The sequence below is a fragment of the Oncorhynchus nerka genome, linkage group LG20 (assembly GCF_034236695.1).
Source record: "Oncorhynchus nerka isolate Pitt River linkage group LG20, Oner_Uvic_2.0, whole genome shotgun sequence".
NCBI lineage: Eukaryota > Metazoa > Chordata > Actinopteri > Salmoniformes > Salmonidae > Oncorhynchus > Oncorhynchus nerka.
In genome coordinates this window covers 62,168,892-62,229,839 of record NC_088415.1, presented here as the reverse complement: position 1 = coordinate 62,229,839, position 60,948 = coordinate 62,168,892, and the positions used below count along the sequence as shown (strand labels likewise).

Sequence of the window (60,948 nt, the reverse complement as noted above, 5' to 3'; positions counted from 1 at the left end):
ATTTGTAGCTCACACAGTTCTGGTTTTACAGACAATTTCGTGAATATTTTCTTGTCCGGATCCTCTCATGTGTAGAAAAAGGCAGCTCTCACAAGCCCCATGTTATGGAATAGGTGCAAACTTTAAATCAGTGGAAAGAGTGGATTGGGCTGCATGGACCACAGTAAGTCTCTAGCATAAACACACAGGTGTGTCAATCGACTCAATTTCTTTTTTTTTACTATACTGAGATGGTCATACACACATCAATAGTTTACAAATTATCAGTATTCAGACCATAGGACAGCACGAGATCAATAGTATAGCCTTTGTTGTGTATAGGCCCTGTGGCATGTAGAATGAAGTTAAAGGACTCGAACAGGTTAAGAAACTCCCCAACAAGTGCATTATTTGGAAAACACACATTGTTAAGATCTCCAAGAATAATAAGCCTGTCATATTTAGCGTAGCAAAAGATAGCAGGTCAGAGAATTCTGCAATTAACAAACTATTTGGTTTAGGAGGCCAGTACACTAAAATATACAAAGTGGGTTGTTTCTTGTTCAAGCTAAAGATAAGGCTCTAAAACTAGGAAAATTTGACACATGACACAGGGCTACATACAGTGCATTCCGAAAGTATTCAGACCCATTCCTTTTTTCCCCATTTTAAAATTGATAAAATATTTTTTTCCCTACTGAATCTACATACCCCATAATCACAAAGCGTTAACAGTTTTTAGAAATGTTTACAAATGCATAAAAAGTAAAAAACAGATACCTTATTTACATAAGTATTCAGACCCTTTACTATGAGACTCTAAATTGAGCTCAGGTACATCCTGTCTCCATTGATCATCCTTGAGATGTTTCAACGACTTGATTGGACTCCACCTGTGGTAAATTCAATTGATTGGACTTGATTTGGAAAGGCACACACCTGTTTATATAAGGTCCCAGAGTTGACAAGGCATGTCAAAGCAAAAACCAACTCATGAGGTCCAAGGAATTGTCCGAAAGAGCTCTGAGACAGGATTCTGTCGAGGCACAGATCTGGGGAAGGGTAACAAAAAATGTCTGCGGTATTGAAGGTCCCAAAGAACACAGTGGCTTTCCATCGTTCTTTAATGGTAGAAGTTTGGAACCACCAAGACTCTTCCTAGAGCTGGCCGCCCGGCCAAACTGTACAATCAGGGGAGAAGGGCCTTGGTCAGGGAGGTTACGAAGAACTCGAGGGTCACTCTAACAGAGCTCTACAGTTCCTCTGCGGACAAGGGAGAACCTTCCAGAAGGACCACCATTTCTGCAGCACCCCACCAATCAGGCCTTTATGGTAGAGTGGCCAGATGGAAGCCACTCCTCAGTAAAAGGCACATGACAGCCCACTTGGAATTTGCCAAAAGGCACCCAATGACTCTCAGAGCATAAGAAACAAGATTCTCTGGTTTGATGAAACCAAGATTGAACTCTTTGGCCTGAATGCCAAGCATCACATCTGGAGGAGACCTGGCACCATCCCTACGGTGAAGCATGGTGGTGGCAGCATCATGCTGTGGGGATGTTTTTCAGCGGCAGGGACTGGGAGACTAGTCAGGATCGAGGCAATGATGAACGAAGCAAAGTACAGAGAGAGCCTTGATGAAAACCTGTTCTAGAGCGCCCAGGACCTCAGACTGGGGCAACGACCATAAGCACACAGCCAAGACAATACATGAGTGGTTTTGGGACAAGTCTCTGAATGTCCTTGAGTGGCCCAGCCAGAGCCCGGACTTGAACCTGATCGAACATCTCTGAAGAGACCTGAAAATAGCTGTGCAGCGACGCTCCCCATCCAACCTGACAGAGCTTGAGAGGATCTACAGAGAAGAATGGGAGAAACTCCACAAATACAGGTGTGCCAAGCTTGTAGCTTCATGCTCAAGAAGAGTCGAGGCTGTAATCGCTGCCAAAAGGGCTTACTGAGTACTGAGTAAAGGGTCTGAATACAGTTTTTTTTGTTTTTCTATTTGCACAAAAAAAAAAAAAAATATGTGTGTGTGTAGATTGATGATGGGAAAAAACGATTTAATCCATTTTAGAATAAGGCTGTAACTTAATAAAAAATAAAAAAGTCTAGGGGCCCGAATACTTGTCTCTATGAATACATTTGTCTCTATGATTGAAGGCTACCCCACCACCTTATCCAGACGGCCTGAATTGCTGTAGATAAGTAAAGGCTGGAGGAGTAGTTTCATTAAGACAACTAAAATCCTCGGGTTTAACTCAGGCTTCAGTAAAGCATGAAAATATCAATGTCATTGGAAATAATAAGATCACTGAACAACTTATTATTTAGATATCTTACATTCACTAAACCGATCTAGACATGAATAGCTTGCCGGATTAACAGAGGTATTCAGGGGAGTTAGAGAAACATAAATTAGGTCACTTACATTAACCGCACTACGGGACATAGTATACTATCTAGGTTGCTAATTATGACAGGAAGGACTGGAGCAACACCAGACCAAGACAGCAATAATAAGGGAATTCATTTCAAAACAAACAGTGACCATAGCTTGAGGGCAATATTCTAAACACCTGGGCTGACCTAACCCTAGGGAGACCGATTTCTTCCATTCAGTTAGCCATAGAAATATGTCGCTCATCTTGTAATATTTAGGCTTACTTTCATCCTAGCTCTCTAAGGAAATGGTTAAGAGTGCTGATCCATCACATTTAGCCCCTCCCAGGGCATCTCATATTCTCATAGTATCATCTGATGAGCTGTTTTCATCACGAACATGAACAAATAAAAAGTACCAGTTCCCCAGGGATCACAGGTATCTCTATACAGGTATTTTGATACCAATTGTGCATTTATTCCTTGTCATTATCTTTCTATAATTTTTCTTTCTGCATTTGTTGGGAAGTGTCCAAGCATTTCACTGTTAGTCTACACCATGTTGTTTACAAGGCATGTGACGATTACAATTTGGGGCCCACTTTAGGACAGGAAAGACAACACATAAATATCTTAAAATAAATAGCCTAGTTTCCGACATGAAATAGCCTGTAACATGGTCATGGAAACCCTGTAAGAATTAAAGTAGACAGGGTGGTATTTGGCTTGAATGGAGGAAGCATTGGGAGACATTTCTCGCATAGCTTTGGAACAGTTCACCCGTCAGCTAACGCACACGTCAGATCTCTTTCGGATATAAAAGAGGAGAGGGGGACACCAGAGAACCCAGTAAGTCTGTAGGTAGTTTACATTGCGTATTCCGTGTGCAAACGCGTGGATTGATCCATCTAAATTAGCCTCTATTTTTGCTAAAATTGTACCAATACTATGTCAGTAGACATGAAGATTTTGGCGCTTTCCTTTGTTGTTTTCCTCTATGGGAGTTTAAATTCGGTAAGAAAACATATAGCCTAATTCATGATCATTCATAGCCTACAAGAATATGCGTGATTGATTGCCAATGCCCAGGGTGGGTGGTGCTTGATGGCGATTAAAGATCCCCACTCCATCCTACAGTCGAATATTTTTTTTTAGGAGAAATCACACATGAAGTCAACATTTCTCTTATAACATGTTTCTGGTATTTTAGGCATCAGCATCTTGTCCCTCCGAATGTTCGTGTCCTCGTGAGGTAGGCCTACCCAGGTGCGAACCAGGAATCAGCTTTGTGTCAGACGGCTGTGGATGCTGCAAAGTCTGCGCTCGGCAGCTCAATGAAGACTGCAGCAAGACAGAGCCATGCGACCACATCAAGGGACTGGAGTGCAATCTTGGGGCTGCTTCTGGCACAGCTAAAGGCATCTGTCGTGGTATGATAAAGTTGTATAGGAAACAATAATTCTGATACCCTGCTGCGGTCATTCATAGTCTATTACTTCTACAAATCTAGCTCCTATGGGTTTTGATGTAGAGATGTAGTTTAAAAAAACTTGTTTATTACAACGTTTTAAATAAGGAATTATGCTTCTGGTTTATTTACGGAGCATTCTCTATAATTAGAATATTACACTTGACTAGGGTTGCAAAGCTACCGGTAATTTACCAAAGTTAGCAGAATCTTCAGTAATGTCGGTAATTAAAAGGTAATATACTCGAATAACTTATAAAATATATATTCATATATAGCATTCAATTTTATATCTGTGTCCATATTGTCGATGTTTCTAGTGGATAGACCATATGGTTCAAGAGAAAATGGCCTAATTGATGAAAAAAGCATATATTCAACAATGGCATTATTTTTTACAACTTTGCAACTATTGACTATTTTCACAACTGCCACAAATTTAGCGCCAAAAGAAAGACATATTAAAATAAATACAAATGTGTAAAAAAATAATATTTCATGCTGAAACCCTCATTAAACACCAATGGTATTCACTAAGTTGATGGTTTATATTTAGGATAATGTTTTAAAGCTTTGTCATTTTAATTTATATTTTAAAATATTATTTTTACATTTTATATATTATACATGTAAAAGATTACACAGAGGGCCAGAGATAATTACAGACACCTGTGATAATCTGAAGTACCCCAAAAAAGGCCACTAGATCTCATCTGATAAAATTCCCCAATACTTGAAAGTTAACACAATTCTGGTTATTTTACTGGTAATGTTCGAAAGTTTCCAGTAATATACGCTGCCTTTGTAACCCTGCGCTTGACTCACATAGTAACAGTCTCCCCATCTGCTTCTCCAAACAGCCAAAACAGATGGAAGACCCTGCGAGTACAACAGCAAGATCTACCAGAATGGAGAGAGCTTCCTTTCCAACTGCAAGCACCAGTGTACGTGCATGGATGGTGCCGTGGGGTGTATGCCCCTGTGCCCCCAGCAGCTCTCCCTGATCAAACTGGGCTGTGCCAAACCCAAGCTGGTCAAAGTACCTGGTCGCTACTGTGAGGAGCTAGTCTGCCCTGAGGAGGGGAACGTGTTGGGCTCAGCCTCAGCAGACAAGGTCAGAAAAGATGGCCGCCAGGATAAACATTCCGAAGATGACCTCACAAACAAGAACGAGCTGGTGTCTGTCGACAGAGGAGGACTCAAGTCTTTACCTGGTGAGTCAATTGAACTCTGTTTATTCCAGTGATTAGGTTAGTGGATTTATTGAGCTCCAATTAATGTTCAGCCTCAGTTAACATCCAGGCGGAGTTAAATGGAAATTCCATTAATCAACAATCAATGTGTCATCCAGGGGTGTAGCCAGAAATTCGTTGGGGGTGGGCCTGCATAAATTTGGATGGGCCAAGTAGTATTTTTGTAATAATAATGTATCATTGTTTTGCTTTTGCTCAATCTGATTGGGTGGGCCTGGCTCCCCAGTGGGCAGGCTTGTGCCCACCCATGCCTTCGCCCCTGTTATCATCTCACATTAAATTTAAACCAGTAGAGGATGCTGAGGGGAGGACGGCTCATAGTAATGGCTGGAACAGAGTGAATGGAATGGCATCAAACCATGTGTTTGATGTATTTGTTTCCATTCAACTTATTCTGTTCCAGCCAATACCACGAGCCTGTCCTCCCCAATTAAGGTGCCACCAACCTCCTGTGATTTAAACTCATGTCCAATTTGCTTGAAGTTTTGTGGGACCTGGCCTCCATTGCACATTGAATAATTGTCTGGCCATCTTTTCCCCACAGCTTTCAGAAGTAAGCCTGAGAGTCGCCTGATGTCCAAGGGGAACAAGAGGTGTGTGACTCAGACCACAGCCTGGTCCCCCTGTGCCAAGTCCCGTAGCACAGGAGTATCCTCCCGGCTCACCAACAACAACAGCCAGTGCAAGCTGGTGAAGGAGACTCGTCTCTGTGAGTTCCGCCTTGCTCCCAGTCAGCCTACTCCAGCCTCAAGGTATACATCAAATCAAACCGACAATGCCATGCCATCACCTGGGTGACACTGAATCATAAGGACATGTATGTCTAGTCCATCAACATTCGGATCACACATTGTTCTTCTTCTCCTCTCACCAACAGAAGGGTAAGGAGTGCAGTCGTATTGAAAAGGCCAGCCCTCCATTGAAACAGACCTACGCAGATGGCAGCAGTGTGAATAAGTTCCGTCCCAGGTACTGTGATTCCTGTCTGGACGGCCGCTGCTGCACCTCTCAGCAGACCCAGACTATGACGGTCCGCTTTGAGGACGGAGACACCTTCAGCAAGGATGTCATAGTCAGAGTCCTGTCCATGTGACTTCAACTGTTCCCATAGCAATGAGAGGCCCTGTATGTTCTACAGGCTCTCCAATGATATCCACAAGTCCAGAGACTGAGGGGAAGGGAAGGTCGAGGGAATAAAAGTGTGGGAGATGAGAGTTAGGATAACTCCAGATGTGCACCGTTATGCTGGAGACATTTATTCAGAGGATTTTTTAAATGAATTGCTTCGTAATATTGGAGCGTTACTGGTTGCTTCGATATGGAGCGTAATGCTATGTTGAAATATTTCACTTCATTGACAACTTATGTTGTGTTTATTCAAACAAGGCATGAGATGCACTAGAGTTTTGAATGCATGCCTATGTTTTTGTGTATTTATTAAAACAAAAGTACATTCAACATGAAAACTTTGAAAAGACAGTGTAGTTTCTTTGTGGCATCTACTAAAATGATTCATTTTCAATATCACAATATTAGTAATATTTATCTATAACATTTTTACGTTTTATTAAGATGTGATAGGCCATAATGGAAAATGATATTTGAGCATTTATTTTGTTTTATGTATGTAATTAATAAAATATGTATTTATGGAACCTGATGCTCTGTCGTGAATGAGTAGATATCACATAATCCTATTGTGGCGCCGGAGGAGATGGCTGCCGTTTTACGGTCTTTTAACCAATTGTGCATGTTTTTTCTGCGTTATTTGTAACTTATTTTGTACATAATGTTTCTGCCACCATCTTTTATGACCAAAAATAACTTCAGGATATCAGAACAGCGATTTCTCGCCTCGTACTGGATGGAGATTTACTTTAACGAGTCGGACGCAAAAGATTTACTTCAGACACTGGACAAGGCCCAAATCCCCGTCATTCGCATTAAGAAGAGATGGAGATATAAGGGTCATAGGTTGGGGTGCATTGTAAGAATCCAACAGTGAGTGGGTAACCCACCTCTACCATCAGGTCTATTAGCCAACATGCAATCACTGGATAATAAACGTGATGAGCTCCGATCAAGACTATCCTACCAACGGGACATTAAAAACTGTAATATCTTATGTTTCACTGAGTCGTGGCTGAACGACGACATGGATGACATACAGCTGGCTGGGTTTTCTGTGCATCGGCAAGATAGAACATCTGGCTCCGGTAAGACAAGGGGTGGCGGTCTGTGTCTATTTGTCAATCACAGCTGGTGCACAAAATCAAATATTAATGAAGTTTCGAGGTTTGCTAGCCTGAGGTTTAGTATCTCATGATAAGCTGTAGAACACACTATTTACCAAGAGAGTTTTCATCTATATTTTAGCTGTCTATTTACCACCACAAACCGATGCTGGCACTAAGACCGCACTCAACGAGCTGTAAAAGGCCATTAGCAAACATGGAAATGTTCATCCAGAGGCGGTGCTCCTAGTGGCCGGGGAATTTAATACAGGAAACTTAAATCCATGTTTCCTCATTTCTACCAGCATGTTACATGTACAACCAGAAAAAAAAACTCTATACCGCCTTTACTCCACACACAGAGACGTGTACAAAGCTCTCCTTCACCCTCCATTTGGCAAATCTGACCATAACTCTATCCTCCTGATTCCTGCTAACAAGCAAAAACTAAAGCAGGAATTACCAGTGACTCGCTCAATACGGAAGTGGTCAGATGACACAGATGCTAAGCTACAAGACTGTTTTGCAAGCACAGACAGGAATATGTTCAGGGATTCTTCCGATGGCACTGTGGAGTTCACCGCATTGGTCACTGGCTTCATCAATAAGTGCATCGATGACGTCGTCCCACAGTGACCGTATGTACCCCAACCAGAAGCCATGGATTACAGGCAACATCTGGACTGAGCTAAAGGGTAGAGTTTCCGCTTTCAAGAAGCGGGACTCTAACCCAGACGCTTATAAGAAATCCTGCTATGTCCTCCAACGAACCATCAAACAGGCAAAGCATCAATAAAGGTATAAGATTGAATCCTACCACACCGGCTCTGACACTTGTCGGATGTGGCAGGGATCGCAAACTATTATGGATTACAAAGGGAAGCACAGCCGTGAGCTTCCCAGTGACACAAGCCTACCAGACGAGCTAAATTACTTCTATACTTGCTTCGTGGCAAGTAACACTGAAACATGCATGAGAGTATCAACTGTTCCAGACGACTGTGTGATCATGCTCTCCGTAGCCGATGTGAGTAAAACCTTTAAATAGGTCAACATTCACAAGGCCGCAGGACCAGACAGATTACCAGGACGTGTACTCCGAGCATGCGCTGACCAACTGGCAAGTGTCTTCACTGACATTTTCAACCTCTCCCTGACTTGAGTCTGTAATACCAACACGTTTCAAGCAGACCACCATAGTCCCTGTGCCCAAGAACACCAAGGTAACCTGCCTAAATGACTACTGACCTGTAGCACTCACGTCTGTTGTCATGAAGTGCTTTGAAATGCGGGTCACGGCTCACATCAACACCATTATCCCAGGAACCCTAGACCCACTCCAATTTGCATACAGCCCCAACAAATCCAGAGATGATACAATCTCGATTGCACTCCACACTGCCCTTTCCCACCTGGACAAAAGGAACACCTACATGAGAATGCTATTCATTGACTACAACTCAGTATTCAACACCATAGTTCCCTCAAAGCTCATCACTAAGCTAAGGACCCTGTGATTAAACACCTCTCTCTGCAAGTGGATCATAGACTTCCTAACGGGCCGCCCCCCAGGTGGCAAGGGTCGGTAACAACACATCTGCTATGCTGATCCTCAAAACAGGGGTCCCTCAGGGGTTCGTGCTCAGTCCCCTCCTGTTCACCCATGACTGCATGGCCAAGCACGACTCCAACACAATCATTAAACTTGCTGATGACACAACAGTGGCCTGCTCACTGACAATGATGAAACGATGAAACAGCCTATAGGGAAGAGGTCAGAGACCTGGCAGTGTGGTGCCAGGATAACAACCTCTACCACAATGTGATCAAGACAAAGGAGATGAACATGGACTACATGAAAAGGAGGGCCCGAGCACATCCCCATTCTCATCGAAGGGGCTGTGGTGGACCAGGTTGAGAGCTTCAAGTTCATTGGTGTCCACATCACCAACAAACTGTCATGGTCCAAACACACTAAGCCAGTTGTGAAGAGAGCACGACAAAGCCTATTCCCCCTCAGGAGACAGGAGAAAGATTTGGCATGGGCCCTCAGATCCTCAAAAAGTTCTACAACTGCACCACCGAGAACTGGTTGCATCACCGCCTGGTATGGCAAGTGCTCAGCCGCCGACCGCAATGCACTACAGAGGGCAGTGCATATGGCCCAGTACATCACTGGGGCCAAGCTTCCTGCCATCCAGTACCTCTATACCAGGCGATGTAAGATAAAAATTGCCAAAGACTACAGCCACCCAAGTCATAGACTGTTCTCTCTGCCACTGCATGGCAAGCGGTACCAGAGCATCAAGTCTAGGTCCAAAATGCTTCTATCCTCAGGCCATAAGATTCCTGAACATCTAACCAAATGGCTACACGGACTATTTGCATTGTCCCCCGCACCCGATTTTTACACTGCTGCTACTCTGTTTATTATCTATGCATAGTCACTTTACCTACATGTACACATTACCTCAATGAACCGGTGCCCCTGCACATTGACTCTGTACCGGTACCCCCTGTATATAGCCTCGTTATTGTTATTTTATTGTTGCTCTTTAATAATTTTTTATTTGTCTATTTTCTAATTTTTTCATTTATTTATTGTTTTCTTCAGTTTATTTAGTGAATACTTAAACACTTATTTTTTTCTTATAACTGCATCACTGGTTAAGGGCTTGTAAGTAAGCATTTTACTGTAAGGCCTACCTACACCTGTTGTATTTGACGCATGTGACAAATACAATGTGATTTGATCAAAGTGGTTTAGTGTTTGGTACCCTGTTGGACAGTAGCTCTAACTTAGGTCTATTGGCATGGATTTCCCTAGTTTAATCTATCCTCTATCCAGTTATTTTAGAATATGGTTCCCAATAGCTTGTCCGACTCCATACTTAGGCAAGGGATACCTGCCCTGCTGTGTTTCTGGCTGACCCACTTCTGAGGCGATCTAGATTTGAAGGGATGGATCAAATGTGTACATTTCTTTCATTTAGTAGTTTATTGTGTTGGTAAATCACATAGTACCATCTAATCCAGCTCCTACATTACACTCAGTGCCCACAAACATCAAACCCTCATAAAACCTCTATATACATCCATAACTGACATCAAGTCTATTTTCATACAGCAGGTGTCTATAAACAGATATGTGGGTCAGAATCCAACTGCTGAGGAGACTGGTAGACACATAAGATGAGGGACTGCCAAATCTGATGTACTGTGTGTGTGTGTGTCAGTACAATACCTTCCCTTCTGCTCAACATGTCAGGCATCAGCATGAAAGCGAGAATATATTCCAGTAAATAGATGGGTGTGTGAGAGTGTGTGTGTGTGAGTGAGAGATGCATACACCCAAGCATGACTGACAGTATTAAATATACAAGTTCTGACTTGGACTGGGGGGGGATTAGGGCATTGACGCACACAGAAGTGAAATACGTCCATCTCGTGTCTGTGGAGTACAATGGAGCTTTGTCTGTGAAAACTTGAGGAGGGATGCCTGCTTTGTGGAAGAGGTCCACATCTAAGCTTTGCAGAATTCCATACTCCTCCTTGGACAGCCTCCAAGGTCTATTCCAAGTTCACGTCTACTGATCCTAACAGCATATTCATTAGCTAAGAGCTGACTCGTGAGGTTTTGGTCAATTTAATTTCAATCAATTCAAAAATAAAACAAATTGGAATTTGATATTTATTTCCAAAATTGAAATGGAACTGACCCCAACCCTGTGAGGCAGAGAACTTGACTGACATTATTAGCCTCTTCCCTATACCCTAGGGTTTAATGAGTTTACATAATATCAACTCACCGCCAGACAAATCCAGGCAGGATGATGACTCAAACCAACACTTAACAGTCCCATAATCATGACATAACCAAACGGTGGCCCAGTACACTGAGTATTCTGTACAACTAATCAATTGCAGTTTTTCTTCTCTTCATGGTCAAGGCGTAAGCATTGACGTGTTTCCTATTCCCACCACAAAACCTTCTCTTCTGTGAATGCTGTAAAAGAGAGGTTAGAAACGTCTAAATTACAGCCTCTCCAGTCTCTGGCTGTAATTTAGAAATCCTGGATCTGTGCCTTTAACGATGAATGGCAAAGACAAATAGAATGAAGTCATCATCACACTCTTTGGTCCAACTTACGACTTCCAGCTAATACACCCTAACAAAGAATGTATGGCTATCTAATAATCAGTGAAAGGCAACACTGGACAACAGTAATTAGTGATTAGGCCCAATGGGAATGACACTGTCCATCTCTGACTCTCACAAGGAGGAACAAATGTTCCTGGATGTCATCACACATGTCAAGTCAAGCTTATGTAACAAAGCAATGAGATGTGCCAAGGTTCCTGTTGGTAGGCCAGTCTAGTTGAGTGCAAGTTATTTAGACTGGAAGCCTTTCAGTATACCCCAAAAACCTCTACAACTCAACACATCAAAAGTGAAACAGAAAGAGGCCAAGAGGGGAAGTAAAGAAGCATCCTGTGGTTCACGTTGCAGCTACTTTTTTAATTTTTTTTTAAATTTATTGTCTTTTACATACAGTACCAGTCAAAAGTTTGGATACACCTACTTATTCAAGGGTTTTTCTTTATTTTCACTATTTCTACATTGTAAAATAATAGTGAAGACATCAGAACTATTAAATAACACATATGGAATCATGTAGTATCCAAAAAAGGTGTTCATATATTTGAGATTCTTCAAAGTAGCCACCCTTTGCCTTGATGACAGCTTTTCAAACTCTTGGCATTCTCTCAACCAGCTTCACCTGGAATGATTTTCCAACAGTCTTGAAGGAGTTCCCACATATGCTGAGCACTTGTTAGCTGCTTTTCCTTCACTCTGCAGTCCAACTCATCCCAAACAATTTCAATTGGGTTGAGGTCGGGTGATTGTGGAGGCCAGGTCATCTGATGCAGCACTCGGACGCAATCATTCTCCTTCTTGGCCAAATAGCCCTTACACAGCCTGGGTGTGTGTTGGGTCATTGTTCTGTTGAAAAAAATGATAGTCCCACTATCCGCAAACCAGATGGGATGGCGTATTGCTGCTGAATGCTGTGGTAGCCATGCTGGTTAAGTGTGCCTTGAATTCTAAATAAATCAGTGTCACCAGCAAATCACCCCAACACCATCACACCTCCTCCTCCATGCTTCACCGTCGAAACCACACATGCAGAGATTATCCGTTCAACTACTCTGCGTCTCACAAAGACACAGAGGTTGGAACCAAAAATCTCAGATTTGGTCTGAGTCCAAATTTGGACTCAGACCAAAGGACAGATTTCCACCAGTCTAATGTCCATTGCTCGTGTTTCTTGGCCCAAGCAAGTCACCTCTTATTGGTGTCATTTAGTAGTAGTTTGCAGCAATTCGACTATGAAGGCCTGATACCTGCAGTCTCCTCCGAACAGTTGATGTTGCGATGTGTCTGTTACTTGAACTCTGAAGCATTTATTTGGGCTGCAATCTGAGGTGCAGTTAACTCTAATGAACTTATCCTCTGTAGCAGAGGTAACTCTGGGTTTTCCTTCCCTGTGGCCGTTCTCATGAGAGCCAGTTTCGTCATAGCGCTTGGTTTTTGCGATTGCACATTCAAAGTCTTGTCATTTTCCATACTGACTGACCTTCATGTCTTAAAGTAATGATGGACAGTAGTTTCTCTTTGCTTATTTGAGTTGTTCTTGCCATAATATGGACTTGGCCTTTTACCAAATAAGGCTGTTCTGTATACCACCCCTATCTTGGCACACCACAACTGATTGGCTCAAACGCATTAAGAAAATAAATTCCACAAATTAAGTTAAGGCCCACCTGCTAATTGAAATGCATTCCAGGTGACTACCTCGTGAAGCTGGTTGAGAGAATTCCAAGAGTGTGCAAAGCGGTCATTAAGGCAAAGGGTAGCTACTTTAAAGAATCTCAAATATAAAATATACACTGCTCAAAAAAATAAAGGGAACACTTAACAATGTAACTCCAAGTCAATCACACGTTTGTCCACTTAGGAAGCAACCCTGATTGACAATAAATTTCACATGCTGTTGTGCAAATGGAATAGACAACAGGTGGAAATTATAGGCAATTAGCAAGACACCCCCAATTAAGGAGTGGTTCTGCAGGTGGTGACCACAGACCACTTCTCAGTTCCTATGCTTCCTGGCTGATGTTTTGGTCACTTTTGAATGCTGGCGGTGCTTTCACTCTAGTGGTAGCATGAGACGCAGTCTACAACGCACACAAGTGGCTCAGGTAGTGCAGCTCATCCAGGACGGAACATCAATGCGAGCTGTGGAAAGAAGGTTTGCTGTGTCTGTCAGCGTAGTGTCCAGAGCATGGAGGCGCTACCAGGAGACAGGCCAGTACATCAGGAGATGTGGAGGTGGCCATAGGAGGGCAACAACCCAGCAGCAGGACCGCTACCTCCGCCTTTGTGCAAGGAGGAGCAGGAGGAGCACTACCAGAGCCCTGCAAAATGACCTCCAGCAGGCCACAAATGTGCATGTGTCTGCTCAAACGGTCAGAAACAGACTCCATGAGGGTCGCCAGAGGTAGCCTGACTGCCATTAGGTACCGAGATGAGATCCTCAGACCCCTTGAGACCATATGCTGGTGCGGGTGGCCCTGGGTTCCTCCTAATGCAAGACAATGCTAGACCTCATGTGGCTGGAGTGTGTCAGCAGTTCCTGCAAGAGGAAGGCAGGGATGCTATAGACTGGCCCGCCCGTTCCCCAGACCTGAATCCAATTGAGCACATCTGGGACATCATGTCTCGCTCCATCCACCAACGCCACGTTGCACCACAGACTGTCCAGGAGTTGGCGGATGCTTTAGTCCAGGTCTGGGAGGAGATCCCTCAGGAGACCATCCACCACCTCATCAGGAGCATGCCCAGGCATTGTAGGGAGGTCATACAGGCACGTGGAGGCCACACACACTACTGAGCCTCATTCTGACTTGTTTTAAGGACATTACATCAAAGTTGGAACAGCCTGTAGTGTGGTTTTCCACTTTAATTTTGAGTGACTCCAAATCCAGACCTCCATGGGTTGATAAATTTGATTTCCATTGATAATTTGTGTGATTTTGTTGTCAGCACATTTAACTATGTAATGAAAAAAGTATTTAATAAGAATATTTAATTCATTCAGATCTAGGATGTGTTATTTTAGTGTTCCCTTTATTTTTTTGAGCAGTGTATTTTGATTTGTTTAACACTTTTTTGGTTACTACATGATTCCATATGTGCTATTTCATAATTTTGATGTCTTCCCTATTATTCTACAATGTAGAAAATAGTAAAAGTAATGAAAAACCCTTGAATGAGTAGGTGTGTCCAAACTTTGACTGGTACTATAACCAAGACTGTTTGTTGGTTCTATATTGGATATCTGGAGATCCTGTGATGAAACCAGGCCTGACAACTGAAGCAACTGTACCTTGTTTTCAGATGTTGGCATTACATCAGATTGTTTCCTCTCCTCCTAATGTTATGCAAAGTGTTGACAGACAACTCCTGAGCAAAACCCTGGATACAGTGAGATCCCAAACAGAACATGAAACTGGCTCTCAGAGGCTCCCACATCCTGCACAGCACGAAGAGTGATATACAAACTTAAGACTAGAGAAAAACACATTGGCTGTGGCGGTTCTGTAATTGGATTCTGTGATGAAAACGGTCTGTACAATATGCCATTATAAACTTGATTGAAATTCTATTTATAAATGGACAAAAAAAAAGTATTAGCTGATCTATATAAACATTTACATGGACTTTATCGAACATAAAATGTATATGTGCCGATTCATTGCTTCTCAAACACATTATTCTTAAATAATGCTCATATATTGTACATGATTGTACCAACAATACACATTACACACCACAAACACACATACCGGAGTAATCATCATTTTAAAAAGCAGGATGATCCAAAACTAGACGGTGCCTGTGGTAGTCCCTCGTCAAACATGGTGGCGTAAGAGTTTTTGAGGAAGTCTACGTAGTTCTGAATGCTCTGTTTGTGGCTTTTTGACTGGTCCAGGCTGAGCTGCAGGTCCTTTAGACGCACCTCAAATTGCTTCTCAGCCTGCAGAGCAACACAACCAATCAATCTCTTTATTGTCCAAATTTGGACATTTGTAGTGCAGTCAAGGTAAAAACAACAATCTCAGAAAATATGCTCATACACATAGGACAATAAGGCTTTACGCTCAAACTCAAAACAACAGTTATCAACACTTAACATGATTTCATTCACCAAGGAATCAATCCATTGACCTGACAAATGTACAGTATGTACTACTATGCTTTAAAATAGAAAAATGGTCTGATTCATTGCGTATTGTATGGCATCAAAAAGTAATGTACTGTGTTCTCATTAGCTTTGAGGGATATGGGGGAAAATGTCACATGGTTTGCAGTAGGCTATCGTAGCTACAATATCCCCCATCTACACACAATACCCTATAAATGACAAAGTGAAAGCATGTTTTTAGAGATTTTAGCAAATGTATTCAAAATGAAAATCTCATTTACATAAGTATTCACACCCCTGAGTCAATACTTGTAATTCTTCAAGCTCTGTCAAATTGGTTGTTGATCATTGCTAGAGAACCTTTTTCAGGTCTTGCCATAGATTTTCAAGTAGATTTAAGTAAAAACTGTAACTCGGGCACTCAGGAACATTCACAGTCTTCTTGGTAAGCAACACCTTTGTAGATTTGGCCTTGGTATGCAACTCCAATGTAGATTTGGCCTTGTGTTTTAGGTTATTGTCCTGCTGAAATGTGAATTCACCTCCCAGTGTCTGGTGGAAAGCAGACAAACAGGTTTTTGCCTGTGCTTAGCTCCATTCCGTTTCTTTTTATCCTGAAAAACTCCCCAGCCCTTAATGATAACAATAACATGATGCAGCCACCACTATGCTTGAAAATATGGAGTGGTACTCAGTAATGTGTTGTGATGGATTTGCCCCAAACATAACACTTTGTGTTCAGGACAAAAAGTGTATTGCTTTGCCACAATTTTTTGCAGTAGTACTTTAATGCCTTGTTGCAAACAGGATGCATTTTTTTGAATATTTTTTATTCTGTCAATTAGCTTAGCATTGTGGAGTAACTGCAATGTTGTTGATCCATCCTCACTTTTCCCCTATCACAGCCATTAAACTCAAAATGTTTAAAAAAATTGCCTCATGGTGAAATCACTGAGCGGTTTCCTTCCTCTTTGGCAACTGAATTAGGAAGGAAGCCTGTATCTTTGTAGTGATTGGGTGTATTGATACACCATCCAAAGTGGAATTAATAACTTCACCAAACTCAAAGGGATATTCAATGTCTGCTTTTTAATTTTTTTAAAACCAATCTACCAATAGGTGCCCTTCTTTGCGAGGCATTGGAAAACCTCCCTGGTTTTTGGTTGAATCTGTGTTTGAGGGACCTTACAGATAATTGTATGTGTGCGGTCCAGAGATGATGTTGTCATTCAAAAATTACATTAAAAACTATTATTACACAGAGTCCATGCAACTTATTATGGGACTTGTAAAGCCCATTTCTACTCCTTAATTTATTTAGGCTTGCCATTTAAAAAAAAAAGGTACAATACTTAATCAAGACATTTTAGCTTTTCATTTTTTATTAAATTTGTCAAAATGTTGAAAAACATAATTCCACTGACAATATGAGGTATTGTGTGTAGGCCAGTCACACCAAAAAAAACGTAATAGATTTTAAATTCGTCTGTAACGCAACACAATGTGGAAAAAGTCTAGGGATGTGAATTCTTTCTGAAGGCACTGTATGTGATTGTGTCTGGTACTTACTGACTGCTTGCTTTGTTTCATATGTTTCAGCTCATTTTCTCTTCTGCTCTTCTCAGCCTCCAGCTCCAGGATTCTGGTCTGAAGGGAACTTTCTCTGGAGACGGCTTTGTCTTTGACTTTGGAAACCTCGGGATGAGATAAATAAAGATTATGAGTGTGTCAAAAAGAAAACCACATATCGACAGGAACTCATCCCCTAAAAAACACCATCTTCAATTCGCTTCTGTGCCTTTCCATTCCCCTTCGGGGAACATTGGTTCCACTTAATATGAACCTTTATTCTGAGCATTTGAATTTGCTTCTATGTACACATACACTGGATTTGAATAAAACCATATGCTGAGTGTATGAGCATTACATACTGTCCACATCCACACATTAAAATATCCTATCCAGGAGCAATCATACAGTAACCTAGGGGTTAAAGTAAAAAATAATCCCACCACTGAAACTTAGGCCGATCTCAGATCCATTGTCTGGGGCCAGGTTAACCTGCATAATGAACATCATGCTTTTAAGGAAATAGGATCATTTTGTACATGTTTTAAAACTTCAAGTTTGACCAATTCCAGTCCTTTTTAATCTAAAACTTAAACAAACAAAAACAAACAAAATAAATGACGAGGAAAATCCGTCGCAGTGACGGAGAAATGTAACCCCCCGAGTACCTGTTGCCTGACATCGGCCACTGCTGCCTCCAGTTGTCTGTTGAGAGCCTGGCAGTCTGCTGAGCGCTGTTCTAGCTGCCTGCTGCTGTAGTGTAGCGACTCCTCCTGCCCTGCCAGCCTACGGACCAGCTCCTGGTTCTCCCCATGAAGCTCCTCCATCTGCCTGGAATACATCATCGGCAATGCATAAGGAACCCATTCATAACACATTCGTAACCCATACCCAAGTCACAAGCAGTACATTAACATTTCAGAACATTTCAGAATTCACCCAGGGCAGGTGTAAAAACCTATATATAAAAAAACAATACAATATATCTTCAATGTCGCTAATGTACTTTGACATGAGAAACACAGAGGAATCTAGTTTGAAAACCAAAAAGCAAAACGGAAGAATGTATTAATTCTTTCAAAAGAAGAGAAAGTAGTAATAACCTTACCTTTGAAGAGCCTCCCATTTTTGCCGTAGCTGTGAGTTGGCCTCGTGGATAGACTCCTTCATGTCCATCGACGACCTCGTCTTCTCCCCCTGTCTCTCCACCTGGACGCACAATAATCATACCTTGGTGGTTAGGCAAAAAAAAACATGTAGTTGGACTATGACTCAATGATATGACAGATGCTGAATGTATGTTCAGTTGAATAGTCTTGACTAACGGGGACTTGAATGGGGGTTCAAACATATACAGCGCAACACTAAAGAGTTGCACCACGCAATTACTGAAATTACATTGGCTTATCAAGTCACCAACACAGCACACAACACTGTACAACGGTGATATGAGGAACATTTTAAAAAAGTCAAGCGTTGATTGGACAGCGCCGAAACATTCACAGAAACACATTTTAAAACAGTTGAAGGTGATCATCACAGCTTTACAAAACACACAAAACTACAAAAAGGGGCACATAGGGCTTTCCACCTAACTTTTTTTTTTACTGCAATCCAAGTACATCCAATCACAAACTTCAACACCAACTCAAAGCAGGAACCGAGGGATGCACTAGAATAACATGGAGATGTAATTCTAACAGTATAATGGGAAACCATACATGGGGTTTGACTGACATCTGGTGGTAGATACTGTACTCCACCACCTCAGTGTTTACTTGCCCATCGACAAATGACATTTCGTCATACGGCTATACGCACACCTTAACCTGCAGTTGTCTAATGGCCTCTGCCTTGTCTGCACATCTCTTCTCCGAGCGCCTCAGGTTGTCCTGGCACTCCGCCAGACTCTGCTCCGCGGTGCCCAGTAACTCGGGGTACTCTTCCAGTTCCCTCACACGCCCCTCCAGCTCCAACCTCACCTGGGGTCCCGGGGGAGGGGCGTGCAGGCCGGCAAGGCAGGGGAGCAGAGAAATGTTAGTGACTGATTGGCTGCACCTCTCTGAGTAGCTTTCACCGACTGGACCCTGACTGGGAACTGAAGCATAGGTAATGTATGCGGAAGCAGGGCATGGCCATTCACCACAGATGTGTTTTTTTTTTCCCCTCAGAGAGAATATTTTGAAGGCTTTCAGCAAAATGTGGTTTAATCAGAAGCAGCAGTTAAGTTCCAGTCCTGTTAAACTGACGTGTCGAGAGTTGAACCATAGATTAGGATGCAGACTAGGGAACCCCAGTGATCACTGAATTCTAAAATGACAGCATACGTTGGTTTTTACGCCGAGGATAAATGTGAAGCTGTGCACTGTGCACTTTGAAATGGTTAACAGCACATGCGTGGGTACGGGAAAGACCAGAAACAACTACAAATGTTAGTAAACAAATATCAAAACATACAGGATATCACATTCATTTTAATTTTACTGAACCAAGTAGTGTTTGTGTCTCAAACTATTTCAAGCAATTTGATATTCTACTCTGTTGAGTGAGCCCTCTCTTGCTTTAATTATGAACGACACAAACCAATTTAAAGAGATACTTTGGGATTTTTGGCAACGAGGCCCTTTATCTACTTCCCTAGAGTGAGATGAACTTGTAGATACCATTTTTATGTCTCGTTGTCCAGTATGAAAGAATTTAGAGCCAGTTTTGCGAGAAAATGCTAACTAGCTTTAGCGCAATAACTGGAAGTCTATGGTTATCTACTAGCATGCCAGCTCATTGCCAAAATCCAGAATGATCCCTTTAAGACAAAGCTGCTGCTACTCTCTGTTGATCATATATGCATAGTCACATTAACTATACATTCATGTATATACTACCTCAATCAGCCTGACTAACTGGTGCCTGTATGTAGCCACGCTACTAATATAGCCTCGATACTGTATAAAGCCTCGCTACTGTTATAGCCTCGATACTGTATGTAGCCTCGCTACGGTTATAGCCTCACTACTGTATATAGCCTCGATACTGTATGTAGCCTCGATACTGTTATAGCCTCGATACGGTATGTAGCCTCGCTACTGTTATAGCCTTGATACTGTATAAAGCCTCGCTACTGTTATTTTTCACTGTCGTTTTTATTTTTCTACTTACCTATTGTTCACCTAATACCTTTTTTTGCACTGTTGGTTAGAGTCTGTAAGTAAGCATTTCACTGTAAGGTCTACACCGGTTGTATTCGGCATTTCACTGTAAGGTCTACACCGGTTGTATTCGGCATTTCACTGTAAGGTCTACACCGGTTGTATTCGGCATTTCACTGTAAGGTCTACACCGGTTGTATTCGGCATTTCACTGTAAGGTCTACACCGGTTGTATTCGGCATTTTGTAAGGTCTACACCGGTTGTATTCGGCATTTCACTGTAAGGTCTACACCGGTTGTATTCGGCATTTCACTGTAAGGTCTACACCGGTTGTATTCGGCATTTCACTGTAAGGTCTACACCGGTTGTATTCGGCGCACGTGACAAAGAAAAGTTTGATTTGATTTGAATGTAGCCAACAGAAGACTTCACCTTCTTCACTTCCGCATCTCTTCCTTCTCTGGTGTTCTCTGCTTCCCTCAGAAAACCATCCAACTTCATCTTCAGATCCTCCACCTCCAGTTGAAGCTCTGCCACCTGAGAGATGTGAGGCAATAGGAGGCGAATAAAACAGACAGCTGCTGCCTTACCCTTTTAGTCTCTCAATACATTCCTATAGGATTCAGTGGGTATGGGAACTTGGAAGTGTGGTGGGGTGCGGGATCCCTGCCTGACTCTGATGCTGTTCTGCTTGGTCTTTCCTCTCCTGTGAGACGGCGCTCTCCTCTTTCAGCGCCGCTTTAGAATGGACCAGCTGCAGCTCCAACTCAACGATGGACGCCTGGAACCGGAGATAAATACACAAATAGAATCCTAAACACGGTGGGAACAAACCACACACTAATAACCATACATACACTCCCCCTCCATAGGTGTTCGGACAGTGACGCTAACATTTTTTAAATGTGGCTCTGGGCTCCAGCGTTTTAGATTCGAGATCAGGCGACATTTTATTTTGAGGGTATATTCATACAAATCTGTTTGACTATTTGGAAATGGAAGCACTTTATGTATCTAGTCCCCCCAGTTGAAGAAGTCATTAAGTATTTGGACAAATTCCCTCAAAGTGTATTAAAGTGATCAAAAGTGTAGTATTTGGTCCGGCATTCCTGCCACACAATGACTACGTCAAGCTTGTGAGACTGTTGTAGTTGTGTTTTAGATCATGTTTTGTTTGCCTAATAGGAACTGCACGATGAGTCATTCTTTCTAAGTGAGTAGGTAAAATGTTTCTGAACACATGTAAATTAATCCTGATAATGCCATGATTAGGAAAAATCATGAATGAATCATGAATAATGATGAGTGAGAAGATTACAGAGGATACAGCAAAACATGCTAACCGCTCATCATTACCAATAACAGGGAAGGTTAGCATTTTCAGAGGGTATGCAATTTCTACCACTGTAAGGCTTACTACTCGTGATTATCCGCGATTCATTCATGATTATCCATGATCATAGTAGCATACACATTAATGTAGAAGTGTTCAGAAACTATTCTTACTTTCACCATTCAATTCCTTTTGGGTAAAAATATAACCCGAAACACAACCAAAACAAACTGCAAATGCATGCAACAAGTTTGTAGAGTCACAAGCTTGAGGTAGTCATTGAGTGCAAGGAATATGGGACCAAATACCAAACTTTTAACCACTTTAATACACTATATGTGAATTTGGCCAAAAGGGTGGACTAGACATATAAAGTGTTTTCATTTCTAAACGGTAAAACATACATGGAAAAACCCTCAAATAAAAAAAGGTGAGATTCTGTACTGTCGCCTCATATGAAACATTTGACCTCAAATCCAAAATGCTGGAGTATAGAGCCAAATGTAAAATGTTAGCGTGACTGTCCAAAAACATATAGAGGGGAGTGTAGAAACATATCATCCTGTATTAAGGTGGGAAGACGTTTTACATGTTAGAATAAACAGAAAAGGTACACAAATTCAAAAGCAGTAGAGCTAGGTTTGTTATCTAAGCAATTAGATGTAATAGTTTACAAAATGTGTTTATAGATGTGGTAGTTTAGATAATTTGGGGTAATCCATGGCTCAAGGTGAAGTAAATCAATAGTTTTTGGTTGGTGAATACACAACTTAAAAGGTCTATATTGGTGTTTAGTTGTCCTACCTTGAGGGTTGCGTTCTCAAGGCCAATGTCTCCGTTTTCAGCGTAGAGTTTTTCCACTTTTAGCAGTAAGACCTCGTTTGCAGCTGTGAATTCGTCACTCTCCTTCTGTAGCTTTGCAGTAATGTCGGCTATTTGGCTGTAATGAAACATCAATAAGCAATTGCCACTTGCCCACTTCTACTTTCTATGAGGAGAAAATGTGAAAAGCTTTGCAAATGAAAAGAAGAACAACATTGATTGCCTCAAAGACCTGGATTAATAATATGCCTTTTTTGTGTCCAGGTCAAAATGAGAAACGACATACCCTTTCAGTAGTCCTATCTGTGCATCAAGCAGAATTCTCGCGTTTGTCTTCTGCTCCTGTTGTCTCCTCCACGTGTCCCTCTCTGAACAAGCCTCCGCCAGCTGAACATCCTACATGCCATCATGCCACATAACATAAATCAGTTTACTGTCACTGGCAAGGAACAACGGAATACCTGGGTCGCGTTCAGTAGGGAACACCGTAACAAAAGTTATAAAAAGCCTTCCATCTTCATTTTAAGTATGGAACCGTTAGACGAAAATACAATGAGTGCACAAAACATTAGGAACTCACTCGGCTCTTTCTATGACATAGACTGCCCAGGTGAATGCTATGATAACTTAATGTCACCTGTTAAATTCACTTCAAATCAGTGTAGATGAAGGACAGGTTAAAGAAGGAGTTTTAAGCCTTGAGACAATTGAGACATGGATTGTGTATGTGTGCCAATCAGAGGGTGAATGGTCAAGACAAAAGATTTCAGTTCCTTTGAATGGGGTATCGTAGCAGTTGCCAGACGCACCGGTTTGAGTGCGTCAAGAACTACAACACTGCTGGGTTTTTCATGCTCAACAGTTTCCCTTGTGTATCAAGAATGGTCCACCTACCCAAAGGACATCCAGCCAACTTAACAACTGTGGGAAGCATTGGAGTCAACATGGGCCAGCATCCCTGTGGAACGCTTTTGATACCTTATAGAGTCAAATGCCCCGACGAATTGAGGCCGTTCTGAGGGCAAAAGGGGGTGCAACTCAATATCAGGAAGGTGTTCCTAATGTTTTGTACATTCAGTGTATAACAAACAATCAGAAAATACAACGTCTACACATCGATCAGGAAGAACACAACTTAGCAATATATGCAGACGATGAGATTCTCTACTGAGCAAACCTACCAGTCAGTTCCCACCACTATGGATGAAGCACAACAAGTGTCGTATCTCAGTACAGACTAAATACAGTGAAATCAGACAGAATGATGGTAGGTTAACCAATATCCCAAGACATCAAAACAAAGTTTAAACTTTAAATGGGATCAAAACAAACTCAAATACTAAGATCTGATGAAACTGCATCAGTATAAGTTAGGAACACTGGAAATTCAGCATAAACAGGACCTACAAAAGATGGAAATTAGTACCTTTAACAAGAACAGGAAGAATGGAAAACGATTCAAATTAACATTCTCCCAAGAAGTGTATTCCTGTTCCAGAATCAACCAATAACTATTACTCCAAATACTTTTAAAAAGGTGGGACACATTCCTGAGGAAATTCATCTGGGGAGCAAGAAAAGCCTGTGTCAAACTTAAAACAATTAAACATAAAACAAGCCCAGGCCGACCAACTAAAATCCATTATTGTATGGATGAACCCAGCATCAACCACTACATGTAGACAGACGGATAAGCAAACTGTGCCAGTGGAGAAAAAGTTGTGAGTGGCAGTGAAGAGGAACGTCGGGGGGGATGAATTCAGATGGAGCCCTTAGAAAGTTTATACCCAAAATTATTATTTTCGGATATAAAGACGATGCTGTATCAACAAAAAAAAACGTAATTTCTCAGAACAAGAATAGACTGACACGTTTCAGAATAAAGTTCTAAAGAAGGCCAGTTGTATTTAAGCAGGACAACCGTTTTCAGCTGTGCTAACATAATTGCAAAAGGGTTTTCTAATAATCAATTAGCCTTTTAAAATGATCAACTTGGATTAGCGAACACAACGTGCCATTAGAACACAGGAGTGATGGTTGCTGATAATGGGCCTCTGTATGCCTGTGTAGATATTCATATTTTTGTTAAATGAGCCATTTCCAGCTACAATAGTCATTTACAACATTAACGATGTCTACACTGTATTTCTGATCAATTTGATGTTATTTTAATTCATGGACAAAAAAAACGTGCTTTTCTTTCAAAAACAAGGACCTTTCCAAGTGACCCCAAACTTTTGAACGGTAGTGTACGCAAATGCCAACAAAATAACTTTTTGGTCAGTTTGTGTCTCAAATATTTTAACTGTACTATAATACTTAAAAGGCCTTTTTTTTAAAATTATATCGGTATTGGGTTTTTTGGCTGTAATGTAACAAAATGTGGCAAACGTCAAGGGGTCTGAAAACATTCCAAAGGCACTGTACATCCTTTAATTAGATAGAAAAGACATCTAAGAAAGTAAATGCCAAGAATGTGCTGGGGCACAGAATTATCGGAGAAGAAACAAAAGATGAGAACATTATAGTGAAAACCAATTGGTTAGACGAGCTGCAAATAGTAACAACCGCAGAGGAATGGGAGGACATATCTAGAAGAACAAGTCCAAGACAACTAACTCTACTCTGTAGGTAATTCTCTTGGGAAATTCAGTCAAGATGTTTCATAACTCCTATAATACAACAACAATACAACTGTGACATCACACCAAATTGCTGGCGTAACTGTGGGGAGAGCAGGGCTAATCACATCCACATACTATTTTCCTGCCCAGTCCTCAATCATTTCTGGACCGAAGTATGTAAAGTACTGGATGATACGCTTGAACACTCACGTTCTCTAAATCCAGAACACATGTTCCTTGGGAGAACCCCTCATACACTGGTCCTCCAAAATGATAAGTACCTTTTCAGAATTCTGAGAATAACAGCACTTAAACAGATGACTAGAAACTGGCTTAAACCCCTGGCACCACAAATAAGCAATTGGAAAGAAACAATTAATGAAATCTACAGTATGGTAAATGATAACTCATAGAATAAGAAACCAAATAACTCTGAGATACGATGGGAAAAAGTATAGAAAACGGACATTATATTGTCAAATATTTATAGGCCCTAACAGGAGATAAAATGTACATGTTTGAAAGAGATGGGTGTTTGTGTGTCGGTGGATGTGTGTGAGAATGGGTGCATGTATGCGACTGTAGAAGTGCAGATGTGTGTAAGCATGTGTGGGTGCGTGTCCGCGTACCATTATATTGTTTTATGAAATGCTGACTGTCGGTGTGTTGAGGTTAATTATTTCCTTTTCATGTTGGGAGGGGGGAATGTGTATATCTCTTGTTGGGATTCTGTTGTGATCTAAAACCAATAAATAAAAAGTATTACAAAAACACAACTAAAAAAGCTGTGGTGTTATTGGACAAGTACATGTAGTATCTCCTAGTTTCAAAACATGTTCTCCAGCCTGAACAAAACCCTGGGAAAGAGAAAATGATGACCACCAAACTGACTCCCAACATTACCCATACATACCTTCTCCCTCAGCTGAGTGTAACATTTATCCACAGCAGCTTCGAACCTCTCGGCCCTCTGTTTCTGGGCACGGGTGGCCTTCTTCAGGCCCTCTTTCTCCTGTTCTGCCTTCTCAGACACACTGGAGATCTCCCCCCTCAGACCATCTATCTCCATCTTCTGCTCAGTCAGCTGCCTCTCCAAACCCTGGGAGAAAGAAAGACAGGGAACAAACACTGACTGTTTAACCTTTCAACATATCTAAATAATTATCTCTAGCCTGGTGAAAACAAGATAGGATTTCACTCATGGACGACGTCCGTCTTGAATGGGTTGTAGAAGACTATTCTTTGTGAAACAGAAATGTCTACTTTTTACTGTCTTTCTTCCCAACAGTCCCAGACATCACACACACACAGGCTGGAAGCATAATACTGACTGCAAACTACCTCCTTTACTTTACCGGTGTCTTATTCTACAGACAGAATGGTTAAGGCTTAGAAATACACCTTTCCCAACTCAGACAATATAGTGATTGATTGACTGACTAATAGACGGATGCCTGAACTTGTGTGTTACCCGGAGCTGCACGGTGAGACGGTTGTTGTCAGCCTCTTTGCTGTGTAGCTGGCCCTGCAGGTGAGCACGTGTGGTCTCCACAGACTTGGTGGCATGGACCGCATTCTCGGTGTTCTCCTGTGGAGCATCAAAGCAGAAAGAGCTGGTGTGAGGGCACTGCTTTCGAACAGTATGATTTATTCCTTTGTCAATGTGTTTTATCGTTGTACAAAATGTAGTCACATCCAAAATGATTGGCACGCTTGATGAAGATGAGCAAAAAACACTGTATAAAATAAATACAAATACTGAGATACTATATATTGTAGGCTCAAACAACATTTTTTATTCAATTATTTTACATTAATAGAATTGCTTGCAAGGATAAGGGTGGTTGGCCTTTTTCTATAATGTCTTATGATATTGAAGAACACATTGGGTAGGGATCTTAGACCAACCATTCCGTCATATAGAATCTTTCCAGTTCCTCGATATCCTTCATTCTGCGCTTATGCACAGCCTTCAATTCAAACCACAGGTTTCCAATGAAAATGACCATTGCAAAATGTTGATTTTCTGGTAAGAGAGGCAACCAGGTGTTCTGCTAAAATGACCTACTACTTGGTAGAGTTCATGATGCCGTTGACAAGGGCCCCAGAACCATTGGAAGCAAAACAGCACCATAACATCAAAGATCCACCACCATATCCTGCAGAAGGAATGAGGTTATTTTCTGCATATGCATCCTTCTTTAGAGGCCAAACCCACCACCGGTGTGAAAGTCCAAAGTGCTTGATTTTCGTCTGACCATAACACTGGTTCCAATCCAAGTGCCAATGACCTTTAGCAAACTCCAAGCATTGAAATTGGTTGGTTTCTCTCAATGAAGGCTCTTTTTATGGCAACCCTTCCAGACTATTGGCATGGAGGTGGTGTCTAATTGTAGATTTGGAGACTTTGTGACTCCACAATGCGTTCTGTAATTCTCCAATACTGGCCCTTGGACTTCTTTTGCCTCCCGAACCATCTTCCCCACTGTGCGTGGGGACAAGATGCACTTAGGTCCTCTAGAGGGCAAATTTACCACTGTTCCAGTGGTTTTGAACTTCTTAATTGTTGCCCTAATAGTGATATATTTGTTTTTTCAGTCATTTTTTTGTACCTATTGCCTGATTTAACAATAATCTTTCTCTTTTCATTTCTGAGTGCTTTGCCTTTCCCCTTGGTGATGGATGACAAATGGATTTCACATGCGTGTTACCTCATTTTTATACCCCAGTGAAACAGGAAGCCATGAAAGGCCACAATACAGTTCCTTAAGCTGAGATGGACTTAAAAAGTAGAATGTTAATAAATATGATAAAAAAAAAAATTGTATTGTATTGCAATTGTATAAAATAATATAATTTCCCAATTTTTTGGAGCATAAAATATAGCTTGGTATTATTTATTTTATACAGTCATTTTTTGCTAATCTTTATCAAGGGTGCCAATAATTTCAGATGTGACTGTATTTCATGTGAAATTAAAGGCCAAAGCTCACCATTTCTTTCTTCCGCATACCCATCAGTTCATCCACCATTTTGTCTTTATCGTTCAAATTTCTTTTCAAATGCTGGTGGAAACAAAAGAACAAGAACTTTTATCTTACTCACAGTACAACAGTAAAATGACATATGTGTATAGTGAACAGGAGCAGATGCTTTTCTATCCCAAGTCTCTTACAAAGGTAGCACACAAGTTCAGTACATGTGGCCCATGCAGGATTGAATCAAATCCCCAACCTTAATCTTTCAAGCACCATGTTTCAACCCATTGAGCCATCTGAACTACTGCACTGAATTACCCTACCCTCTAGGCGGCAGGTAGCACAGCAGTCAAGAGCGTTGGGCCAGTAACCGAAAGGTTGCTGGTTAGAATCCCCGAGTCGACTAGGTGAAAAATCTGTCCTTGAGCAAGGCACTTAACCCTAATTGCTCCTGTAAATCACTCTGGATAAGAGTGTCTGCTAAATGACTCAAATGTAAAATGTATAACATGTTGGCAGACCATATAAAATCTTCAGCCTTGGCACCGCTATGTTAATTTTTCACTGTTTAAATACAGGTCTGGAGTGTCTGAAGTTCTCTTTTTTTACCCAAATGAGGAGCAATTTACCAGATTATCACACTCAGCCTGCGTAAGCTTCTTTAGTAAGAGATCAATGTGTTTGTCTGTCTCCATTCGAGATGCCTAATAAAAAAGGAGACGAAAAGAGGTAGTCAAAACATGTTATTTCACACAACAGATAAAAAGACAAAGTTGCAGTTGACTTTAGTCCACAAGTACAGTTTAATGCATTATGTTGCAGTTATAATGCATTGTAAAAATTGTCATAAGCATGACCCCCTTATAAATTGCAACCTGACAGGCCCCCAAAGTAGTCATTAGCCATCAGATTATAACTGGTTGATAAGACCAACCTCTGCATCCTGCAGGTCTTGGAGTTGCTGTCGAACAGACTTGTTAATCCGTTTAAAGACCTCCAACTTCTCCAGCAGAAGGCCTCTCTGCCTTGACATCCGCCGGTTATCAGAGGCAGAGTGTCTTGAGTCCTTTATAATAGAAGGATGAATTACATTTTACTTGGACACATTAACAAGTTGTTAATGAATTGAACATTTTGATATCGGGTTGTGCATCTCAAAATAAAGACAGGTACACTGTAAGCACATCAATTACAAAGGACATCACATTACGGCAAAATCATCCTCCAGGATCTCTTTGAACGACATGAGCTGTACGGCTGCAGAGTTGGCCGCTGCTTCTGCATCCATCAATGTTTTCATCAGGGGACTTTTGCCGCCGGTGGCTCCATAGTCTCCATAACTAAGTATAACGACAAAAGAGAGCGGATTAGAAATCAGTTGGATCCACACTGAAAGCTGTTTGTGGGCTAGTGTGTGTATGTGTCTCATGGACCTCACCAGTTACTCTCCATCTCTGGGGTTTTGGTGTAGACACTGCTGCGTATCCTGCTCCCTCTCCCAGGCTCTGAGAAGCAGTCTAGATCGTCATCTAGAGAGTCCTGGAAGGGATCCTCAGAAGACATGGCTCTGGTGGATTAGAGGACTGGCTATATGGTTAGGCTTACATGACTGCTTGCCTATAATAATCCCATTCTCATTTTCTAGTAAAATACACTAGACAACTATAATGACAAAGAAATTATGAAAAATATTGGTGCATAGACAGCATACGATAAGATAGACAGTCAACAATATAATGCACGTATAGCTACAGTATAATTTTATTTAACTAACCGGTCCAATACAACATTTAACTGTTCCATTTCATCTCAATCAATGACTAGCTATTTCCTTTAATATTATGTATTGTCAGGCTACAAACAGTGCGTGCTCTTTTTACCATTAGCTTCTAGCTGAGCTGATCCATTCTGACCTTGATTTCAGAGTTAAAGAACAGTAGCTAGCTAACATTAGCAACACAACCTTTGGTATCTACAGTATGCTAGCAAGCTGAATAGAACAAGTTCAAGTTAGCTACTGTACCTAGCTAATTTGGCCAGTTAGTTAGAATTGCGAAGATGGAAAGCAAATTCAAACCGAAGACACATATCCTACGATCAAGAAGTATCTAGCTAGATTGGTATGGTGAGATTTCGAATTAAATGTTGTTGTTTTTTTACCTTCATTCACTACCGTGCCTTTTGTTTTGTGCTACTGCTATTCAACAGTTGATGCTCTCTGTAGAAAACGGTTGTCACGAGTTACCACAGCCACAAAGGTGCTAAATCGTACAATTTTATGAAAATAAAAATGAGCTTTTTGGTCATAATTAAAGTTAGGGTTAGGCATACAGTTAGCAGTGTGGTTAAGGTTAGGTTTAAAATCTGATTTTAATAATATACATTGTAGAAATAGGCGGAGTTTATGACTTTCTGTTTGTGGTAATTAGTGACGACCGTAGGAAACGAATGGCGTTCGTTGCATCCATTGGTTGATTTGAGTCCCGCCTATTTGTTCTGCGATTTGTGATTGGCTAAGGCATTGGACGTATGGACCTAACGTAAACAAACCCAACTAGACTAGAGCGTGATTGTTGTTAGCCAACCAAATGAACGTTGGAGGTTGATTTAATCCATCCACATGGATTTTCTGTGTTAAAATATTTGGAGTCAAACCGAATGAATGCTGCACGGGATTCAAATGCTAGTACCAAAGACAGTTTGAGTACTCTGTGCTAGTACAGTGAAGTCAAGTGGCATCCAAGTTTGGAGGACTCATCTTTGTATAGGTGCCATTATAGGGTCCAAAACAGCATGGGCAGCGCCATTAAGGCTATCTCCTTTTTGAAGTTGTCCATTTTCTTCACGATTGGCTGAACCCTCCTGATGACCTGGTTGGACATGACTCCACTTAGTTCCACTCATTTGACTACATTAAAATGGTGTAAGCCGTCAATGGTAGTCTGGGTACCAGTCTTATTAGCTAACATCCCACTCCTGCCATTTGCCAAAGTAAATGGCCTTTATGCAATCACAACATTCGATATGCAGCTGGATTTATGGTGCAGTTTCTATTAGTAGCTAGAAATAACATTAATATATTCCATTCCAACGTTATGGAACATAGGGTGTAAAGCAAATTTGGCGCAATATGAATTAGAATTTTAAGAATGACAACAAACAATACCGTTAGATTACCTGCTGCGGTCATTCTCCCGTGAGATGGTAGTGTCAATGCAATATCATGTTGTTCAAAGATGCTGGAGAGGAATCTGTAACGAGAGAGAAATAAGGATATGGAAAATATTACCCTACAAGATTCAATCGAGCTAAGATTTCTTCAGTTGCATCCCATTAATGAGAGAAAAGAAATGCAAAACTGGCATTCCTTGCCAGTGGTGATTTTAGCATGTACATCTTGGTGGGGCAATTTTTTTTTATATTAAAAAAAAATTATGCATGCCAGCAAAGCCACTACACAACACTAAACAATACATTAATTGCACTTTAATGGTGGCAAACGGTGCCTACAAACTGTTAAGGCCTACACAAAGCTGTCTCAACAGCAGTCCCAACACCTTACCACTGCTAAGCCTTGTCTGACAGCAAAACAGTTAATTCAGCCTAATTTACTTCCTTTTTAAAAAACATAGCTGACATGGCTGACTAAACAAATGTGGTTTCTACTGACAATTGAGCAGTGGTGGAAAAAGTACCCAATTGTCATACTTGAGTAAAAGTAAAGATACATTAATAGAAAATGACTCAAGTAAAAGTGAATGTCACCCATAAAATACTATTTGAGTAAAAGTCCAAAAGTATTTGGTTTTAAATATACTTAAGTGTTAAAAGTCAATTTAATTGCAAACATATACTTAAGTATCAAAAGTAAAAGTATAAATCATTTCAAGTTACTTCTATTAGGCAATCCAAACGGCACAATTTTCTTGTTTTTTAAAATGTACATATAGTTAAGGGCACACTTCGACATAATTTATAAATTAAGCATTTGTGCTTAGTGAGTCTGCCAGATAAGAGGCAGTAGGGTGACCAGGGATGTTCTCTTTTCCTGTCCTGTTAAGCATTCAAAATATAACGAGTACTTTTGGGTGTCAGGGGAAATGTATGGAGTAATAAGTACATTATTTTATTCAGGAATGTAGTGGAGTAAAAGTAGAAGTTGTCAAAAAATATAAATAGTAAAGTACAGATACCCCAAAAAACTACTTAAGTAGTACTTTAAAGTATTTTTACTTGAATACTTTACACAACTGCAATTGAGATGTACAAACTATGGCATAAGGGAACAACGAGTGGATAAGAGGCAATCCGTAATTTCGATTAAGACATTAATGAGCGAGCTAGGATGGACGTGTCAATATAACCATTTGTGCTTCACTTTTGAAATGTACAGTGACAGAAATCAGAACATGGGCCGTTCTTACAGTATTCTCCCTGTACACCAAGTCAGAACCATAGGATAAATAACGGGGGCATATAAGCAGACAATGAAAGCTCTTACATTATTCATTGATTACATTTCTCTAAAACAGGCTATAGGCTACACGCGCACATGCACCACCAAGTCAGAACAGTAGGCGAAATTAAGAGGGGAAAAGAGACCAAATTATTAACGTGAGGCTCATGGGCTACTAACAGCTTACTACACAACATACACTTAGTATTATTTTCTTAACTACAGTATACATATCTCCCTGGCATATTACACAATTTATGCAGCAGCATACAAAACATTTTTGGACTCACCTTGTTGTGCTGTGCTCACTTCCTTCCAAACCACTCATTGTTGAATTTGCGATTTACAAATGGTTGTGTAATGTTTATGTCCAATGGCCGATGAGCACTGATACGTTTTATCTATAATTTCTGTTAATTATTTATCTTCACATGACAAGGATTGAAAATAATTTGCCATTTTGACATCATTTTATCTGTGGCCAATGAAATTGAGGCTTCATGGATGGGCACTTCAAATCAATTCATCATCAAATTTTATTGGTTACATAGACATGGTTAACAGATGTTAATGAGAGTGTAGCGAAATACTTGTGCTTCTAGTTTCGACAGTGCAGTAATATCTAACAAGTAATCTCACAATTTCACAACAACTACCTAATACACACAAATGTAAAGGGATGGAATAAGAATATGTACATTTCAATATATGGATGAGAGATGGCCGAGTGGCATAGGCAAAACGTAATAGATGGTATAAAATACAGTATATACATATGAGATATGTAAGATATGTAAACATTATTAGTGGCATTTTTTAAAGTGACTAGTGATCCATTTATTAAAGTGGCTAATGATTTGATTCTGTATGTAGGCAGCAGCCTCTCTGTGTTAGTGATGGCTGTTTAACAGTCTGATGGCCTTGAGATAGAAGCTTTTCAGTCTCTTGGTCCCAGCTATCATGCACCTGTACTGACCTTGTCTTCTGGATGGTAGCGGGGTGAACAGGCTTGGGTGGTTGTTGTCCTTTATGAACTTTTTGGCCTTCCTGTGACATCGGGTGCTATAGGTGTCCTGGAGGGCAGGTAGTTTGCCCACGGTGATGCGTTGGGCAGACCGCACCACCCTCTGGAGAGCCGACAAGATCCTCTCAATTGTGCATCTGTAAAAGTTTGTGAGGGTTTTAGGGGATAATTTCAGTTTGTCCGTGATGTGTACGCCAAGGAATTTAAAACATTCCACCTTCTCCACTACTGTCCCGTAGATGTGGATAGGTGGGTGCTCCCTCTGCTGTTTCCTGAAGTCCACGATCATCTCCTTTGTTTTGTTGAAGTTGAGTGAGAGGTTGTTTTCCTGACACCACACTCCGAGTGCCCTCACCTCCTCCGTGTACACTGTCTCGTAGTTGTTGGTAATCAAGCCCACTACTGTTGTGTTATCTGCAAACTTGATGATTGAGTTGGAGGCATGCATGGCCGTGCAGTCATGGGTGAACAGAGAGTACAGGAGGGGGCTGAGCATGCACCCTTGTGGGTCCCCAGTGTTGAGGATCAGCGAAGTGGAGATGTTGTTTCCTACCTTCACCACCTGGGGGCGGTCCGTCAGAAAGTCCAGGACCCAGGGCCTGAAGCTTAATGATGAGCTTCGAGGGTACTATGGTGTTGAATGGTGAGCTGTAGTCAATGAACAGCATTCTGACATAGGTATTCCTCTTGTCCAGATGGGATAGGGCAGTGTGCAGTGTGATGGCAATTATATCGTCTGTGGACCTGTTGGTGTGGTATGCAAACCGAAGTGGGTCTAGGGTGGCAGGTAAGTTGGAGCTGATTTGATCCTTTACTAGTCTCTCAAAGCACTTCATGATGACAAAAGTGAGTGCTATGGGGCGATAGTCATTTAGTTCAGTTATCATTTAGTTGCTTTCTTGGGTACTGGAACAATGGTGGCCATCTTGAAGCATGTGGCAACAGCAGACTGAGGTAGGGAGTGATTGAATATGTCCGTAAACACACTAGCCAGCTGGTCTGTGCATGCTCTGAGGATGCAGCTAGGGATGCCGTCTTGGCCAGCAGCCTTGAGAGGGTTAACACTTTTAAATATCTTACGTTGGCCATGGAGAAGGAGAGGGGGGGTCCGCAGTCCTTGGTAGCGGGCCGCGTCGGTGGCACTGTATTATCCTCAAAACGGGCAAAGAAGGTGTTTAGTTTGTCTGGAAGCAAGGCGTCGGTGTCAGTGACGTGGCTGGTTTTCTTTTTGTAGTCTGTAATTGCCTGTAATTGCCTGCCACACACGTCTCGTGTCTGGGCCGTTGAATTGCGACTCCACTGGGTCCCTATACCGACATTTTGCATGTTTGATTGCCTTGCGGAGGGAATAACTACACTGTAAAAGGGAGGGTGGGGTAGGGCCTTGTATGCATCGCAGAAGTTAGAGAAGCAGTGGCCCAGTGTATTTCCTGCGTGCGTGCTACAGTCAATGTGCTGATAGAATTTAGGTAGCCTTGTTCTCTAATTAGCTTTTTTTTAAATCCCCAGGTACAATAAAAGCAGCTCAGGATATTTAGTTTCCAGTTTAGATTGAGTCCAGTGAAGTTAATTGAGGGCCATCGTGGTATCTGCTAGGAGAGTTATATACACAGCTGTGATTATAATCTAAGATAATTATCTTGGGAGCTAATGTGGTCGGCATTTGATGGTAAGGATTTCTAGATCAGGTGAACAAAAATACTTGAGTTCATGTATGTTGTTATGATTACACCATGAATCATGAAGCATCCACCTCCACCCTTCTCCTTCCCAGAGAGATGTTTATTTCCGTTGGTGCAATGCATGAAGAAACCTGGTGGCTGTACTGACTCCGACAACATATCCCGAGAGAGCCATGTTTCCGTGAAACAGAGAATGTTACAATCTCCAATGTCTCTCTGGAAGGCAACCCTTGCCCTAATTTCGTCCACCTTGTTGTCTAGAGACTGGACATTGGGGAGTAATATACTCGGAAGCGGTGGGTGGTGTGCACGCCTCCGAAGTCTGACCAAGAGGCCGCTCTGTCTACCCCTTCTGCGGGTACATTGTTTTGGGTCAGCCTCTGGGATTAGATCCAATGTCCTGGGTGGTTGTCCGAACAAAGGAAAGTCGTATTCCTGGTCGTAATGTTGGTAAGTTGACGTCGCTCCTTTATCCAATAGTTATTCCTGGATGTACACTCAGCAAAAAAAGAAACGTCCTCTTACTGTCAAATGTATTTATTTTCAACAAACTTAACATGTGTAAATATTTGTAAGAACATAACAAGATTCAACAACTGAGCCATAAACTGAACAAGTTCCAAAGACATGTGACTAACAGAAATGGTATAATGTGTCCCTGAACAAAGGGGGGGTCAAAATCAAAATTAACAGTCAGTATCTGGTGTGGCCACCAGCTGCATTAAGTACTGCAGTGCATCTCCTCCTCATGGACTGCACCAGATTTGCCAGTTATTGCTGTCAGATGTTACCCCACTCTTCCACCAAGGCACCTGCAAGTTCCCGGACATTTCTGAGGGGAATAGCCCTAGCCCTCACCCACCAATCCAAAAGGTCCCAACCGTGCTCAATGGGATTGAGATCCGGGCTCTTCGCTGGTCATGGCAGAACACTGACATTCCTGATTGCAAGAAATCACACACAGAACGAGCAGTATGGCTGGTGGCATTGTCATGCTGGAGGGTCATGTCAGGATGAGCCTGCAGGAAGGGTACCACATGAGGTAGGAGGATGTCTTCCTGTAATGCACAGCGCTGAGATGACCTGCAATGACAACAAGCTTAGTCCGATGATGCTGTGACACACCGCCCCAGACCATGACGGACCCTCCACCTCCAAATCGACCCAGAGTACAGACCTCGATAAACGAGAATCCGACCATCACCCTTGGTGACACAAAACCGTGACTCGTCAGTGAAGAACACTTTTTGCCAGTCCTGTCTGGTCCAGTGACGGTGGGTTTGTTCCCATAGGCGATGTTGGTGCCGGTGATGTCTGGTGAGGACCTGCCTTACAACAGGCCTACAAGCCCTCAGTCCAGCCTCTCTCAGCATTGATGGAGGGATTGTGCGTTCCTGGTGTAACTCGGGCAGTTGTTGTTGCCTTCCTGTACCTGTCCCGCAGGTGTGATGTTCGGATGCACCGATCCTGTGTAGGTGTTGTTACACATGGTCTGCCACTGCGAGGACGATCAGCTGTCCATCCTATCTCCCTGTAGCGCTGTCTTAGGCGTCTCACAGTACGGACATTGCAATTTATTGCCCTGGCCACATTTCCAGTCCTCATGCCTCCTTGCAGCATGCCTAAGGCACGTTCATGGTGTTTTTCAGAGTCAGTAGAAAGGCCTCTTTAGTGTCCTAAGTTTTCATAACTGTGACCTTAATTGCCTACTGTCTGTAAGCTGTTAGTGTCTTAACGACCGTTCCACAGGTGCATGTTCATGAATTGTTCATTGAACAAGCATGGGAAACAGTGTTTAAACCCTTCACAATGAAGATCTGTGAAGTTATTTGGATTTTTACGAATTATCTTTGAAAGACAGGGTCTTGAAAAAGGGCCGTTTTGTTTTTTGCTGAGTTTATGTTATAACACATAAGAGTTTTCTGGGCTAACAATGTAAGAAATAATACATTAAAAAAACTAAATACTGCATAGTTTCCTAAGCACTCAAAGCGAGGCGACCATCTCTGTCTGCGCCACCTTGCTAATGTAATTCTGTGTCAGCACCCAAAGGGCTAGTAACTTTGAGCTCTCCCCTTAGACGTCGCTGTGACGTAGTTTCCCCATGAGTGACAAAACACTGAGCCAATCACGGCGCAACGCTCCGTATTTTCTGCTATCTTGCCACACCACCACAGAAAGCTCTGAGCTGGTATGAAATACCTGCATTTTGGAGCTTCTTACTCATGAAAACAAAAAAGAGACCATGTTTGTATGGAGCTTTATTAACTCAATGATATACACTACTGTTCAAAAGTTTGGAGTCACTTAGAAATGTCCTTGTTTTTGAAAGAAGAGCACATTTTTTCCCATTAAAATAACATCAGATTGATCAGTAATACAGTGTAGATACTGTTAACGTTGTAAATGACTATTGTAGATGGAAACGGCTGATTTTCTATGGAATATCTACATAGGAGGCCCACAGGAGAACACCGAGAATGCGGTCCATGCCACCAAGTCTGTGGAGACCACACGTGCTCACCTGCAGGGCCAGCTACACAGCAAAGAGGCTGACAACAACCGTCTCACCGTGCAGCTCCGGGTAACACACAAGTTCAGGCATCAGTCTATTAGTCAGTCAATCAATCACTATATTGTCTGAGTTGGGAAAGGTGTATTTCTAAGCCTTAACCATTCTGTCTGTAGAATAAGACACCGGTAAAGTAAAGGAGGTAGTTTGCAGTCAGTATTATGCTTCCAGCCTGTGTGTGTGTGATGTCTGGGACTGTTGGGAAGAAAGACAGTAAAAAGTAGACATTTCTGATTCACAAAGAATAGTCTTCTACAACCCATTCAAGACGGACGTCGTCCATGAGTGAAATCCTATCTTGTTTTCACCAGGCTAGAGATAATTATTTAGATATGTTGAAAGGTTAAACAGTCAGTGTTTGTTCCCTGTCTTTCTTTCTCCCAGGGTTTGGAGAGGCAGCTGACTGAGCAGAAGATGGAGATGGTCTGAGGGGGGAGATCTCCAGTGTGTCCAGTGTGTCTGAGAAGGCAGAACAGGAGAAAGAGGGCCTGAAGAAGGCCACCCGTGCCCAGAAACAGAGGGCCGAGAGGTTCGAAGCTGCTGTGGATAAATGTTACACTCAGCTGAGGGAGAAGGTATGTATGGGTAATGTTGGGAGTCAGTTTGGTGGTCATCATTTTCTCTTTCCCAGGGTTTTGTTCAGGCTGGAGAACATGTTTTGAAACTAGGAGATAGTACGTGTACTTGTCCAATAACACCACAGCTTTTTTAGTTGTGTTTTTGTAATACTTTTTATTTATTGGTTTTAGATCACAACAGAATCCCAACAAGAGATATACACATCCCCCCCCCCCCCCCTCCCAACATGAAAAGGAAATAATTAACCTCAACACACCGACAGTCAGCATTTCATAAAACAATATAATGGTACGCGGACACGCACCCACACATGCTTACACACATCTGCACTTCTACAGTCGCATACATGCACCCATTCTCACACACATCCACCGACACACAAACACCCATCTCTTTCAAACATGTACATTTTATCTCCTGTTAGGGCCTATAAATATTTGACAATATAATGTCCGTTTTCTATACTTTTTCCCATCGTATCTCAGAGTTATTTGGTTTCTTATTCTATGAGTTATCATTTACCATACTGTAGATTTCATTAATTGTTTCTTTCCAATTGCTTATTTGTGGTGCCAGGGGTTTAAGCCAGTTTCTAGTCATCTGTTTAAGTGCTGTTATTCTCAGAATTCTGAAAAGGTACTTATCATTTTGGAGGACCAGTGTATGAGGGGTTCTCCCAAGGAACATGTGTTCTGGATTTAGAGAACGTGAGTGTTCAAGCGTATCATCCAGTACTTTACATACTTCGGTCCAGAAATGATTGAGGACTGGGCAGGAAAATAGTATGTGGATGTGATTAGCCCTGCTCTCCCCACAGTTACGCCAGCAATTTGGTGTGATGTCACAGTTGTATTGTTGTTGTATTATAGGAGTTATGAAACATCTTGACTGAATTTCCCAAGAGAATTCCCTACAGAGTAGAGTTAGTTGTCTTGGACTTGGCATTTACTTTCTTAGATGTCTTTTCTATCTAATTAAAGGATGTACAGTGCCTTTGGAATGTTTTCAGACCCCTTGACGTTTTCCACATTTTGTTCCAGTACAGCCTTATTCTACAATTGATTAAATTAGGGATGCACCAATATGAAATTTTTGCCTGATACCGATATCCGATATTTTCCTTGTTAAAAAACCCGATACCGATATTAAAAATTTTAACAGCTTTTTAAGTATTATAGTACAGTTAAATATTTGAGACACACACACACACTGACCAAAAAGTTATTTTGTTGGCATTTGCGTACACTACCGTTCAAAAGTTTGGGGTCACTTAGAAATGTCCTTGTTTTTGAAAGAAAAGCATATTTTTTTGTCCATTAAAAGAACATCAAATTGATCAGAAACACAGTATAGACATTGTTAATGTTGTAAATGACTATTGTAGCTGGAAACAGCTGATTTAATGGAATATCTACGTAGGCGTACAGAGGCCCATTATCAGCAACCATCACTCCTGTGCTCCAATGGCACGTTGTGTTAGCTAATCCAAGTTGATCATTTTAAAAGGCTAATTGATCATTAGAAAACCCCTTTGCAATTATGTTAGCACAACTGAAAACTGTTGTCCTGATTAAAGAACCAATCAAACTGGCCTTCTTCAGAACTTTCTTTTGAAACGTGTCAGTCTGTTCTTGTTCTGAGAAATGAAGGCTATTCCATGTGAGAAATTGCCAAGAAACTGAAGATCTCGAACAACACTGTGTACTACTCCCTTCACAGTCCAGCTCAAACTGACTCTAACCAGAATAGAGAGAGGAGTGGGAGGCCCCGGTGCAGAACTGAGCAAGAGGACAAGTACATTAGAGGTTCTAGTTTGAGAAACAGACGCCTCACAAGTCCTCAACTGGCAGCGTCATTAAAAAAGTACCTGCAAAACACCAGTCTCAACGTCAACAGTGAAGAGGCGACTCCAGGATGCTGGCCTTCTAGGTAGAGTTGCAAAGAAAAAGCCATATCTCAGACTGGCCAATAATTTTTATTTGTTAAGATGGGCAAAAGAACAAAGACATTGGACAGAGGAACTCTGCCTAGATTGCCAGCATCCCAGAGTCGCCTCTTCAAAGACCCCTCTTTTACGATGCTGCTACTCTTAGGTTTATTATCTATGGATAGTCACTTTAACTCTACCTACATGTACATATTACCTCAATTACCTTGACTAACCGGTGCCCCCGCACATTGACTCTGTACTGATACCCCTGTATATAGCCTTGCTATTGTTATTTTACTGCTGCTCTTTAATTATTTGTTTACTTGTATTTTTTTATTTCTTACTTATCTATTTTCTACTGAACAGTTATTTTTCTTAAAACTGCATTGTTGGTTGTAAGTGAGCATTTCACTGTAAGGTCTACACCTTTTGTATTAAGCGCATGTGACAAATACAATTTTATTTGATTTAATAAATCCGAGCTGATATGGCACTATAAGGCTGTGACTGGATGGTTCCATTGTAACTAATGATACGCTGTTCCACGACCTAGAAAACCATCACTGGCCCAGGGAGGTATGACATCCAGGATTTCACTGAGAACCGGGAGAAGAAGCCATGCACTGTGAGACGTGACATCAGTAAGGTGTAAAGACTTCATGAAGGTACTGCAGTAACCTACCACTAGAGGGAGACACATACTCATATACAAGGCATTGTTTACCTCTGTGAAAGGAGGCATGTGATCATTGGGAATGGTCATCAAATTTTAATCAATCAACTAATCAAATATTTACAGTATTTAGTACCCTTTTACTAGAACATTTGCAGGGTTGGGGAGTAACGGAGTACAACAAACTGCAATAGTTACATTACCAGCAAAAATATTGTAATCAGATTACAGATACTTTTGAAAAAGTAGACGATTACATCGAGGATTATTTTTAAATTCAGAAAAACAATCTTTGACACTTCAAATCAGCGTTGAAAAAAAGCGCAAGTTTATGTTTGTTCCACCTGAGCGAGTCTGACCACAGGTCAGTAACCACTATGATGACACACCAACTGTGTTTGATGCATCTCAGGAAAAGGGCAGGAATAGGCTTTTGTAGGCTACAGTCCAAGCTATTTCTTCCAATGGTGCGACTGCTGTCGTCATCCAAAGATTATCCAACTTGAATAAACGCTTGGAGTTAAGGATGACAGCAGTAGCTAAGTCTACGGTGATACGGGTGTCACTTACTACTGATATCTACATAGCGCATTGATGTGAATCACACTCCTGCTCTCTCATTTAGCTATGGGCGCCTTATGGATTGTGGCTGTTGTTGATGGCTGATCACAAATCTAAATGTGTATTTGAACTCAATAATGGTTGAATTCAAGAAGTTTAAGCTGCCTTTCAATCATTGTTTTTGAAACCAGTGGACCGCCAATGAAAAATGCATCGCTTCTTAGAGCGGATCCAAGCCTATGGAAGACAATTTTTTTTCTTTCTTCAATAGTGCTCAAAGCATGCCATTCCATGAGCGCAGCATTTATTTTTCAACTCAAATCAATGAGCCCAATTAGTCCTCCATGACAACAACATCATAAACAACAGAGTAGGGCTGGCTAATAAGTCCTTAGTATTGGGGTCATGCTCAGGTAAAATAATTTGGCTAATCTATACTTCCATATTTCCAAGTCCTATTTTTGAAGATCAAGGGGTATAACATTTATTGGAATGACTGGAATTTTTTATGTAAAGATATAATTTATCGTATTTTTATATGTAGTAGAAAGCAATGGGTTAGAAGAAGCCTCCATAACCAACCCATAAAGTAACATTTAACATCCATATATGACCAGCTATGTAAACTTTAACATAGATTTATCCTGCAATAGATGTCGTTCAATTGGTAACATTCATTTTGGTCTTCTTCTAATGCCTCTTAAAGGGAAAGTCATCTAAAAGTAACGGAATGTAATCAGATTACGTTACTGAGTCTGGGTAATCCAAAAGTTACGTTACCGATGACAATTTTGGACAGGTAACTAGTAACTGTAACTGATTACATTTAGAATGTAACCTACCCAACCCTGAACATTTGTCAAGTGCTTTACAGTAACCCAGCCTAGACCCCAAAGGAGGGAGCAGTAGCACAGTGGCATGGAAAAACCCCCTAGAAGAAAGAAAACTTGAGAGGAACCAGTTACCGTTTGCGCCACCGGTCAGAAGATTGTTGATTATTATAGTAATGCTATTATTGTACTTTCTCAATTGACAGTAGCAGACTACTCCAGGCCCAGGGGCTTATGGGAATGGGGGCATCCCGTCTCGGCTGCTGGATGAGAGTATCACAATTCCAGTGTGTCAGAAGTTTACATACACTAAGTTGACTGTGCCTTTAGCCTTTAAACAGCTTGAAAAATTTCAGAAAATGAAGCTTCTGATAGGCTAATTGACATAATTTGAGTCAATTGGAGGTGCACCTGTGGATGTATTTCAAGGCCTACCTTCAAACTCAGTGCCTCTTTGCTTGACATCATGGGAAAATCAAAAGAAATCAGCCAAAACCTCAGAATTTCTTTTAGATCTCCACAAGTGTGGTTCATCCTTGGGAGCAATTTCCAAATGCGTGAAGGTACCACGTTCATCTGTACAAACAATAGTACACAAGTATAAGCACCATGGGACCACGCAGCCATCATACCGTTCAGGAAGGAGATGCGTTCTGTCTCCTAGAGATAAACGTACTTTGGTGCAAAAAGTGCAAATCAATCCCAGAACAACAGCAATGCTGGAGGAAAATGCTGGAGGAATCAGGTACAAAAGTATCTATATCCACAGTAAAACAAGTCCTATATCAACATGACCCGAAAGGTCGCTCAGCAAGGAAGAAGCCACTGCTCCAAAACCACCATAAATAAGCCAGACTACGGTTTGCAACTGCATGTGGGGACAAAGATCGTACTTTTTGGAGAAATGTCCTCTGGTCTGATGAAATGACCATCGTTATGTTTGGAAGAAAAATGCATGTGAAGCATGGGGGTGGCAGCATCATGTTGTGGGGGTGCTTTGCTGCAGGAGGGACTGGTGCACTTCACAAAATAGATGCCATCATGAGGTAGGAAAATTGTGGATATATTGAAGCAACATCTCAAGACATCAGTCAGGAAGTTAAAGCTTGGTCGCAAATGGGTCTTCCAAATGGACAATGACCCCAAGCATACTTCCAAAGTTGTGGCAAAATGGCTTAAGGACAACAAAGTCAAGGTATTGGAGTGGCCATCACAAATCCCTGATCTTTGTGGGCTATACTCGGCCTTGTCTCAGGATGGTAAGTTGGTGGTTGAAAATATCCCTCTAGTGGTGTGGGGGCTGTGAATTGGCAAAGTGGGTGGGGTTATATCCTTCCTGTTTGTCCCTGTCCGGGGGTATCATCGGATGGGGCCACAGTGTCTCCTGACCCCTCCTGTCTCAGCCTCCAGGATTTATGCTGCAGTAGTTTATGTGTCGGGGGGCTAGGGTCAGTTTGTTATATCTGGAGTACTTCTTCTGTCTTATCTGGTGTCCTGTGTGAATTTAAGTATGCTCTCTCTAATTCTCTCTTTCTCTCTTTCTTTCTCTCTCTCAGAGGACCTGAGCCCTAGGACCATGCCTCAGGACTACCTGGCATGATGACTCCTTGCTGTCCCCAGTCCACCTGGCCTTGCTGCTGCTCCAGTTTCAACTGTCCTGACTGTGATTATTATTATTTGACCATGCTGGTCATTTATGAACATTTGAACACCGCGGCCATGTTCTGTTATAATCTCCACTCGGCACAGCCAGAAGAGGACTGGCCACCCCACATAGCCTGGTCCCTCTCTAGGTTTATTCCTAGGTTTTGGCCTTTCTAGGGAGTTTTTCCAAGCCACCTTGTTTCTACACCTGTACTGCATTGTTTGGGGTTTTAGGCTGGGTTTCTGTACAGCACTTTGAGATATCAGCTGATGTACGAAGGGCTATATGAATACATTTGTGGAACTGGAAAAGCGTGTGCGAGCAAGGAGGCCTTCAAACCTGACTCAGTTAGACCAGCTCTGCCAAGAGGAATGGGCCAAAATTCACCCAACTTATTGTGGGAAGCTGTGGAAGGCTACCCGAAATGTTTGACCCAAGTTAAACAATTTAAAGGCAATGTTACCAAATACTAATTGAGTGTATGTAAACTTCTGACCCACTGGGAATGTGATGAAAGAAATACAAGCTGAAATAAATCATTCTCTCTACTATTATTCTGACATTTCACATTTTTAAAATAAATCCTAACTGACCTAAAACAGGGCATTTTTACTCGGATTAAATGTCAGGAATTGTGAAACTGAGTTTAAATGTATTTGGCTAAGGTGTATTTAAACTTCTGACTTCAACTGTATATGATTAGCTACAAACAGGGAGGCATAACTTATGAATTAATTAATTAATGTTATTGATCCCTATAACAGGACATATGGTTGATTGACTTTTCCCTCTCTCTGTGTTCAGGATTCTGGTTTGTGCCCTGGTACCTAGAACCTTCACTGAGGTGCTCCTCAGATGAAGGTGCTCCACGTCAGTAAGCAAGGACCCTACGACCTCTTCACTGGTTGACGAGAAAAGCCAATCACCTTCGGATATTTTGCTGCCCCGGTAACTGCACCATTAATTAAATTACCCTTACGGGAAAAGATTGCAGTCAGTGTGCATTATAACTGCAGTGTAATTGCAGTTAGAGTGCAGTCTAACTGCAGTTATAATGCACGCTGACTGCAATATTTTTTCGTAAGTGTAAGTACACTACAGTTATTCTGCAATTACTGCATCCAAAATATCACAGTCGACTGCAGTTACTGCACTTTTCCTGCAGTTTCAAAACGGCAATATTTTTTTGTAAGGAGAGATTTTATGTAAATGAGAATAACCCCTTGTAAAAAAAAAGGTTAAATGAAGAAATATAAATGAAAAATAAGAACTGTCAGATTTGGATAATTGAGATTTCATAGAGTGTCATCATGAGCCACTGTGAAGATTGATAATTGATTTGTTTCCATCATGAACATTTAAATGATCCTTTTTGTGCTACATTATGTTCAACCATTTTCTTTCCTTTCTGATAAGCAGTTGAAAAGGAAACTGGATGATACACAATTAGCTATGCACTTTAAGGCATGTTTGATGTGTAATTCAACCTAACACCCTGCTTGCATCCGTGCCTTAAGGACATCCTTTCACATGCTATTTCGGAATAACTGGGTTGTTTTGCTTCCTTCCTGCCCTAGAAAAAAAGCTAATTTGAATCTTGGTACGTTCGTCAAGCCGGCTAAGGTCTGGTATGAGGGCCTTCTGCGGCCAGAGAAAAGACATCACGGCACGATTGGCCACTACCCTTCCCTCCCTTCCGAACGCATATATGTGGGTTCCCTGCCCCAATACCCCCGCCAAGAGGTCAGTACTACAGTTTATTAGAGGTAACCGGGTTACAGAGATTTACAGAGACCCCCCCCCCCCACACACACACATTTTGTTGAGTTAAAGCCTGAATTCAAAATGGATGAAATAGATTGTTTTTCTCACCCATCTACACACAATACTCCATAATGACAAAGTGAAAACAAGCTTTTGGAGATTTTTGCAAATGTATTAAAAATGAAATATAGAAATATATAATTGACATAAATATTCACACCCCTGAGTGTACCTTGTACACCTTGTGCACCTTTGGCAGCGATTACAGATTTGAGCAATTTTGGGTATGTCTGTATCAGCTTTGCACATCTGGATATGGGGATTTTTCTCCCATTCTTCCTTGCTGATTTTCTCAAGCTCTGTTAAATCTTTCCACAGATTTTCAATGGGATTCACATCTGGGCATTGGCTGGGCCATTCAAGGACTTTCACATTCTTATTCTGACACCATTCCAGCGTTGCTTTGGTTGTATGCTTCGGGTCATTGTCCTGTTGGAATGTAAATCTTTGCCCCATTTTAAGGTTGTTTTCAGTCTGAAACTTGTTCTCATCAAGGATTTGCCTATATTTGTCTCCATTCATTGTCACCTCTGTCCTTACCAGTCTCCCAGTCCCTGCCACTGAAAAGCATCCCCATAGCATGTTGCTGCCACCACCATGCTTCACAGTAGAGATGGTGTTAGATGGATGATGAGCTCTGCCTGTTTTTTTCCCCAGACATGGCGCTTTGCATTCAGGCCAAAGAGTTAAATTTTTTATCTCATCAGACCACAGAATGTTTTGCCTTATGCTCTGAGTCTTTCATGTGCCTTTTTGCAAACTCAAAGCATGCTGTCATGTGCCTTATTCTTAGGAGTGGCTTCCGTCTGGCCATCCTCCCATAAAGCCCAGATTGGTGAAGTGCTGTAGAGACTGTTGTCCTTCTGGCAGGTTCTCCCATCTCAGCCAAGGAACTATGTAGTAATGTCAGTGGTCATTGGGTTCTTGGTCACCTCCCTGACCAAGGTCCTTCTTGCCCGGTTGTTCAGTTTGGTCGGACGGACAGCTCTTGGCAGAGTCTGGTTCGTTCCTTATTTTTTAAATGTCCCAATGATGGAGACCACTGTGCTCTTGAAATTGTTTCATACCCTTCCTCGGATATACAGTATGCTTCATCACAATTCTATCTCAGATATCTACGGCCAGTTCCTTGGACTTCATGGTATAGTTTCTGCCTTGACATGCACTTTCAACTGTGGGACCTTATATAGACAGGTGTGTTTCTTTATAAATCATGTCCAATCAACTGAATTTACCACAGGTGGACTCCAATCAAGGATGATCAAAGGAAATTGGATGCACCTGAGCTCAATTTGGAGTGTCATAGCAAAGGGGTGTGAATACTTATGTAAATGAGATATTTCTGCATTTCATTTTCAATACAATATCAAACATTTACAAAAACAAGTTTTCACTTTGTCATTATTGGGTATTGTGTGTAGATCCATTTTGAACTCAGGCTGTAACACAAAATATTTGGAATAAGTCAAGGGGTGTGAATACTTTCTGAAGGCACTGCACATATGAGCAGAAAGCTAAAGTCTACCTATCCATTGATGTAAATATATCCACTGTCTGATTCCCAATTTGTCCACTGGATAGCAGTAGCAGATCACATGACGTCTCTTGGTAACTTGAAACCAGTTTAGTTTGGTTTGGGTAGTGAGTCACTGTGCCAAAACGGCTGAATGGATCTATATATGACCTTAGCAATCAGGGCTTTCAAGGTATGGAATTTGTTATTTTGAAATAAGACACAGACATGTGAGAAAATTCTTAGATTCTTGTGACATTGCCTGGAGTAAGATTTTTGAGTAGCTTTTCAAAAAGACAAGGGCAGGCCTCCCGAGTGGTCTAAGGCACTACATCGCAGTGCTAGCTGTGCCACTATAGATCCTGGTTCGAGTCCAGGCTCTGTCGTAGCCAACCGCGACCGGGAGACCCATGGGGCGGCACAGAATTGGCCCAGCATCGTCTGGGTTAAGGGAGGGTTTGGCCGGCAGGGATGTCCTTGTCCCATCGCACTCTAGCGACTCCTGTGGCGGGCTGGGCGCATGCACGCTGTCATGGCTGTCACGGCTGTCACGGCTGTCACGGCTGTCAGGTGTACGGTATTTCCTCTGACACATTGGTGTGGCATTGTGTCAAGAAGCAGTGCAGCTTGGTTGGGTTGTGTTTCGGAGGACGCACGGCTCTCGACCTTGTCCGTATGGGATTTGCAGCAAAGAGACAAGACTGTAACTACCAATTGGGAAGAAATAGGGTCGTCGTATGAAGGAGAAGAGGAGGACCAAGGTGCAGCGTGGTATGTGTCCATATTTATTAAATGAACACGGAAATAACAAAACTAACAAAGATAACGACCGAAAACAGTTCTGGCTGGTGCAGACACACAACAGAAAACAGAAAATAATCACCCACGAAACACAATAGAAAACAGGCTACCTAAATATGGTTCTCAATCAGGGACAACAATTGACAGGCCAAACACAGAAATAGCAAATCATAGAAAAACTAACATAGACAACCCACCCAACTCACGCCCTGACCCTACTAAAACAAAGACATAACAAAAGAACTCGGGTCAGAACGTGACAAAGGGGTAAAAAAAATATCTAATTTTCTGACCCAACATTTTTTTTGGGGGGGGGGCCCTCAAACTCGACGGACCATGTAAAGGGTCCAAAACAATAGGTTAAAGTACATGATATGGGAAATTATATGGATATGAGGAAGCACTGTTCTTCCCTGTTTATTGACTTATCGAAGGCTTTAGACAGACCACTCTTTATTGATTCAAAGATTGTCTGCAATTGGTATGGATCAGGCGTCATGTAATTAGTTTGAAAATTACTTGACAGACAGGACACAATCCGTTGTCAACCGGAAAAGAATGGTGTCGTCTGCATAGAGGTGGATCAGAGAATCACCCGCAGCAAGAGCGACATCGTTGATATATACAGAGAAAATAGTCGGCCCGAGAATTTAACCCTGTGGTATCCCCATGGAGACTGCCAGAGGTCTGTACAACAAGCCCTCCGATTTGACACACTCTGTCTGCAAAGTAGTTGGTGAACCAGGCAAGGCAGTCATTTGAGAAACAATGAGGTGGACTGAGATGCAGCCCATGAAAAAAAACACATCTAATTTAAACAGTTGGATTTTGTTGGGGATTTTCTTTATAATGCTGATTAGAAATATAGCTAGTTCTCTCACTCTCTTGCGTCTCCTTAATTTTTAAAGAAATGAATTTGTTCCAAACTGTTCAACTATTGTCTTTCTCTCTCTTTGAGTCAACTACTCATCACATTTTATGCACTGCAGTGCTAGCTAGCTGTAGCTTATGCTTTCAGTACTAGATTCCTTCTCTGATCCTTTGATTTGGTGGACAAATGTCCGTTCATGCTACAAGAGCTCTGATAGGTTGGAGGACATCCTCCAGAAGTTGTTATATTTACTGTGTAAGTGTATGGAAGGGGATGATAACAATGCGCCTCCTAGGTTTGAAATCCAGAGAAGGATGGAAACTAGCTGTCCTCCGGGTAACCTATGGTGCTACCCTACAGAGTGCTGTTGAGGCTACTGTAGACCTTCATTGCAACTCAGTGTGTTTTATTAAATTATTTGGTGATTTGAAGATTTTTAGTATAGTTTAATCTAAAAAGGATCACTTTTTTAATGTTTCACTATTTACATTTTTCAGAAATTCACTGAGGAGGATGGTCCTCCCCTTCCTCCTCCGAGGAGCCTCCACTGATTTGAAATCAATTTCATGGTAATTCAATTTAGTTTTATATAGCTATTTGTACATTAGCCTTCTGTCTATAATTTTTGCATTAATATATTTCATGATGTGTAACGTGCCAAATTTTATGGGGTAAGCATTAGAATAAGCCGCCTATTTGTAGCCATAGGTGATGATATCGGTCTAGGTGCTGATCTGTGGTCAGTATTGTGGAATAATTCTAATGTTAAGGTAAGATGTAGATCCTATCAATATCAACACAGGCCTCAATGAACGTGTGTTATGTTTCGGGAAAGGCATGTTACAACTTTGGCCGTTGTAGGAAAGCGGCATTGTTAAAACACTTGTAAGCCTAAGTTTCATCGCTATCGGGAAACCGGGCCCAGGTCAACCATGGGGGCAATAGCAAACACAACAGTGTCATTTGCACATAGGTCAGTGGGTGCTGCTGAGGGGAGGATGACTCCTAATAATGGCTAGAATGGAGTCAATGTAGTGGTATCAACCACAGGGAAACCACATCTTTGATGTATTTGATACCATTTCAGTGACTCTATCTGACAGCATTTATTATGAGCCGTCCTCCCCTCAGGAGCCTCCACTGATACAGGTGTATGTAAAGAAAAAATGCAAAAAAGATCCAAATTGTTTATAGACAGTAAAAAGTATAGGCCTTAAATCGATCCCTATGGGACACCTTTCGTAATATCAAGGAAACGTTGATCAAGAAAAACACTATATCACGAAGCATGCTTTTCAACTGTTCGCTGCCCGCACCCGCCCGACTAGCATCACTACTCTGGACGGTTCTGACCTAGAATACATGGACAACTACAAATACCTAGGTGTCTGGCTAGACTGTAAACTCTCCTTCCAGACTCATATCAAACATCTCCAATCCTATTTCGCAACAAAGCCTCTTTCACTCACGCCGCCAAGCTTACCCTGGTAAAACTGACTATCCTACTGATCCTCGACTTTGGCGATGTCATCTACAAAATAGCTTCCAATACTCTACTCAGCAATACTCTATCATAGTCCCATCCGTTTTGTTACCAAAGCGCCCTATACCATCCACCACTGCGACCTGTATACTCTAGTCGGCTGGCACTTGCTACATATTCGTGGCCAGACACACTGGCTCCAGGTCATCTATAAGTCTATTCTAGTTAATGCTCCATCTTATCTCAGCTCACTGGTCACGATAACAACACCCACCCGTAGCACGCGCTCCAGCAGATATATCACACCCGGCCAAACTGAGCAATCAGGGGAGAAGAGCCTTGGTCAGGGAGGTGACCATGATCCCGATGGGAACTCTGACAGAGCTCCAAAGTATCTCTCTGTGGAGATGGGAGAACCTTCCAGAAGGACAATAATCTCTGCAGCACTCCACCAATCAGGCCTTTATGGTAGTGTCCAGGCGGAAGCCAATCCTTAGTAAAAGACACGACAGCCCGCTTGGAGTTTGCCAAAAGGCACCTAAAGGACTCTCAGAACATGAGAAACAAGCTTTTCTGGTCTGATGAAACCAAGATTGAACTCTTTGGTCTGAATGCCAAGCGCCACGTCTGGAGGAAACCTGGCACCATCTCTACGGTGAAGCATGGTGGTGGCAGCATCATGCTGTGGGGATGTTTTTCAACTCCAGGGACTGGGAGACTAGTCAGGATTGTGGGAAAGATGAACGGAGCAAAGTACAGAGATCCTTGATGAAAACCTGCTCCAGTGCACACAGGACCTTAGACTGGGATGAAGGTTTTACCTTACATCAGGATAACGACCCTAAGCACACAGCCAAGACAATGCAGGAGTGGCTTCAGGACAGGGCTCTGAATGTCCTGGAGTGGCACACCCAAAACCCGGAATTGAAACCGATGGAACATCTCTGGAGAGACCTGAAAATAGCTGTGCAGAAACGTTCCCCATCCAACCTGACAGAGCTTGAGAGGATCTGCTGAGAAGAATGGGAGAAACTCCCCAAATACAGGTGTGCCAAGCTTGTAGCGTCATATTCAAGAAGGCTCAAGGCTGTAATCGCTGCCAAAGGTGCTTCAATAAAGTACTGAGGAAAGGGTCTGAATACTTATGTAACATTTTTTACAACTTTTTGTTTTAGATTTGCCCAAAAAAACGAAATACCATTTTTTTCTTATAGGGTATTATTTTGTGTAGATTGAGGTTAATACAACATTTTTTTGTTTGTTGAATAAGGCTGTAACGTAACCAAATGTGGAAAAAGTCAAGGGGTCTGAATACTTTCCCAAATGCACAGTATTTAGTTTAGTTTTATCTTAAAAGGACAACTTTTTTAATGTCTCGCTATTTACATTTTTTCTGAAATTCACTGAGGAGGATGGTCCTCCCCTTTCTCCTCTGAGGGGCCTCCACTGATAGATCTTTGAACATTCATTTGATATTGGAGTTATAGGCAATGTTACTGTATGTAACAGAAATATGGATCTCTCTTTCCCTCATAAAAATACAGTTACTTTTTATACCTATTTGTTGACCTGTGGTAAGTTCATCATGAATTTGACCCCACTCGGCATCATCTGTAACCATTCGACCCATGCTGACACATTTTAAATCCCAATCCTAATTGATCTTACAAGGGGAGTCTGAAACGCATCAATATTCCCCCACATATGATGTCCTATTAGCAGCCTCCAGGTGAGGTTTTGGCCAGCCCAGCTCCACACTCCTCAGGTTGAGAATAAGGAAAACATAGTTAGATGACTACTTGCGGTCGCACAGCATCGTGTGGGCACAACATTCTTCAAAGATTGAGAGAAAAATGAGGTTAGTCAGGAGTGGAGTTAGTGGATATACAAATGAGGTTACTAACGCTACAGGGGGTAGTAAAATATTAGCCTCTCCTTAGGGTCAGCATTACATGAGGTAGTAAAATATATAATAAAATATTGCACACAGAAAAGGTTATGTTGATTTCTTTACGACTCCGGCAGCTGACTTCAACTTTAAGGGAAATCGTTAAGTTAAACAAACAGCAGAAATGCGGTCTAGATGTGGATGTCATTGAAAGGCCACCATTATAAGCAGATAAGGTTTTACTATAGCTGTCAGTGCAATTGACTCTGATTTATTATTTATGAATCATAAAATGGGTGTGTGGGCTATTTGGGGAGTAACCCTGGTTTTCTGCCAACCCAGTTGAGGCATAAAGCAGTGAACTGCTCTGAGAAATGGATATACAATAAAACCACAACCAGAGAGACTCATACCAGTAGGAAGATTAAGATCAGATCTGTTTGGCCTGGACTGGATGCTCTCGCTCTCACACACACATACGCGCACACACACACGTTTGTTTGAATAGATAGAGGAAAAATATTTCGATCCGTGTCCTGTTGAGTCCACGATGATGTCAAAGCGTGGCGTTTTAAGTTTATGTGTTTGCGAGCGGTGAGTCGAGGGTCAGAAAAACACTGTTACAAACGAGGCCACTGGGAAAGGAAGGAAATCCTCCTGGGTCACAGTATTTGTGGAAGGGCCTCGACCACTGAGGTATGGACTTGCAAACAAAAGCCAGTTGGGGGTGGGTGAGAGAGCTTTATGGACTTTTATAGCACAGAATTAGTCAAGAAAACACTTTTTTTTTTTTACTCTACAGGCAGTTTAAGTTTCTTGGAGAAAAAAATAAAAACTCAAGTGTTGAGGTCTCAACATATCCATGTCAGAAACTACAGTATCCACAAGGAATTTGAGAATTGCTCAATTCTCCTCAGGGGAAGTTTGGTACACAACTTTAACTGAGGCATAATGGGGAAAGAGGGAAAAATTCAGAGGAGGAAATCAGCAAGGAAAAGCATTGTTTATACATACTGTAGCTCTGCCTCATGCATACTTATTTGGATGACTCAGGCCAGGACCATACAGCTGGTTTCAGTCAGGAGCCTACAGAGAGATTTAAGTGATAGTAAAACCTTAATGGATCACACGTGTAGAGAGAACCTCACATTTGTAATTGTGTTGCGTTTTGAGTCTTTCGCTGTATCATACCATAAAGAGCAGTGGAGCCAGCTGATAGACACTCCCCAAACAAGATAATTGAGAGGCGAGGTGAGATATGAAAAAGAAGACATGCACTTGTAAATATTTACAGTGGAGCGTACCCAAGATATACCCATGTCCTCCTGAATCTCTAACAAGACATGAGTGCAAGAGCAAAACAATAACCCAAAGACAGCGTGACCATTTTTTGGGTCATCATCAGTTTGCAACAACATCAATGTTAGCCCACCATCTATTCTAGAGCCTTTGATGAGATCTGATGATGTTATGGACAAAGGCATAAAACTATAACGACCATGCCCCTGTCAAACAACCGTCATTCAGATAGACTGCACCATAACAGAATCATTTTGCGTCAATGATGTTGGTTAAATAGAAGGACCCCAACCAGAGAGACGGTACTTCGCATCGGCTGCCTAATAGGAAAGCCTTAAGGAGCCCTCCTCCATGTCAGGCCACAATAAGGGCCATGAATGCAGATTCTAAGCACATTAACATTCCTGATGAAATAACCCCAGGGAATGTCATTCCGTATGAGATATCTACAGTCCAGTCCAAAGCCCAAGGTTAGGCGCTAGGGCCAGGGGTGAATTCAGATTGGAGACAGACATTGCAGATATAAATGTAACAAATATAATAAACTCACAATGCCATATTCATCTTCAGGCCAGCTTATATGTTCTACCCAATGCATTTATATCTGAATGTTCTGTAACATTGGACTCTCCTGAACAGGAGAGCCGTTAGACAATAGCGTTAGCAAACCCTTGCAATTTGAGATGTTCTGTTTTTTTCATTTTCTGATGGAGAAATGTTGCCATAACTCAACTCAGCCATGTTCAGTTTGAGGTGCAGAGGGTGCAGAGGAGAGCAGTGACAGAATTCCGCTGGATCAGATAGGGATTCTGATAGTACAGCTTGGTCCTCCAGCTAAGTCCTCTCTAGATAGGAGGACATCTCTTTTCTTTCAGCAGCCAAGTCCCCCCCCCATCGCCCTATGACTCACACATTCCTGGTGGTGCAAGTCAGTGCCATGGGACCGCTCATGTTTCACAGAGGAGCTCCATGATGAATAGATGAAATATGGCCATAGATGATTGGTCTTTCCCCTCGGCCCTATAAAGTTTGTGTGTGTATGTTTGAGCTTTTCAATATTTGATGAGACTCCAGGGGCTCATTGCCTAGGGAACAGTGTTACAGCTTGCTGAATGATGCTCCCGAGAAAAGTGAATGAGGTCACATACCTGTGGGCGTTAGCCAAGAAAAAAACAATGTTTCAGGAGAGAATGAGAGTGGTACTTGAAACTAAAAGTAATCTACGTACTGGGGATATTTTCCCTGACTTTTCCTTTTCCTTTCCCATTTGTCTGCCTCGGGTCTCTTGTTTCACCCCACTCTGTGCTCTGGTTTCGGGTTCAGAACATGACGGGCCCAACCAGGGGTCATGGTCTCCAAATGTTTAGGGTCTACCAGTCTTCATTACATAGTCGAGGACGTTATTTAAATGTTTCTCAACTTTTGTAACCTTCAAACCTTGTTGTGTACTGAATTCTACATCTGTTGGTGTTTTACTCTCCCTTTGTTTTCTGCTTTGTTAAAGACATTGTTCCCCCACAACGTTCTAAAGAAACCCACACTGACATACCGATCGATGTGTAACTGGAGTCACGGACAACACACATCAACCTCCCTCAACCTGGTCTCAGAGCATTTTGTATTATTTTATATGTAAATCCGAAACACTCTATTTGGTATGATATGTTAAGAAATACAATTCGTATTATATGTTACGAATTTGCAAAACGTACAATATAATACACATTTGCAAAACGTATTATATGTTACGAATTCTAGCTTGGTGGCTAGCTGGATAACGTTAGCTAGGCTAGAGGTTAGGGTTAGGGGTTAGGCTTAATGTTATGCTTAAGTTTAGGAGTTAGGTTAAAGGGTTAAGGTTAGGGTGTGTTTCCAAGATGGCGTAGCAGTAACTTGTCCTGTCGTATCGTCTCTCTGTAAATATCGTCTCTTTTTCGTTTTAGATATTTTTAGATATTTTTTTCTTCGCATATCTTTAAAAACATTTTGCTAAACCTAAGCTTCCAAATACTCTTCTGCAACCCGCCAATGTAGCTACTTTTCCTAAAGTAGTTATATTTACTTCGGAACCGGACCCCCTCAACTGAAGCTAGCCAGCTAACTACCAGCTATGCTAGCGGTCTTCAGCTAACCGGTCATCAACTAACCTTTAGCTCGGAAAGCTCTCGCCAGTTCGAACAACGCGACGCTAACCAGAGCATAACGGACCTATTTAATTTGTTTTTTTTTACCCCTGGATTCCCACCACAAACGGAACATTCTTCAGCTGGATCTTCGCAACTACCTATCGAGCTAAACAGCAACCCTGGTTGATTACTCCTGGCTAGCGTTTCCACCCACGTAGCTTGAAGCTAGCCCGGCCAGAGCTCCTAGCATACTCCTGGGCTACAATACCTTGACTACGACCGGTCTATCGATATCACTGCATGAAGAGGAATAAACAGACTCACCCCATCGCGACGTCCTCCAAAGGCTAACTCTCTAGCCCTCGCTATCTCCTTGCTTGCTAGTTCGGCATGCTAACTGCTAGCTTGTTTAGCCCAGGTCCGCTAACTACTACCTTGTTTACCCCGGCCTGCTAATCTGTTAGCTTGTTAGCACAGGCCTGCTAACCGTCTGCATCGCCGCGTCCCAAAAACGCAGTGGCCCATATGTACTCTATCTCTTCCCGATTTAAATTTTTTTTGTTTATACCCTCCGGAAACCTGCCTCACCCAATGTGATACGGAATCGCTATTATCTTTACTTTTAGAACACACTCAAGAACCTCCAGAAGCTAACCAGCTAGCTAGCTACAAGCTATTTAGTCATTGTTAGTTTTCTTAACCTGGATAACACTCGCCAGCCCAGCCCCCCTGCCCCATCCACCGCTGCCCCCTGGACTCTGATCACTTGGCTACATAGCTGATGCACGCTGGACTGTCCATTAATCACGGTACTCCATTCTGCTTGTTTGTTTTATCTGTCGGCCGAGTTGCCTAGTCAATGCCATCTCACCTGCTGTTGTTATGCTAGCTGATTAGCTGTTGTCTCACCCACTGTTTTAGCTAGCTTTCCCAATTCAACACCTGTGTTTACTGTATGCCTCGCTGTATGTCTCTCTCAAATGTCAATATGCCTTGTATACTGTTGCTCAGGTAAGTTATCATTGTTTTAGTTCACAATGGAGCCCCTAGTCCCATTCCTCAGACCCCTGATACCTCCTTTGTCCCACCTCCCACATATGCGGTGACCTCACCCATTACAACCAGCATGTCCAGAGATAAAACCTCTCTCATCATCAACCAGTGCCTGGGCTTACCTCCGCCGTACCCACACCCCACCATACCCCTGTCTGTGCATTATGCCCTGAATATATTCTACCATGCCCAGAAACCTGCTCCTCTTATTCTCTGTCCCCAACGCTCTAGGCGACCAGTTTTGATAGCCCTTAGCCGCACCCTCATACTACTCCTTCTCTGTTCCGCGGGTGATGTGGAGGTAAACCCAGGCCCTGCATGTCCCCAGGCACCCTCATTTGTTGACTTCTGTGATCGAAAAAGCCTTGGTTTCATGCATGTCAACATTAGAAGCCTCCTCCCTAAGTTTGTTTTACTCACTGCTTTAGCACACTCTGCTAACCCTGATGTCCTTGCCGTGTCTGAATCCTGGCTCAGGAAGGCCACCAAAAATTCAGAGATTTCCATACCCAACTATAACATCTTCCGTCAAGATAGAACTGCCAAAGGGGAGGAGTCGCAGTCTACTGCAGAGATAGCCTGCAAAGTAATGTCATACTTTCCAGGTCCATACCCAAACAGTTCGAACTACTAATTCTGAAAATTACTCTCTCCAGAAATAAGTCTCTCACTGTTGCCGCCTGCTACCGACCCCCCTCAGCTCCCAGCTGTGCCCTGGACACCATTTGTGAATTGATTGCCCCCATCTAGCTTCTGAGTTTGTTCTGTTAGGTGACCTAAACTGGGATATGCTTAACACCCCGGCAGTCCTACAATCTAAGCTAGATGCCCTCAATCTCACACAAATCATCAAGGAACCCACCAGGTACAACCCTAACTCTGTAAGCAAGGGCACCCTCATAGACGTCATCCTGACCAACTGGCCCTCCAAATACACCTCCGCTGTCTTCAACCAGGATCTCAGCGACCACTGCCTCATTGCCTGATTCCGCTACGGTGCCGCAGTCAAACGACCACCCCTCATCACTGTCAAACGCTCCCTAAAACACTTCTGTGAGCAGGCCTTTCTAATCGACCTGGCCCGGGTATCCTGGAAGGACATTGACCTCATCCCGTCAGTTGAGGATGCCTGGTCATTCTTTAAGAGTAACTTCCTCACCATATTAGATAAGCATGCTCCGTTCAAAAAATGCAGAACTAAGAACAGATACAGCCCTTGGTTCACTCCAGACCTGACTGCCCTCGACCAGCACAAAAACATCCTGTGGCGGACTGCAATAGCATCGAACAGTCCCCGCGATATGCAACTGTTCAGGAAGTCAGGAACCAATACACGCAGTCAGTCAGGAAAGCTAAGGCCAGCTTCTTCAGGCAGAAGTTTGCATCCTGTAGCTCCAACTCCAAAAAGTTCTGGGACACTGTGAAGTCCATGGAGAACAAGAGCACCTCCTCCCAGCTGCCCACTGCACTGAGGCTAGGGAACACGGTCACCACCGACAAATCCATGATTATCGAAAACTTCAACAAGCATTTCTCAACGGCTGGCCATGCCTTCCGCCTGGCTACTCCTACCTCGGCCAACAGCTCCGGCCCCCCCGCAGCTCCTCGCCCAAGCCTCTCCAGGTTCTCCTTTACCCAAATCCAGATAGCAGATGTTCTGAAAGAGCTGCAAAACCTGGACCCATATAAATCAGCTGGGCTTGACAATCTGGACCCTCTATTTCTGAAACTATCCGCCGCCATTGTCGCAACCCCTATTACCAGCCTGTTCAACCTCTCTTTCATATCGTCTGAGATCCCCAAGGATTGGAAAGCTGCCGCAGTCATCCCCCTTTTCAAAGGGGGAGACACCCTGGACCCAAACTGTTACAGACCTATATCCATTCTGCCCTGCCTATCTAAGGTCTTCGAAAGCCAAGTCAACAAACAGGTCACTGACCATCTCGAATCCCACCGTACCTTCTCCGCTATGCAATCTGGTTTCCGAGCCGGTCACGGGTGCATCTCAGCCACACTCAAGGTACTAAACGACATCATAACTGCCATCGATAAAAGACAGTACTGTGCAGGCGTCTTCATCGACCTTGCCAAGGCTTTCGACTCTGTCAATCACCATATTCTTATCGGCAGACTCAGTAGCCTCGGTTTTTCGGATGACTGCCTTGCCTGGTTCACCAATTACTTTGCAGACAGAGTTCAGTGTGTCAAATCGGAGGGCATGTTGTCCGGTCCTCTGGCAGTCTCTATGGGGGTGCCACAGGGTTCAATTCTCGGGCCGACTCTTTTCTCTGTGTATATCAATGATGTTGTTCTTGCTGCGGGCGATTCCCTGATCCACCTCTACGCAGACGACACCATTCTATACACTTTCGGCCCGTCATTGGACATTGTGCTATCTAACCTCCAATCGAGCTTCAATGCCATACAACACTCCTTCCGTGGCCTCCAACTGCTCTTAAACGCTAGTAAAACCAAATGCATGCTTTTCAACCGATCGCTGCCTGCACCTGCTTGCCCGACTAGCATCACCACACTGGATGGTTCCGACCTTGAATATGTGGACACCTATAAGTACCTAGGTGTCTGGCTAGACTGCAAACTCTCCTTCCAGACCCATATCAAACATCTCCAATCGAAAATCAAATCAAGAGTCGGCTTTCTATTCCGCAACAAATCCTCCTTCACTCACGCTGCCAAGCTTACCCTAGTAAAACTGACTATCCTACCGATCCTAGACTTCGGCGATGTCATCTACAAAATTGCTTCCAACACTCTTCTCAGCAAACTGGATGCAGTTTATCACAGTGCCATCCGTTTTGTCACTAAAGCACCTTATACTACCCACCACTGCGACTTGTATGCTCTAGTCGGCTGGCCCTCGCTACATATTCGTCGCCAGACCCACTGGCTCCAGGTCATCTACAAGGCCATGCTAGGCAAAGCTCCGCCTTATCTCAGCTCACTGGTCACGATGGCAACACCCATCCGTAGCACGCGCTCCAGCAGGTGTATCTCATTGATCATCCCTAAAGCCAACACCTCATTCGGCCGCCTTTCGTTCCAGTACTCTGCTGCCTGTGACTGGAACAATTGCAAAAATCGCTGAAGTTGGAGACTTTTATCTCCCTCACCAACTTCAAACATCAGCTATCTGAGCAGCTAACCGATCGCTGCAGCTGTACATAATCTATTGGTAAATAGCCCACCCATTTTCACCTACCTCATCCCCACAGTTTTTATTTATTTACTTTTCTGCTCTTTTGCACACCAATATCTCTACCTGTACATGATCATCTGATCATTTATCACTCCAGTGTTAATCTGCAATATTGTAATTATTCGCCTACCTCCTCATGCCTTTTGCACACATTGTATATAGACTCCCCTTTTTTCTCTACTGTGTTATTGACTTGTTAATTGTTTACTCCATGTGTAACTCTGTGTTGTCTGTTCACACTGCTATGCTTTATCTTGGCCAGGTCGCAGTTGCAAATGAGAACCTGTTCTCAACTAGCCTACCTGGTTAAATAAAGGTGAAATAAAAATAAATTAAAAAAAAGGGTTAGGGGCAGCTAACCTGTAGATGCAAAGTAGCTAAAAAGTAGGAAATAGCTTAAGTTGCTAATTAGCTAAAATTATAAAGTTGTCGGTGATGAGATTTGAACTCACAACATTTGGGTTGCCAGACATTTGCATTATACGCCCACCCGTCTATCCAGACCAACCAACCTACTTTCATTTTTGCCTTTAAGTTGCTAGCTATTTGTCTTATGTAACCATGCCAAACATGACATATCATATCAATTTATTTTTGGGGTTTATGTTTACTATGTTAAGTCTAGTCTATGAGACCAGTCTAGTAGGCTATGTACAGTTGAAGTTTACAAACACTTAGGTTCTAACAAATTTCTTGTTAACAAACTATAGTTTTGGCAAGTCGGTTAGGACATCTAGTTCGTGCTTGACACAAGTCATTTTTCCAACAATTGTTTACAGACAGATTATTTCACTTATAATTCACTGTATCACTATTCCAGTGGGTCAGAAGTTTACATACACTAAGTTGACTGTGCCTCTAA

The 60,948-nt window shown here is 42.2% G+C and overlaps 1 protein-coding gene, 2 long non-coding RNA genes and 1 pseudogene across 4 annotated transcripts; 3 read left to right on the top strand and 1 right to left on the bottom strand.

The window, feature by feature from the left end:
- The first annotated feature begins 1,429 nt into the window (after positions 1–1,429).
- On the top strand, positions 1,430–6,731 carry LOC115102920 (CCN family member 1-like; annotated as a pseudogene).
- A 4,258-nt stretch (positions 6,732–10,989) lies between these two features.
- On the bottom strand, positions 10,990–31,558 carry LOC115102918 (outer dense fiber protein 2-like). Of its 2 annotated transcripts, XM_029623362.2 has the most exons (18): positions 31,237–31,558; positions 30,220–30,929; positions 29,498–29,626; positions 29,270–29,399; positions 28,994–29,125; positions 28,689–28,763; positions 28,075–28,146; positions 26,553–26,669; positions 25,995–26,180; positions 22,744–22,853; positions 22,440–22,575; positions 20,973–21,083; positions 20,735–20,839; positions 18,979–19,137; positions 18,264–18,364; positions 17,824–17,986; positions 17,156–17,281; positions 10,990–15,418 (listed from the first exon to the last, which is right to left on the bottom strand). In XM_029623362.2, exons 3-18 carry the CDS (start codon positions 29,620–29,622, stop codon positions 15,239–15,241), a joined length of 2,028 nt encoding a protein of 675 aa, XP_029479222.2. In that variant the 5' UTR covers positions 29,623–29,626; positions 30,220–30,929; positions 31,237–31,558; the 3' UTR covers positions 10,990–15,238. The 2 variants fall into 2 exon arrangements, with proteins under 2 accessions (XP_029479222.2, XP_029479223.2); XM_029623363.2 differs by lacking the exon at positions 18,979–19,137 and having other exon boundaries at positions 31,237–31,555.
- Positions 14,919–17,501, top strand: LOC115102919 (uncharacterized). Its single transcript, XR_003859511.2, has 2 exons — positions 14,919–15,006; positions 17,212–17,501. It is a non-coding gene; the product is annotated as an uncharacterized LOC115102919 (long non-coding RNA).
- Positions 31,559–37,597: 6,039 nt separating the features above from the next.
- On the top strand, positions 37,598–44,548 carry LOC115101566 (uncharacterized). Its single transcript, XR_010460065.1, has 4 exons — positions 37,598–37,805; positions 38,178–38,368; positions 40,856–40,967; positions 43,923–44,548. It is a non-coding gene; the product is annotated as an uncharacterized LOC115101566 (long non-coding RNA).
- The last annotated feature ends 16,400 nt before the right edge of the window (positions 44,549–60,948 follow it).

Bases quoted from the DNA above. Each gene is read 5' to 3' on its own strand.
- LOC115102918 (XM_029623362.2), bottom strand. From the start codon at position 29,622: ATGTCTTCTGAGGATCCCTTCCAGGACTCTCTAGATGACGATCTAGAC. The intron at 29,126-29,269 runs GTAATGTGATGT...TCTATTATAAAG, and splicing joins TCCTGGAGGATGATTTTGCC to GACTCAAGACACTCTGCCTC. The intron at 18,365-18,978 runs GTGTGCGTATAG...TTGTGCGTCCAG, and splicing joins TTAGACAACTGCAGGTTAAG to GTGGAGAGACAGGGGGAGAA.